Genomic DNA, 72,089 nt, shown 5'->3' on the forward strand with positions numbered 1-72,089 from the left:
GCTTGTCATAAGTGTCACTGGTTCGGCCTACTTATCATTTATAAGTGCCTATCATGTTTGTTATATGGCATGAGACTCACCATTCCATCTTATTTATATCTCATATAAATAACATGGGAACAAACATGAATACAATCTTTCTGGATAAGTCATGTCCTTATTATGAAGTATCCTCGATTGTGAACCTATTTATGATACTTCGTATTAGAAATATTGTCACTCATATTCTTAACAACTTAAGAATAATATTTCTAACAAAATATCAATGGACCTTTTCTATTACACATAAATATATTATGTAAACGGAAAAGTGGAAATGCCTTTTATTAATAAAAATATGTACAAGATACATACTAAATGATATGCTCTAGGGCATACTACTAACAATCTCCCACTAGCACTAGAGCCATTCATTTCAATATCTTAGACCTATCTTCTCAAGATGTCGATCTAACTAAGTCTATGACATAGGCTTAGTGAATGGATCAGCTGGATTTTTCAGCTGATGTTATTTTTCTGCATGGCTATATCGCCTTGCCCAACTACATCTCTGATAATGTGATAGTGCCTTTCTATGTGTTTGGATTTTGGTGAGACCTTAGTTCATTAGCTCAGATGATCGCTCCATTATTGTCACAAAGGTAGTGGAACCGCCGACTCAATGGAAGGACATACAGTAAGTACTGTCACGAACTTCTTTATCCAAACAGCCTTCCTTTGCAAAGATCTCGATGCAAAGAATATACTCACTTCAGAGTGGAATCTGCAATGTGCTCGCTTGGAACTCTTCCAACTGAATGCACCTCCATTACAAATGAACACATATCCAGAGGTAGACTTTCTATCATAGATATCTGATTGGAAATCAGAATCAGTATAACCATCCAATTGCAAGTCTCCACCTCCATAAATCAAGAATAAATCCTTAGTTCTTCTCAAGTACTTAAGAATATTCTTGTGACTATCCAGATGTTCCAAACTCGATTAGATTGATACCGCTAGTCAAACTAACAGAATATGCGATATCCGGCATAGTACACAACATTGCATACATTAAACTTCCAATAGCCGAAGCATATGGAATCCTGGCCATCTTATCTCTTTCTTCAGGTGTCTTTGGAGACATCTCTTTAGAAAGATGGATACCATGTCTCACTGGTAACAATCTTCTCTTGGAATCAAGCATGTTAAACCTCTTTAACACCTTTTCCAAGTATAGACTTTGGGATAAACCAATTATTCTTTTCGCTCTATCTCTATAGATGCGAATCCCAAGAATATAGGTTGCCTCCCCTAAGTCTTTCATGGAGAATGTATTTGACAACCATACCTTTATAGTCGTCAACATACCTGTGTCATTACCCATCAACAGTATGTCATCCACATATAAGACAAGGAAAGTGATAGCACTGTCACTAACCTTCTTATATACACATGGCTCATCCTCATTTTTGATAAAACCAAAGGATTTAATGGCTTCATCAAAACGAATGTTCCAACTCCTCGAAGCTTGTTTCAACCCATAAATGGATCGCTTTAGCTTGCATACCTTGGAACCATCTTGGTATTCAAATCCCTTAGGTTGTTCCATGAAAATGTTTTCTTCAATGTATCCATTGAGAAAAGCTGTTTTGACATCCATCTGCCAAATTTCATAATCATAGTACGCAGCTATTGCTAATAAAATCCTAATTGATTTAAGCATGGCAACAGGCGAGAAAGTCTCCTTATAGTCGATTCCTTGCCTTTGGCGAAACCCTTTCGCTACTAGCCTTGCCTTATAGGTCTCTACCTTTCCATCAGAACCAATTTTCTTCTTGAAAACCCATTTGTTCCCTATAGGTATAATACCTTCAGGTGGGTCAACAAGATCCCAAACTTGATTCTTATACATGGAATCAATCTCGGATTTCACGTCATCAATCCATTTTGAAGAGTCTATATCTGATATAGCTTTTTCATAGGTAAGTGGATCATCTCCATGATCTACTTCTTCATGAGTAGACAACTCTTGTTCTTCTTCATGAAGAAAACCATATCTCACTGGTGGGTGAGATACCCTGGTTGTTCTACGAGGAACAGCTGTAGATGTTTCATCAAAGGGTATTGGTTGACTAGATGGATCTATATCCATCTGATCTGTTGGTTGGTCAGAATTCTCCAATTCTAACTCTATTTGCCTTCCTTTGCCTCCTTCTTGAACAAACTATTGTTCAAGAAATGTGGCATCTCTACTTATCACAACCTTTTGTGAAGTAGGCAAATAAAAATAATATCCAAAACTATCTTTTGGATATCCAACAAATCAACCTTTTTCTAATCTGGTCTCCAATTTATCGTTGTTCACTTTTTGATATAAGTCGACAACCCCAAATCTTTAAATGCTTAAGACTTTTTTTTATTCCATACCATATCTCATTATGTGTGTAAGATAATGATTTTGATGTAATCCTATTCGAATATACAAAGTCGATTCTAATGCAAATCCCCAAAAGGAGATTGGCATATCAAGATAGCTCATCATACTACGTACTATATCCAATAGGGTACGATTTCTCCTTTCAGATACACCATTCACCGTATGGCGTTCTGGAGGAGTCACCGAGAAACAATGCCATGCTCTCTCAAGTATTCATCAAATTCAGTACTCAAATATTCACCTCCACGATCTGATCGAAGAGCTTTAATATTCTTTCCTGTTTGATTTTCTACTTCAGATTTAAATTCTTTGAACTTTTCAAAAGATTCATGTTTGTATTTCATCAAATATAAATACCCAAACCTTGATTTATCATCAGTAAAGGTAATAAAATAATGAAAACCCCCTCTAGCCATTTCTTTAAATGGACCACATACATCACTATGTATTAGCTCCAAAATATTTTCAGCTCTTAGCCCTTGTCCAACAAAGGGTGATCTAGTCATTTTGCCCTGAAGGCAAGATTCACAAGTTGGAGTAGGCTCAGAGCCCAATGAGGATAGAATCCCCATTTTCTCCAGTTTTGCAATCCTATCTTCTGCAACATGACATAACCTTAAGTGCCAAATATATTTTGAACTTGAGTTGGTTTTCACCATGGCATTGTATTCATTTAGATTACTATACTCTGGCAAGTGGAAACACTTTCTTACTGACAATGGAAACACTTTCCTGTTGGCTTTGGAAACACTTTCCTTTGCCTTTGTCAGCTTTGGTCTTCCTTTTCTGTTTAGCTATTTTCTTCGAAGGACCAGGAATCTGAGGTTTCTTTTTCTTATTGCCCTTCTTCTTGTTGGACTTTCCAGTAGAAGAAGATGCAACCAAAGCTACCTCTTTTCCTTTATTGCCTGGCATATTCTTTTGGGCAATAACTAGCATGTTAAGTAAACCAACTAAGGTGCATTCTGTTTAGTCATATGGAAATTTGTCACAAAATTCCCAAAAGACTCGTGAAGGGATCAAGGATCAAATCCGTCTGTAGTTGGAAATCCATGTTGAAGTCAAGATGTTCCAATCGCTCAATTAGTCGAATCATCTTGTGGACATGATCCCCAACATTCTCGTCCTCGGACATCCTCATACGGAATAGCCGTCTAGATATCTCATACCTCGCATTCTCGCTGTGCTCACCATACAACTCTTGTAGGTGAAGGAGGATCTCACTCGCACTCTGCATGTTCTCATGTTGCTTCAGAACTCATTACTCATGGAAGCAAGCATGTAACACTTAGCTCTCATATCATGCTCCTTCCACTTGTCCAAAGTTTCATGTTCCTCTTGTGTGGCCTCCGGAGGTAAGGGACCAGAACATTTGAATCTAGAACATATCCTATATGTTCAAGGTTCAGACAAGTTTCAAATTTCTTAGCCAATCGCATGATTAGGTCCTGTCAACCTATTGTGATCAAGTATGCTTGCAAGGATATTGGATGGTGGTGGTTGTTTTGTGCTCATTTTTATCGTAAAATTAATCGCAGAAAATAACCGATTAATTAGTAAATGTATCATGTAATTAACCAAAATGATTATGGTCTTTTAATCACATAGGTCCTCCAACTAACTTAGAGAATCCTAAACTACCAAAGTACAAAACGCAAATCCTAGTTGGATGGATTTCTAGTGGGTGATTGAATTCTTATAATTCTATTGATCATCCTCAGGTACATCCATTATTGGAATTACAATAAACTATAAGTGAGCAACTCTTTGCCCATCACATCTCATGTGGGTTCAATCCTTTACCTAGCCCCTAATGCTCAAAATCTCGTACATCCATTATTGACTTATCTTGCATTAGTTAAGTTGATCCCATTGAGCCAGTAATTATGCAAATAATTTTAATGTCCTCAGGTACATCCAATATTGGCCACTAAACCATTTACATATTTACAACATCTCATGCTTAACAATTATTCTTAAGAAAATCTCTTAAATAAATTACATCTTATGCAACTATTTAAAATTTCTTAAAATAATTGCCCCAATGGAGGGCCTATGTTATAATTACTTTAATTATAGCATTTCCAACTTAATCATTTGTTTGGAAGATTTTATGGTCATTCTAATTACTATTAAGATCTCACTTTGCACATTATCCATTTAGCATGCATATATCATATAATTGCATACATTCCCATACATCTCATGCATTCATGGATAAGCAGTAACTATGGTATGATCATGGACTTTCTAAGGGATTCAATGAGCCACCAAGAATTGAATCGGCATTCCTAGGTGCATTTCATTCATTCATTTTACAAGAGTTGCTGAAGGAGTACATAATCAACACTTGATCTTGAATTCCTCCCACTGGTCCCACCAATGCTCTTGACCTCCTTGAACTTCTTGCAATCCAATATTACATAGTAATCCTTGGCATACCAAGGCGAATTTACAAGAACTTAAATAAATGAAATTACAACCCAAAAATTATTACAAACTTAATAATACATGCCCAAAATAAATTAAAATAAATTAATTAATTTACAATCCCAAAGAAATATAAAAGAAATAAATCCAATCACATTGGTCTTTTATAGTCCATGATCATCCATCATGCATATCACTATTTAACAATTAAATAAAACATACATACTTAAATTAAATTGAATATCTCATATTCAACTTAAAAATCCAGATTTGAATATGATTCAAATAAATTTAAAAATTCAGATTTGAATCTCATTCAAACAAATTTAAAAATTCAGATTTGAATCACATTCGAACAACTTCAAAAATTCATATTTGAATCACATTCAAACATTTTTTAAAAAATCAGATTTGAATCACATTCAAACATTTTTTAAAAAATCAGATCTGAATTTTATTCAATCAATTTTAAAAAATCAGATTTAAATATGATTCAAACAACTTTAAAAATTCAGATTTGAATCACATTCAAACAACTTTTAAAATTCAGATTTGAATCACATTCAAACAATTTTTAAAATTCTGATTTGAATCATAATTTAATTGTGTGATAAAAACTACTAATTAAACACTTTAATTAGTCAAAGAATAGGCCTTAGATCATACAACAATTACAGAATTAAAAGCCAAACCTTAAACCACCCATGGAAGCCAAACCATGCGCACCATTAATGGTGTTTTTTAAAGTATGCCGCCAACTTGCTTTGCAACCAGCAATGAACTTTTGATCTCATGATCAAACACACAATTAAATCATATAATCAACAATCTAAATGGCAAATATAGTGGCTCTGATACCAATTGAAGGAACGGAAGCGTGAAAAACACAAGTTTATACCATTGAATTCAAAAATTTTCACCTAGGGTCACATGCATCATGCAAGATTTATTTTTATCTATTTGATTTCAATGATAAACAACATATTAAAACTCTTTTAATATGTTTTTGGATCTGTATTTGCCATTTAAGATTTTAAAATTAATCAGATTAATTTTAGAACCCTAGATTAAATCAAAAACGATTACACTAACCTCTTGATGCAATCGCAATGTCTGCGCCTTTGAGATTCGTCTTCAGGACACCAGATGTTGTCCCTCTAGCTTGTCCACACCAAGAACACCTATGGCAGCCCTTGAATAGCTTCTAAAGCTTTTTCTATTAATTAGAAAATTAAGTTCTACCTCTTAAGAGATTAGAGATGTAAACAGGACACTAGAAACAATTCCTAGTGTTCTTAATTCAAGAGATTGGTGGCTAATCTCTTTGAATTGATAAGAGATGAAGAAGAAGAGATAAAAACCCTCAAAGTGGCGTGACAAAGGAGTGTGGTTGCTGGTTGTATTTTATTTTCTCATAACAACACTTAAATAGCTAGGTTAACACATTAAACCCTTGCCACATGTCACCCTTTGATTAGCTCTAGGTTTAAGTAACCCAATCACATTGTGCCAAGTGTCAAACCTATATTTAATCTTGATTTTAATCATCTTACATGATTAAAAAACATTTGGCAAGCTTATGTGTTATGCCATGTGTCACCATCTCATGGTGTTACGTGTCACACTGCAAAATGACCAAAATGCCCCTGTGTCTTAATTTTGAGTTCTTAACCCAAAATAATTATTTTCTTCTTCTAATTAATTTATATCAAATATAAATTAATTAATTAATCTCTATTAATTAATTTCTCATTAATTAAATTCATATTTAAACACTTTAAATGTAAATTTAACTTATATTATACATCCAATTGTGACACCCCTTATCCGACTACAGTGTAGCCGAACAAGTTATGCCACTCAGTGTGCCAAGCACTCTATTTTATCTTAATTCATTTTTATTCTTCCTTTTGAATATAGCTTGTGAAATATAATTTATTTAAGCCATTTATCGAAATTATAATTTATTTGAGGTTCCGAAAATTTTAAAGAAAATCCGGCGGAGTACCGGCTAAAAATGGAGAAAACCGTTCTTCGGAACCTGTTGAAAACACTTCCAATATTCACATTCAATCATTTCCAAACTCCAATATCAAAATCTCATCAATATTTCTCAATTTCAGTTCTCAACATTTGTCAACCATTCATTTCTCAATCATTCATCCATCTCATATGATACCATGCACATATCATAGATAAACATTCACTTTTCCATTTACAACCACACTTTACCTTATTTACATGAATATCAAAATATATTATATAAGTTCAAATACATATGAGAAAATAAAATCAATTACAAAATACTAAAATGACATCTAGCGTCCTACCAATGCATCTTGACAAGTGAGGTGACACGCATAATTATGCGTAATCATGAACTGCCTTACCGATCATGGGCTCATCGCCCTGTTGTCATTTAGTCCTCTTGAATCTCTTGCACCGCTGACTTCATTAGGGACTACTCTTTCCCACAAATAGAAAAAATCCGGACAAATTAAAAATCATATTCAGCCTCTTAGCCATTGTATTGCCTCGATAATAGTAATTCTAAATTCTCTCTGAAAGGTACTACGTTTACCCATATTTCTTTTTATGCTGTTATTTTTTTTCATTTTGTCATTGAGTCTAGGCATATTCTTCACTGGACACGGTGTCCCACCACTCCTTAATTTTCATCCAATTGCTTTAAGCCTCTAAATTTTTCCTGCAGGATGCGATTGGAGTTGTTTAGAAACCTGCTGTTACATTCCAGCTTGATTCTCATTTTATAGCTTCAGACCTTGCATGATTTGTCCCGAAATCCACTTAATGGCGCTTAACCTTTCAGTGTGATTTACATTGTGGGTGGTGGTGGTGGTGGTAGTGTAGCACGGGCATGTGCCGCGGAATGAAATCGGGCCATTTTTTGAAACATGAGATATGAGGGTAAGCAAGCTCTGCTGCATGCCACCAGATTCTCTGATGCCCATGTCTTTGCTCAAGGAGTGATTTGGGAGTCCACTTCCTCCTCAACGGCTCTCTGAGATGAAGGGTCCATTCAAGTTCAAAGTAAGAAAAGACAGCGATTTCTGCGTTGCATAAACGCAAAACTTTCACAAATATTATATGGTATACACTCAATCTAACATAAGCGCCATGGTTTTTTTAACTTACCACTAAATGTGACACCCCCTTAACGCTACGGTTTGGTTTTGTGTCCAATCCTTAGGTTATACCACTCGATTAATGCGACTTTGATTTTAAAATAATTCATTTTTATAAGCCCTTTTGAATATAGCTTGTGGATATATCAAATTTAAGCCATTTTAAGTGTTAACACTATGCATGAGGTTAAGATAATTTTAAAGAAAATTTGATCTTGCAAATACAAAAATGGACTTAACCTTACGTTCTTGAACACAGTAAAAACACTTCCAATATTCATCAAATTGTAAAATTACTCCAATATCAGGAATTTGTCTAATATTTCTCAATTTTCAGTCTTGACGTTTAATGACCATTCATTTCTCAATATGTCATCCATCTCCATATGATACTATTGCATCATATATGAATAAACATTCACTTTTCCATTTACAACCACTGGAATCAATTTACATGAATCATCAAAAATATATTATGGGAGTTCAAAGTTGTATGAGAATGTTAAATCAATTTGCTGTAAATAAAATGACATCAAAAATCTCCCAATATACTTCAGCGGCGATGAGATAAAAATATCTTATCTGGATTTAAAGTTGTCTTGAGAGGCAGAGAAATTGGCCTCTGTCCTTCCTTGGTTGCTCAGCGCGTTACCCCTTTGGGGCATGGTTTCAGAAAGCTTAGTGTTGGTAAATAATAAAGTAGAAAGAAATAAGTTTCAAATATCAATTGGACTAACACAGCCCAAGTTATGGAGAAAGGGACTGAATTTTCAGTCCCTATACTGCTGTCCAAGGGCAGCCTGCAATCCTCACTTTGCAATCTCATTTTTCTGTCCATTTGTTGTTCAAATTACCTAAAATGGTCACTAATTTACCATTAAAATTATATCTAATAATTTACTAATCAAAGTCACATTTTCACCTTTACAAAACATAATTCAAATTCATGGTTTATGCCATGTATCTTAGTAACTACCAATGCATTGCTTATATGTTTATAACCTCAACATGGTTTATATTTCACTCTAAGCTCATCAAATACTCCTACATATTCCTTTTCTAGGGCAGCCAACATTCAAGAGCTCATACACATAGGTTTTTGTCATTTAAATTACAAGTCTTACTAAATTTCAAGTCCAAAATCATGAAATTTAAGAGTTTTATGTTTATAGTTGCACTAACCTCAACTTGAAGAATCTCCAAGCTTGCCAACTTTAATTTCTCTTCTCTCCCTTTTGCTCCCAAACACCTTAGCAAGCTTCTAGAATAAATTTTTGTGTTGAGAACTTGAGGAAATATGGTGGGAGTTTAGGGCTTCATGAGCTTGCCAAGCTCATCAATGGAGGGAGGGGAAAATCACGCTTGGTGAAGAAGAAGAAGAATGGCTGCTGCTCACGTTTTTCTTTCCTTTAGTCCATTTTTAGTCTCTTTTAAGTGTTTTAAAATGCTTGTTTGAATGCAATTGGTGGGGACTTGTAAGTGACATCATAAAGATGTCATAAATTGCTTTTATGGATTTTTCTTCCTTTTCTTTTCTAATCATTTTCAATTCAATTTTCAACAATATTTATTCACATTTTAGATCATAATAATTATTTACTTAACTGGACAAGTCGGCCAAAAATCACCTCTGAAGCGAAATGACCAAAATGCCCTCCGCTTTGCTTAACGTCAAAATTGTCTGCACTGGATTGAAAAATTTTTCTAGGTATTTTCTTGGCATTCTAATGCCATAGGAACCTCAATTACCCTTTCTGGAGTCCCAAAATTATTTTATAATTTTTCCCCTGATCTAGGGGCTCGCATGAAAACCGCAACTTCCTCTGCTACCCATCGCTTGGGCATCATTGCTTACTTGGTTGTATTTTATTTATAAAATTTTTACTAAATGTTTCTTATTAATATTTGAGTTAATTATGGTTCCTGACTTTAGTTTAAATATTTTTTCGGACTTTCTAGCTGCCTGACCGACACGGTCACCAAACAAAGAGAATGTACTGAGTTGCTACTGAGGGTGTTACAACTCTTTCCTCTTATTTAAATTTCATCCTAAATTTACGACTTAAGTAATTGGGAGTTACTACCTCCTTGTTTCTTCACTTCCTTGTATTGCCTCATCAGTGTCTGGGTTTGGCTCTTCCTGAGCTTCCATTGCATATACTTGTGGTGCCACCCTAACTTCGGGCTTTTCAACGGTCTCTGACATAATCTTCTGTGAACTGTCACCGCTTCTCGCTTACCTGGTCTTTTACCCTTGAACTACTGAAGGTCTATGAACTTGTACAGAGCTATTGAACCACTCCTCCGAGGGCAATCTCTATGAAATGATCCGTAGCCCCACACTTGAAACACTCTCCGCTAACGATGACACTCTCCTCTGTGTCTTCTACCACAATGCATACATTCAGTAATCGTTAATCCTTGTTATTGTGCCCTGAACTAGCTATAGATATTCCCATCTAGCCTCTATGGCCCTGTGTCTGATCTTGTGAACTAGGACCCTTAAACTTCTTACTATCGGTTGGTATACTTGACTGTCCTGATCCAAATTCCCTCTTACGCTGCCTATCTTTCCTATTTTGTTCATTTATTCTCACTTTCTCCACTTTTAATGCAGCTTTCCACTAACTTGGTGAAATCATGGATTCCAAGGCGAGGAGTCGGATCTTGATGTTGTCATTTAGTCCCTCTTCAATCTCTTGCACCTTCAAATTTCATTAGGGACTATCTCCCTTCCATAACGGCTCAATCGGACAAATTCCTTCTCATATTCAGCCATCACTGCCGCTCAGTTAATGAATTCTCTTCTTCTCTCTTCTAGGTATACACTACCCACATATTTCTTCTTAAACTCGGAGAGAAAGAAGTCCCATGTCATAACTTCTAGCTGCACTTCATCGACACGGTCCCACCACTCATAAGCATCATCTTGCAATGAGATATGGCGACCTCTAAATTTTGCTCGGGGTGCAAGTGGAGTTGTTTTAGAACTCGCCTGCTCTGCTCAACCAATTCTACCGCAATGTAATCATCTTCTCTTGCCATAGAAATCCACCGCCCCAAATTTTCTTAACCTTCCAGTGTGATTTGGTGGAGCTGGTGGTGGTGGTGGTGGCATTACCCCAATCCGTCTAAAGAAGTCGGCCATTTGTTGAAACATGGCTCGTGGAGGCCGAGCAAGCTTCATGCAGTCGCGGACTGCATTCTCTGATGCCCCCAGTCTTAGCTGCTGCAGGTGGAGCATGACTCTCCACTTCCTCCTCAACGGCTCTCTGAGATGAAGGGTCCATATCCTATTCAAAATAAGAAAGACAAACAGATGCGTTAGTGTCACCTCTTTACAAATACAATGCATGGTATGGACTCAATCTAGGCCGAACGCTAAACCGTGCTCGATAACTAAATGTGACACCCCATCCGACTACTAAGGCAGCCAAGTTATGCCACTCAAAGGTGCCGAGCACTCTATTTTATCTTAATTCATTTTTATTCTTCCTTTTGAATATAGCTTGTGAAATATAATTTATTTAAGCCATTTATCGAAATTATAATTTATTTGAGGTTCCGAAAATTTTAAAGAAAATCGAGTACCGCATAAAAATGGAGAAACTGTTCTTCTGAACTCTAAAAACACTTCCAATATTCACATTCAATCATTTCCAAACTCCAATATCAAAATCTCATCAATATTTCTCAATTTCGCTCAACATTTGTCAACCATTCATTTCTCAATCATTCATCCATCTCATATGATACCATGCACATATCATAGATAAACATTCACTTTTCCATTTACAACCACACTTTACCTTATTTACATGAATATCAAAATATATTATATCAGTTCAAATACATATGAGAAAATAAAATCAATTACAAAATACTAAAATGACATCTAGCGTCCTACCAATGCATCATGACAAGGAGGTGACACAGATAATCATGCGTAATCGTGAACTGCCTTACCGACTGTGGCTCACTGCCCTCTGTCCATCTTCAATCTTACTACGCGGTAAAGCGACGCGCTAAGCATAAAGCTTAGTGGTGCAAATAATAAAATAGAAAGAAATAATATGCAAATAAAAATCATAATTTCTTAGCCATTGTGTTCATAAGAACTGAATAATTACCAACTTAATGTTTAGTCGAGGGCTAATTACGTTTTATGATATTAACTTATTCATGCATTTTGTTTATTTATTTTCTTCATGACCTTGAGTTTCTTTGTATTCTATCGTAATCATTCCCAAACTTAATTTTCGTATTTTCTTTAACAATCAGTTCAATTACAGTTATACTTTTCCATGCCCAAGTAACCTATACTGGACGACTGAACTGGATAACGGGTCGTTGGCACTGGACACCGCGGTGCCTCGGGCCGTCATACCATGGGACGCAGAACGTCAACCACGTATGCAGTCAGTATGGCTAAAAAGCCATGATATCACATAATTGGCATAAAAGCCATGAATACGGGCATAAAGCCATGAATACAGGGATAAAGCCTTTCCTTTCGCAGTACTGCTAAAACAATACCCTATTGGCATGCCAATCTATCCAAACCAATCACATTAGGCCTACTAGGGCATTTTGCACTTTTAAGTTTCACAATTTTTGAATTTCAAGTTTTCATGTCACTATTCATTTCATTAGTCAACTAAAATGTTGACTTTTGCATAAACAATAGGTACATTGGTTTTAGTACTCCCAACATACCACATTTTGTATTCAAAACTTGTTGGTTTTGGTCACTTTCTCAAAGCTTAGGTCATTTTGGCAAAATTGCCAATTTTTGGTTTTGGTGTCACTATTCACCTCATTGGTCAACAAAAATGTTAACTTTTGGATAGAAAATATGTACATTGACTTTGGCACTCCCAATATACCACATTTGGCATTCAAAACTTGTTGGCATTAAGTGTTAATACCATTTCTAAGTTTAAACCAACACAAGCAGAATTTTCAGTTTTGGTGAGTCAACTTCACTGTTCCATTGGACACTGTTACTGTTGGAATTTGAAGAAATGTAAAACATAAAAGTTGTTCTTTATTTTGTCTAGTTGAATTTACTTTTTTGAATCACTCAATTTGGAGTTTTGTAGCTCCAGATATGGCTCAAAAACCCAAGCTGTCCGGATATGCATTCTGCAGAAATTTACCATATCTATAGTGTATGAACAGTAACTTGAGTCACTTGGTTGAATGGGTTCTGGCCATAATTTGGGATAGGTTCCTTCATGAAAGTTGTTTGTCTATGTCTTAACTTGTTGCTGTAAAAATTTCAGGCCAATTGACCAAATCTACAGTGAGTTATGGCCAAATGAACAGTTACTGTTCATTTTGTCCATTCTGCAGAGGCAGTTTCAGGGTTCCGGATTGGGGCCAAGTTTTGGTCCTCTTGCTTTGGTCTTTTGGGCATGGTTTCTTCAGAAAAAATGTGCCATTATAAGCCTAGTTTCATGTCCAATTGGCCAAACATCAATTGGACTAACACAGCCCAAGTTATGGCAGTGCAAAGGGACTGAATTTTCAGTCCCTATGCTGCTGTCCAAGGGCAGCCTGCAATCCTCACTTTGCAATCTCATTTTTCTGTCCATTTGTTGTTCAAATTACCTAAAATGGTCACTAATTGACCATTAAAATGATCTCTAATAATTTCCTAAGCCAAGTCACATTTTCACCTTTCCAAACCTTAATTCAAATTCATGGTTTATGCCATGTATCTTAGTAACTACCAATGCATTGCTTATATGTTTATAACCTCAACATGGTTTCTATTTCACTCTAAGCTCATCAAATACTCCTACATATTCCTTTTCTAGGGCAGCCAACATTCAAGAGCTCATACACATAGGTTTTTGTTCATTTAAATTACAAGTCTTACTAAATTTCAAGTCCAAAATCATGAAATTTAAGAGTTTTATGTTTATAGTTGCACTAACCTCAACTTGAAGAATCTCCAAGCTTGCCAACTTTAATTTCTCTTCTCAATTTTGCTCACAAACACCTAAGCAAGCTTCTAGAATAAATTTTTGTGTTGAGAACTTGAGGAAATATGGTGGGAGTTTAGGCTCATGAGCTTGCCAAGCTCATCAATGGAGGGAGGGGAAAGTCACGTTTTGGTGAAGAAGAAGAAGAATGGCTGCTGCTCACGTTTTTTTCCCTTTAGTCCATTTTTTAGTCTCTTTTAAGTGTTTTAAAAATGCTTGTTTGAATGCAATTGGTGGGACTTGTAAGTGACATCATAAAGATGTCATAAATTGCTTTTTATGGATTTTTCTTTCCTTTTCTTTTCTAATCATTTTCAATTCAATTTTCAACAATATTTATTCACATTTTAGATCATAATAATTATTTACTTAACTGGACAAGTCGGCCAAAAATCACCTCTGAAGGCGAAATGACCAAAATGCCCTCCGTTTTGCTTAATGGGTCAAAATTGTCTGTACCGATTGAAAAATTTTTCTAGGTATTTTCTTGGCATTCTAATGCCATAGGAACCTCAATTACCCTTCTCTGGAGTCCCAAAAATTATTTTATAATTTTTCCCCCGGATCTAGGGCTCCTCGTTGCGAAAACCGCAACTTCCCTCCGGTTACCCATCGCTTGGGCATCGGCTCGTTTTACTTGGTTGTATTTTATTTCTAAAATTTTTACTAAATGTTTCTTATTAATATTTGAGTTAATTATGGTTCCTGACTTTAGTTTAAATATTTTTTCGGACTTTCTAGCTGTCTGGACCGACACCGGTCACCGGAACAGTAGAATGTACGGAGTTGCTACGGGGAGGGTGTTACACCAATAATCTAGATTTGGTTTCAAGTCATGCTAGGGACTTTGCAATCTAATTGCAAACCAAACCTACTTAATTAATCAATTAAACTCTTTAATTAATTAATTAAATCATATTTAAATAGGTGATAACTTGTGTATGTGTGTGACTTACTAGGCTCATCACTAATTGGCAATAAGACATGATATCAACTCTTAATATCATCAGAACTCTTTCTTACCATAAATGATTTCTCTAAATCATTTTATGAACCTCATAGACCATGGTTAACACCTAGCATAGCATGCCATAGCCACTCAATTAGTAATAAGGTTTACCTTAAATGAACCTATAATCATATGTTACCATGCACTAGAATCTCTCTGTTACAAAATCCCAACTCAAGCTGGAGTCATGGTTTATGTCAAACTCCATTTGCTATGAATATTATGTTCTCTTTTAATTCCAGTTCTTGATTAAAAGATTTTCATCGTAAACTCTTCCTCAATAAATCTATCTCTGTCTCTGCCAGGAACTTGAAATATCAAGAACAATTAAATGAACATAGGATTTTATCTCTATTTACTTAGAGGGACAGATTCCATCTTGATCAACACCTACCTCCATATATAACTAGTAGAAGCCAACACATGCCCATATACCCATACACAGTACAAGTATGAAAGCGAGATCAAACTCAAACTACCTATATACAAGATAACTGTGCTATCTCAGTCTAAAGATTATATGCACCGATATGATTTATGACAAAACATTGACAAGAGTAAACTCCATGTGCTTGTCATAAGTGTTCTTGGTTCGCCTACTTATCATTTATAAGTGCCTATCATGTTTGTTATATGGCATGAGACTCACCATTCCATCTTATTTATATCTCATATAAATAACATGGGAACAAACATGAATACAATCTTTCTGGATAAGTCATGTCCTTATTATGAAGTATCCTCGATTGTGAACCTATTTATGATACTTCGTACTAGAAATATTGTCACTCATATTCTTAACAACTTAAGAATAATATTTCTAACAAAATATCAATGGACCTTTTCTATTACACATAAATATATTATGTAAACGGAAAAGTGGAAATGCCTTTTATTAATAAAAATATGTACAAGATACATACTAAATGATATGCTCTAGGGCATACTACTAACAATCTCCCACTAGCACTAGAGCCATTCATTTCAATATCTTAGACCTATCTTCTCAAGATGTCGATCTAACTAAGTCTGTGACATAGGCTTAGTGAATGGATCAGCTGGATTTTTCAGCTGATGTTATTTTTCTGCATGGCTATATCGCCTTGCCCAACTACATCTCTGATAATGTGGTAGTGCCTTTCTATGTGTTTGGATTTTGGTGAGACCTTAGTTCCTTAGCCTGTATGACTGCTCCATTATTGTCACATTGTAGTGGAACTGCTGACTCAATGGAAGGAACTATTGTAAGTTCTGTCACGAACTTCTTTATCCAAACAGCTTCCTTTGCGACATCGATGCGAGAATATACTCACTTACGTAGTGGAATCTGCAGTCGTGCTCTGTTTGGAACTCTTCCAACTGACTGCACCTCCATTACAAATGAACACATATCCAGAGGTAGACTTTCTATCATCGATATCTGATTGGAAATCAGAATCAGTATAACCATCCAATTGCAAGTCTCCACCTCCATAAATCAAGAATAAATCCTTAGTTCTTCTCAAGTACTTAAGAATATTCTTGTGACTATCGATGTTCCAAACTGGATTAGATTGATACCGCTAGTCAAACTAACGAGATATGCGATATCAGGCCTAGTACACAACATTGCATACATTAAACTTCCAATAGCCAAGCATATGGAATCTGGCCATCTTATCTCTTTCTTCAGTGTCTTTAGAGACATCTCTTTAGAAAGATGGATACCATGTCTCACTGGTAACAATCTTCTCTTGGAATCAAGCATGTTAAACCTCTTTAACACCTTTTCCAAGTATAGACTTTGGGATAAACCAATTATTCTTTTCGCTCTATCTCTATAGATGCGAATCCCAAGAATATAGGTTGCCTCCCCTAAGTCTTTCATGGAGAATGTATTTGACAACCATACCTTTATAGTCGTCAACATTACCCATCAACAATATGTCATCCACATATAAGACAAGGAAAGTGATAGCACTATCACTAACCTTCTTATATACACATGGCTCATCCTCATTTTTGATAAAACCAAAGGATTTAATGGCTTCATCAAAACGAATGTTCCAACTCCTCGAAGCTTGTTTCAACCCATAAATGGATCGCTTTAGCTTGCATACCTTGGAACCATCTTGGGATTCAAATCCCTTAGGTTGTTCCATGAAAATGTTTTCTTCAATGTATCCATTGAGAAAAGCTGTTTTGACATCCATCTGCCAAATTTCATAATCATAGTACGCAGCTATTGCTAATAAAATCCTAATTGATTTAAGCATGGCAACAGGCGAGAAAGTCTCCTCATAGTCGATTCCTTGCCTTTGGCGAAACCCTTTCGCTACTAGCCTTGCCTTATAGGTCTCTACCTTTCCATCAGAACCAATTTTCTTCTTGAAAACCCATTTGTTCCCTATAGGTATAATACCTTCAGGTGGGTCAACAAGATCCCAAACTTGATTCTTATACATGGAATCAATCTCGGATTTCATAGCATCAATCCATTTTGAAGAGTCTATATCTGATATAGCTTTTTCATAGGTAAGTGGATCATCTCCATGATCTACTTCTTCATGAGTAGACAACTCTTGTTCTTCTTCATGAAGAAAACCATATCTCACTGGTGGGTGAGATACCCTGGTTGTTCTACGAGGAACAGCTGTAGATGTTTCATCAACGGGTATTGGTTGACTAGATGGATCTATATCCATCGATCATTGGTTGGTCAGAATTCTCCAATTCTAACTCTATTTGCCTTCCTTTGCCTCCTTCTTGAACAAACTGTTGTTCAAGAAATGTGGCATCTCTACTTATCACAACCTTTTGTGAAGTAGGCAAATAAAAATAATATCCAAAACTATCTTTTGGATATCCAACAAATCGACCTTTTTCTGATCTGGTCTCCAATTTATCAGTGTTCAGCTTTTTGATATAAGCTGGACAACCCCAAATCTTAACATGCTTAAGACTTGGTTTTCTTCCATGCCATATCTCATAAGGTGTGGAAGAAACTGATTTTGATGGAATCCTATTCAGAATATACAAAGCTGATTCTAATGCAAATCCCCAAAAGGAGATTGGCATATCAGTATAGCTCATCATACTACGTACCATATCCAATAGGGTACGATTTCTCCTTTCAGATACACCATTCAGCTGTGGCGTTCCTGGAGGAGTCAGCTGAGAAACAATGCCATGCTCTCTCAAGTATTCATCAAATTCAGTACTCAAATATTCACCTCCACGATCTGATCGAAGAGCTTTAATATTCTTTCCTGTTTGATTTTCTACTTCAGATTTAAATTCTTTGAACTTTTCAAAAGATTCATGTTTGTATTTCATCAAATATAAATACCCAAACCTTGATTTATCATCAGTAAAGGTAATAAAATAATGAAAACCCCCTCTAGCCATTTCTTTAAATGGACCACATACATCACTATGTATTAGCTCCAAAATATTTTCAGCTCTTAGCCCTTGTCCAACAAAGGGTGATCTAGTCATTTTGCCCTGAAGGCAAGATTCACAAGTTGGAGTAGGCTCAGAGCCCAATGAGGATAGAATCCCCATTTTCTCCAGTTTTGCAATCCTATCTTCTGCAACATGACATAACCTTAAGTGCCAAATATATTTTGAACTTGAGTTGGTTTTCACCATGGCATTGTATTCATTTAGATTACTATACTCTGGCAAGTGGAAACACTTTCTTACTGACAATGGAAACACTTTCCTGTTGGCTTTGGAAACACTTTCCTTTGCCTTTGTCAGCTTTGGTCTTCCTTTTCTGTTTAGCTATTTTCTTCGAAGGACCAGGAATCTGAGGTTTCTTTTTCTTATTGCCCTTCTTCTTGTTGGACTTTCCAGTAGAAGAAGATGCAACCAAAGCTACCTCTTTTCCTTTATTGCCTGGCATATTCTTTTGGGCAATAACTAGCATGTTGAGTAAACCAGCTAAGGTGCATTCCTGTTTAGTCATATGGAAATTTGTCACAAAATTCCCAAAAGACTCAGGAAGGGACTGAAGGATCAAATCCGTCTGTAGTTGGAAATCCATGTTGAAGTCAAGATGTTCCAACTGCTCAATTAGTCGAATCATCTTGTGGACATGATCCCCAACATTCTGTCCCTCAGACATCCTCATACGGAATAGCTGTCTAGATATCTCATACCTAGCATTCTTGTTGTGCTCACCATACAACTCTTGTAGGTGAAGGAGGATCTCACTCGCACTCTGCATGTTCTCATGTTGCTTCTGTAACTCATTACTCATGGAAGCAAGCATGTAACACTTAGCTCTCATATCATGCTCCTTCCACTTGTCCAAAGTTTCATGTTCCTCTTGTGTGGCCTCTGGAGGTAAGGGACCAGGAACATTTGAATCTAGAACATATCCTATATGTTCAAGGTTCAGGACAAGTTTCAAATTTCTTAGCCAATCAGACAGATTAGGTCCTGTCAACCTATTGTGATCAAGTATGCTTGCAAGGATATTGGATGGTGGTGGTTGTTTTGTGCTCATTTTTATCAGAAAATTAATTGCAGAAAATAACCAGATTAATTAGTAAATGTATCATGTAATTAACCAAAATGATTATGGTCTTTTAATCAAATTGGTCCTCCCACTAACTTAGCGAATCCTACACTTCCAAAGTAGAAAACTGAAATCCTAGTTGGATGGATTTCTAGTGGGTGATTGAATTCTTATAATTCTATTGATCATCCTCAGGTACATCCATTATTGGAATTACAATAAACTATAAGTGAGCAACTCTTTGCCCATCACATCTCATGTGAGGTTCAATCCTTTACCTAGCCCCTAATGCTCAAAATCTCAGGTACATCCATTATTGACTTATCTTGCATTAGTTAAGTTGATCCCATTGAGCCAGTAATTATGCAAATAATTTTAATGTCCTCAGGTACATCCAATATTGGCCACTAAACCATTTACATATTTACAACATCTCATGCTTAACAATTATTCTTAAGAAAATCTCTTAAATAAATTGCATCTTATGCAACTATTTAAAATTTCTTAAAATAATTGCCTCAATGGAGGGCCTATGTTATAATTACTTTAATTATAGCATTTCCAACTTAATCATTTGTTTGGAAGATTTTATGGTCATTCTAATGACTATTAAGATCTCACTTTGCACATTATCCATTTAGCATGCATATATCATATAATTGCATACATTCCCATACATCTCATGCATTCATGGATAAGCAGTAACTATGGTATGATCATGGACTTTCTAAGGGATTCAATTCGAGCCACCAAGAATTGAATCAGGCATTCCTAGGTGCATTTCATTCATTCATTTTACAAGAGTTGCTGAAGGAGTACATAATCAACACTTGATCTTGAATTCCTCCCACTGGTCCCACCAATGCTCTTGACCTCCTTGAACTTCTTGCAATCCAATATTACATAGTAATCCTTGGCATACCAAGGCGAATTTACAAGAACTTAAATAAATGAAATTACAACCCAAAAATTATTACAAACTTAATAATACATGCCCAAAATAAATTAAAATAAATTAATTAATTTACAATCCCAAAGAAACATAAAAGAAATAAATTCAATCACATTGGTCTTTTATAGTCCATGATCATCCATCATGCATATCACTATTTAACAATTAAATAAAACATGCATACTTAAATTAAATTGAATATCTCATATTCAACTTAAAAATCCAGATTTGAATATGATTCAAATAAATTTAAAAATTCATATTTGAATCTCATTCAAACAAATTTTAAAATTCAGATTTGAATCACATTCGAACAACTTCAAAAATTCATATTTGAATCACATTCAAACATTTTTTAAAAAATCAGATTTGAATCACATTCAAACATTTTTTAAAAAATCAGATCTGAATTTTATTCAATCAATTTTAAAAAATCAGATTTAAATATGATTCAAACAACTTTAAAAATTCAGATTTGAATCACATTCAAACAACTTTTAAAATTCAGATTTGAATCACATTCAAACAATTTTTAAAATTCTGGTTTGAATAATAATTTAATTGTATGATAAAAACTACTAATTAAACACTTTAATTAGTCAAAGAATAGGCCTTAGATCATACAACAATTACAGAATTAAAAGCCAAACCTTAAACCACCCATGGAAGCCAAACCATGCGCACCATTAATGGTGTTTTTTAAAGTATGCCGCCAACTTGCTTTGCAACCAGCAATGAACTTTTGATCTCATGATCAAACACACAATTAAATCATATAATCAACAATCTAAATGGCAAATATAGTGGCTCTGATACCAATTGAAGGAACGGAAGCGTGAAAAACACAAGTTTATACCATTGAATTCAAAAATTTTCACCTAGGGTCACATGCATCATGCAACATTTATTTTTATCTATTTGATTTCAATGATAAACAACATATTAAAACTCTTTTAATATCTTTTTGGATCTGTATTTGCCATTTAAGATTTTAAAATTAATCAAATTAATTTTAGAACCCTAGATTAAATAAAAAACTATTACACTAACCTCTTGATGCACTGCAGCGTGTCTGCGCCTTTGAGATTCGTCTTCAGGACACCAGATGTTGTCCCTCTAGCCTGTCCACACCAAGAACACCTATGGCAGCCCTTGAATAGCTTCTAAAGCTTTTTCTATTAATTAGAAAATCAAGTTCTGCCTTTTAAGAGATTAGAGATGTAAACAGGACACTAGAAACAATTCCTAGTGTTCTTAATTCAAGAGATTGGTGGCTAATCTCTTTGAATTGATAAGAGATGAAGAAGAAGAGATAAAAACCCTCAAAGTGGCGTGACAAAGGAGTGTGGCTGCTAGTTGTATTTTATTTTCTCATAACAACACTTAAATAGCTAGGTTAACACATTAAACCCTTGCCACATGTCACCCTTTGATTAGCTCTAGGTTTAAGTAACCCAATCACATTGTGCCAAGTGTCAAACCTATATTTAATCTTGATTTTAATCATCTTACATGATTAAAAAACATTTGGCAAGCTTATGTGTTATGCCATGTGTCACCATCTCATGGTGCCACGTGTCACTATCTCATGGTGCCACTTGTCACACTGCAAAATGACCAAAATGCCCCTGTGTCTTAATTTTGAATTCTTAACCCAAAATAATTATTTTCTTCTTCTAATTAATTTATATCAAATATAAATTATTTAATTAATCTCTATTAATTAATTTCTCATTAATTAAATTCATATTTAAACACTTTAAATATAAATTTAACTTCTATTATACATCCAATAATCTAGATTTGGTTTCAAGTCATGCTAGGGACTTTGCAATCTAATTGCAAACCAAACCTATTTAATTAATCAATTAAACTCTTTAATTCATTAATTAAATCATATTTAAATAGGTGATAACTTGTGTATGTGTGTGACTTACTAGGCTCATCACTAATTGGCAATAAGACATGATATCAACTCTTAATATCATCAGAACTCTTTCTTACCATAAATGATTTCTCTAAATCATTTTATGAAACCTCATAGACCATGGTTAACACCTAGCATAGCATGCCATAGCCACCCAATTAGTAATAAGGTTTACCTTAAATGAACCTATAATCATATGTTACCATGCACTAGAATCTCTCTGTTACAAAATCCCAACTCAAGCTGGAGTCATGGTTTATGTCAAACTCCATTTGCTATGAATATTATGTTCTCTTTTAATTCCAGTTCTTGATTAAAAAGATTTTCTCATCAGAAACTCTTTTCTGAATAAATCTACCTGTCCTGGCCATGAACTTGAAACATCAAGAACAATTAAATGAACATAGGATTTTATCTCTATTTACTTAGAGGAACATATTCCATCTTGATCAACACCTACCTCCATATATAACTAGTAGGAGCCAACACATGCCCATATACCCATACACAGTACAAGTATGAAAGCAGTATCAAACTCAAACTACCTATATACAAGATAACTGTGCTATCTCAGGTCTAAAGATTATATGCACCGATATGATTTATGGCAAAACATTGACAAGAGTAAACTCCATGTTCTTGTCATAAGTGTCACTGGTTCGGCCTACTTATCATTTATAAGTGCCTATCATGTTTGTTATATGGCATGAGACTCACCATTCCATCTTATTTATATCTCATATAAATAACTTGGGAACAAACATGAATACAATCTTTCTGGATAAGTCATGCCCTTATTATGAAGTATCCTCGATTGTGAACCTATTTATGATACTTCGTACTAGAAATATTGTCACTCATATTCTTAACAACTTAAGAATAATATTTCTAACAAAATATCAATGGACCTTTTCTATTACACATAAATATATTATGTAAACGGAAAAGTGGAAATGCCTTTTATTAATAAAAATATGTACAAGATACATACTAAATGATATGCTCTAGGGCATACTACTAACAATCTCCCACTAGCACTAGAGCCATTCATTTCAATATCTTAGACCTATCTTCTCAAGATGTCGATCTAACTAAGTCTGTGACATAAGCTTAGTGAATGGATCAGCTGGATTTTTCAGCTGATGTTATTTTTCTGCATGGCTATATCGCCTTGCCCAACTACATCTCTGATAATGTGGTAGTGCCTTTCTATGTGTTTGGATTTTGGTGAGACCTTAGTTCCTTAGCCTGTATGACTGCTCTATTATTGTCACAGTGTAGTGGAACTGCTGACTCAATGGAAGGAACTACTGTAAGTTCTGTCACGAACTTCTTTATCCAAACAGCTTCCTTTGCAGCATCTGATGCGAGAATATACTCGACACGTAGTGGAATCTGCAGTCATGCTCTGTTTGGAACTCTTCCAACTGACTGCACCTCCATTACAAATGAACACATTTCCAGAGGTAGACTTTCTATCATCGATATCTGATTGGAAATCAGAATCAGTATAACCATCCAATTGCAAGTCTCCACCTCCATAAATCAAGAATAAATCCTTAGTTCTTCTCAAGTACTTAAGAATATTCTTGTGACTATCGATGTTCCAAACCTGGATTAGATTGATACCTGCTAGTCAAACTAACAGCATATGCGATATCCGGCCTAGTACACAACATTGCATGCATTAAACTTCCAATAGCCGAAGCATATGGAACCCTGGCCATCTTATCTCTTTCTTCAGGTGTCTTTGGAGACATCTCTTTAGAAAGATGGATACCATGTCTCACTGGTAACAATCTTCTCTTAGAATCAAGCATGTTAAACCTCTTTAACACCTTTTCCAAGTATAGACTTTGGGATAAACCAATTATTCTTTTTGCTCTATCTCTATAGATGCGAATCCCAAGAATATAGGTTGCCTCCCCTAAGTCTTTCATGGAGAATGTATTTGACAACCATACCTTTATAGTCGTCAACATACCTGTGTCATTACCCATCAACAGTATGTCATCCACATATAAGACAAGGAAAGTGATAGCACTTTCACTAACCTTCTTATATACACATGGCTCATCCTCATTTTTGATAAAACCAAAGGATTTAATGGCTTCATCAAAACGAATGTTCCAACTCCTCGAAGCTTGTTTCAACCCATAAATGGATCGCTTTAGCTTGCATACCTTGGAACCATCTTGGGATTCAAATCCCTTAGGTTGTTCCATGAAAATGTTTTCTTCAATGTATCCATTGAGAAAAGCATTTTGACATCCATCGCCAAATTTCATAATCATAGTACGCAGCTATTGCTAATAAAATCCTAATTGATTTAAGCATGGCAACAAAGCAGAAAGTCTCCTCATAGTCGATTCCTTGCCTTTGGTGAAACCCTTTCGCTACTAGCCTTGCCTTATAGGTCTCTACCTTTCCATCAGAACCAATTTTCTTCTTGAAAACCCATTTGTTCCCTATAGGTATAATACCTTCAGGTGGGTCAACAAGATCCCAAACTTGATTCTTATACATGGAATCAATCTCGGATTTCATGGCATCAATCCATTTTGAAGAGTCTATATCTGATATAGCTTTTTCATAGGTAAGTGGATCATCTCCATGATCTACTTCTTCATGAGTAGACAACTCTTGTTCTTCTTCATGAAGAAAACCATATCTCACTGGTGGGTGAGATACCCTGGTTGTTCTACGAGGACCAGCTGTAGATGTTTCATCAATGGGTATTGGTTGACTAGATGGATCTATATCCATCTGATCATTGGTTGGTCGAATTCTCCAATTCTAACTCTATTTGCCTTCCTTTGCCTCCTTCTTGAACAAACTGTTGTTCAAGAAATGTGGCATCTCTACTTATCACAACCTTTTGTGAAGTAGGCAAATAAAAATAATATCCAAAACTATCTTTTGGATATCCAACAAATCGACCTTTTTCTGATCTGGTCTCCAATTTATCAGTGTTCAGCTTTTTGATATAAGCTGGACAACCCCAAATCTTAACATGCTTAAGACTTGGTTTTCTTCCATGCCATATCTCATAAGGTGTGGAAGAAACTGATTTTGATGGAATCCTATTCAGAATATACAAAGCTGATTCTAATGCAAATCCCCAAAAGGAGATTGGCATATTAGTATAGCTCATCATACTACGTACCATATCCAATAGGGTACGATTTCTCCTTTCAGATACACCATTCAACTGTGGCGTTCCTGGAGGAGTCAGCTGAGAAACAATGCCATGCTCTCTCAAGTATTCATCAAATTCAGTACTCAAATATTCACCTCCACGATCTGATCGAAGAGCTTTAATATTCTTTCCTGTTTGATTTTCTACTTCAGATTTAAATTCTTTGAACTTTTCAAAAGATTCATGTTTGTATTTCATCAAATATAAATACCCAAACCTTGATTTATCATCAGTAAAGGTAATAAAATAATGAAAACCCCCTCTAGCCATTTCTTTAAATGGACCACATACATCACTATGTATTAGCTCCAAAATATTTTCAGCTCTTAGCCCTTGTCCAACAAAGGGTGATCTAGTCATTTTGCCCTGAAGGCAAGATTAACAAGTTGGAGTAGGCTCAGAGCCCAATGAGGATAGAATCCCCATTTTCTCCAGTTTTGCAATCCTATCTTCTGCAACATGACATTACCTTAAGTGCCAAATATATTTTGAACTTGAGTTGGTTTTCACCATGGCATTGTATTCATTTAGATTACTATACTCTGGCCAGTGGAAACACTTTCTTACTGACAATGGAAACACTTTCCTGTTGGCAGTGGAAACACTTTCCTTTGCCTTTGTCAGCTTTGGTCTTCCTTTTCTGTTTAGCTATTTTCTTGGAAGGACCAGGAATCTGAGGTTTCTTTTTCTTATTGCCCTTCTTCTTATTGGACTTTCCAGTAGAAGAAGATGCAACCAAAGCTACCTCTTTTCCTTTATTGCCTGGCATATTCTTTTGGGCAATAACCAGCATGTTGAGTAAACCAGCTAAGGTGCATTCCTGTTTAGTCATATGGAAATTTGTCACAAAATTCCCAAAAGACTCAGGAAGGGACTGAAGGATCAAATCCGTCTGTAGTTGGAAATCCATGTTGAAGTCAAGATGTTCCAACTGCTCAATTAGTCGAATCATCTTGTGGACATGATCCCCAACATTACATCCCTCGGACATCCTCATACGGAATAGTTGTCTAGATATCTCATACCTCGCATTCTCTTTGTGCTCACCATACAACTCTTGTAGGTGAAGGAGGATCTCACTTGCACTCTGCATGTTCTCATGTTGCTTCTGTAACTCATTACTCATGGAAGCAAGCATGTAACACTTAGCTCTCATATCATGCTCCTTCCACTTGTCCAAAGTTTCATGTTCCTCTTGTGTGGCCTCTGGAGGTAAGGGACCAGGAACATTTGAATCTAGAACATATCCTATATGTTCAAGGTTCAGGACAAGTTTCAAATTTCTTAGCCAATCAGACAGATTAGGTCCTGTCAACCTATTGTGATCAAGTATGCTTGCAAGGATATTGGATGGTGGTGGTTGTTTTGTGCTCATTTTTATCGTAAAATTAAGCTGAGAAAATAACATGATTAATTAGTAAATGTATCATGTAATTAACCAAAATGATTATGGTCTTTTAATCAAATTGGTCCTCCCACTAACTTAGCGAATCCTACACTTCCAAAGTAGAAAACGGAAATCCTAGTTGGATGGATTTCTAATGGGTGATTGAATTCTTATAATTCTATTGATCATCCTCAGGTACATCCATTATTGGAATTACAATAAACTATAAGTGAGCAACTCTTTGCCCATCACATCTCATGTGGGGTTCAATCCTTTACCTAGCCCCTAATGCTCAAAATCTCAGGTACATCCATTATTGACTTATCTTGCATTAGTTAAGTTGATCCCATTGAGCCAGTAATTATGCAAATAATTTTAATGTCCTCAGGTACATCCAATATTGGCCACTAAACCATTTACATATTTACAACATCTCATGCTTAACAATTATTCTTAAGAAAATCTCTTAAATAAATTGCATCTTATGCAACTATTTAAAATTTCTTAAAATAATTGCCTCAATGGAGGGCCTATGTTATAATTACTTTAATTATAGCATTTCCAACTTAATCATTTGTTTGGAAGATTTTATGGTCATTCTAATTACTATTAAGATCTCACTTTGCACATTATCCATTTAGCATGCATATATCATATAATTGCATACATTCCCATACATCTCATGCATTCATGGATAAGCAGTAACTATGGTATGATCATGGACTTTCTAAGGGATTCAATTCTGAGCCACCAAGAATTGAATCAGGGCATTCCTAGGTGCATTTCATTCATTCATTTTACAAGAGTTGCTGAAGGAGTACATAATCAACACTTGATCTTGAATTCTCCCACCGGTCCCACCAATGCTCTTGACCTCCTTGAACTTCTTGCAATCCAATATTACATAGTAATCCTTGGCATACCAAGGCGAATTTACAAGAACTTAAATAAATGAAATTACAACCCAAAAATTATTACAAACTTAATAATACATGCCCAAAATAAATTAAAATAAATTAATTAATTTACAATCCCAAAGAAACATAAAAGAAATAAATTCAATCACATTGGTCTTTTATAGTCCATGATCATCCATCATGCATATCACTATTTAACAATTAAATAAAACATACATACTTAAATTAAATTGAATATCTCATATTCAACTTAAAAATCCAGATTTGAATATGATTCAAATAAATTTAAAAATTCAGATTTGAATCTCATTCAAACAAATTTAAAAATTCAGATTTGAATCACATTCGAACAACTTCAAAAATTCATATTTGAATCACATTCAAACATTTTTTAAAAAATCAGATTTGAATCACATTCAAACATTTTTTAAAAAATCAGATCTGAATTTTATTCAATCAATTTTAAAAAATCAGATTTAAATATGATTCAAACAACTTTAAAAATTCAGATTTGAATCACATTCAAACAACTTTTAAAATTCAGATTTGAATCACATTCAAACAATTTTTAAAATTCTGGTTTGAATAATAATTTAATTGTGTGATAAAAACTACTAATTAAACACTTTAATTAGTCAAAAAATAGGCCTTAGATCATACAACAATTACAGAATTAAAAGCCAAACCTTAAACCACCCATGGAAGCCAAACCATGCGCACCATTAATGGTGTTTTTTAAAGTATGCCGCCAACTTGCTTTGCAACCAGCAATGAACTTTTGATCTCATGATCAAACACACAATTAAATCATATAATCAACAATCTAAATGGCAAATATAGTGGCTCTGATACCAATTGAAGGAACGGAAGCGTGAAAAACACAAGTTTATACCATTGAATTCAAAAATTTTCACCTAGGGTCACATGCATCATGCAACATTTATTTTTATCTATTTGATTTCAATGATAAACAACATATTAAAACTCTTTTAATATGTTTTTGGATCTGTATTTGCCATTTAAGATTTTAAAATTAATCAGATTAATTTTAGAACCCTAGATTAAATCAAAAACGATTACACTAACCTCTTGATGCACTGCAGCGTGTCTGCGCCTTTGAGATTCGTCTTCAGGACACTAGATGTTGTCCCTCTAGCTTGTCCACACCAAGAACACCTATGGCAGCCCTTGAATAGCTTCTAAAGCTTTTTCTATTAATTAGAAAATCAAGTTCTGCCTTTTAAGAGATTAGAGATGTAAACAGGACACTAGAAACAATTCCTAGTGTTCTTAATTCAAGAGATTGGTGGCTAATCTCTTTGAATTGATAAGAGATGAAGAAGAAGAGATAAAAACCCTCAAAGTGGCGTGACAAAGGAGTGTGGCTGCTGGTTGTATTTTATTTTCTCATAACAACACTTAAATAGCTAGGTTAACACATTAAACCCTTGCCACATGTCACCCTTTGATTAGCTCTAGGTTTAAGTAACCCAATCACATTGTGCCAAGTGTCAAACCTATATTTAATCTTGATTTTAATCATCTTACATGATTAAAAAACATTTGGCAAGCTTATGTGTTATGCCATGTGTCACCATCTCATGGTGCCACGTGTCACACTGCAAAATGACCAAAATGCCCCGGTGTCTTAATTTTGAGTTCTTAACCCAAAATAATTCATATCGTCGACTAATTACTGTATCTCAAATATAAATTAATTAATTAATCTCTATTAATTAATTTCTCATTAATTAAATTCATATTTAAACACTTTAAATATAAATTTAACTTATATTATACATCCAATAATCTAGATTTGGTTTCAAGTCATGCTAGGGACTTTGCAATCTAATTGCAAACCAAACCTATTTAATTAATCAATTAAACTCTTTAATTCATTAATTAAATCATATTTAAATAGGTGATAACTTGTGTATGTGTGTGACTTACTAGGCTCATCACTAATTGGCAATAAGACATGATATCAACTCTTAATATCATCAGAACTCTTTCTTACCATAAATGATTTCTCTAAATCATTTTATGAAACCTCATAGACCATGGTTAACACCTAGCATAGCATGCCATAGCCACCCAATTAGTAATAAGGTTTACCTTAAATGAACCTATAATCATATGTTACCATGCACTAGAATCTCTCTCATAAAATCCCACCTCAAGCTGGAGTCATGGTTTATGTCAAACTCCATTTGCTATGAATATTATGTTCTCTTTTAATTCCAGTTCTTGATTAAAAAGATTTTCTCATCAGAAACTCTTTTCTGAATAAATCTACCTGTCCTGGCCATGAACTTGAAACATCAAGAACAATTAAATGAACATAGGATTTTATCTCTATTTACTTAGAGGAACATATTCCATCTTGATCAACACCTACCTCCATATATAACTAGTAGGAGCCAACACATGCCCATATACCCATACACAAGACAAGTATGAAAGCAGTATCAAACTCAAACTACCTATATACAAGATAACTGTGCTATCTCAGGTCTAAAGATTATATGCACCGATATGATTTATGACAAAACATTGACAAGAGTAAACTCCATGTGCTTGTCATAAGTGTCACTGGTTCGGCCTACTTATCATTTATAAGTGCCTATCATGTTTGTTATATGGCATGAGACTCACCATTCCATCTTATTTATATCTCATATAAATAACTTGGGAACAAACATGAATACAATCTTTCTGGATAAGTCATGCCCTTATTATGAAGTATCCTCGATTGTGAACCTATTTATGATACTTCGTACTAGAAATATTGTCACTCATATTCTTAACAACTTAAGAATAATATTTCTAACAAAATATCAATGGACCTTTTCTATTATACATAAATATATTATGTAAACGGAAAAGTGGAAATGCCTTTTATTATTAAAAATAGGTACAAGATACATACTAAATGATATGCTCTAGGGCATACTACTAACAATCTCCCACTAGCACTAGAGCCATTCATTTCAATATCTTAGACCTATCTTCTCAAGATGTCGATCTAACTAAGTCTGTGACATAAGCTTAGTGAATGGATCAGCTGGATTTTTCAGCTGATGTTATTTTTCTGCATGGCTATATCGCCTTGCCCAACTACATCTCTGATAATGTGGTAGTGCCTTTCTATGTGTTTGGATTTTGGTGAGACCTTAGTTCCTTAGCCTGTATGACTGCTCTATTATTGTCACAGTGTAGTGGAACTGCTGACTCAATGGAAGGTACTCACGTAAGTTCATCACGAACTTCTTTATCCAAACAGACTTCCTTTGCAAAGATCCGATGCAAAGAATATACTCAGCTTCTGTAGTGGAATCTGCAGTCGTGCTCTGTTTGGAACTCTTCCAACTGACTGCACCTCCATTACAAATGAACACATTTCCAGAGGTAGACTTTCTATCATCGATATCTGATTGGAAATCAGAATCAGTATAACCATCCAATTGCAAGTCTCCACCTCCATAAATCAAGAATAAATCCTTAGTTCTTCTCAAGTACTTAAGAATATTCTTGATACTATCCAGATGTTCCAAACTGGATTAGATTGATACCGCTAGTCAAACTAATAAAGATATGCGATATCCGGCCTAGTACACAACATTGCATGCATTAAACTTCCAATAGCCGAAGCATATGGAACCCTGGCCATCTTATCTCTTTCTTCAGGTGTCTTTGGAGACATCTCTTTAGAAAGATGGATACCATGTCTCACTGGTAACAATCTTCTCTTGGAATCAAGCATGTTAAACCTCTTTAACACCTTTTCCAAGTATAGACTTTGGGATAAACCAATTATTCTTTTTGCTCTATCTCTATAGATGCGAATCCCAAGAATATAGGTTGCCTCCCCTAAGTCTTTCATGGAGAATGTATTTGACAACCATACCTTTATAGTCGTCAATATACCTGTGTCATTACCCATCAACAGTATGTCATCCACATATAAGACAAGGAAAGTGATAGCACTTTCACTAACCTTCTTATATACACATGGCTCATCCTCATTTTTGATAAAACCAAAGGATTTAATGGCTTCATCAAAACGAATGTTCCAACTCCTCGAAGCTTGTTTCAACCCATAAATGGATCGCTTTAGCTTGCATACCTTGGAACCATCTTGGGATTCAAATCCCTTAGGTTGTTCCATGAAAATGTTTTCTTCAATGTATCCATTGAGAAAAGCTGTTTTGACATCCATCTGCCAAATTTCTTAATCATAGTACCCAGCTATTGCTAATAAAATCCTAATTGATTTAAGCATGGCAACAGGCGAGAAAGTCTCCTCATAGTCGATTCCTTGCCTTTGGCGAAACCCTTTCGCTACTAGCCTTGCCTTATAGGTCTCTACCTTTCCATCAGAACCAATTTTCTTCTTGAAAACCCATTTGTTCCCTATAGGTATAATACCTTCAGGTGGGTCAACAAGATCCCAAACTTGATTCTTATACATGGAATCAATCTCGGATTTCATGGCATCAATCCATTTTGAAGAGTCTATATCTGATATAGCTTTTTCATAGGTAAGTGGATCATCTCCATGATCTACTTCTTCATGAGTAGACAACTCTTGTTCTTCTTCATGAAGAAAACCATATCTCACTGGTGGGTGAGATACCCTGGTTGTTCTACGAGGAACAGCTGTAGATGTTTCATCAACGGGTATTGGTTGACTAGATGGATCTATATCCATCCGATGCATTGGTTGGTCAGAATTCTCCAATTCTAACTCTATTTGCCTTCCTTTGCCTCCTTCTTGAACAAACTGTTGTTCAAGAAATGTGGCATCTCTACTTATCACAACCTTTTGTGAAGTAGGCAAATAAAAATAATATCCAAAACTATCTTTTGGATATCCAACAAATCGACCTTTTTTAACTGGTCTCCAATTTATCAGTGTTCAGCTTTTGATATAAGCTGGACAACCCCAAATCTTAACATGCTTAAGACTTGGTTTTCTTCCATGCCATATCTCATAAGGTGTGGAAGAAACTGATTTTGATGGAATCCTATTCGAATATACAAAGTCGATTCTAATGCAAATCCCAAAAGGAGATTGGCATATCAAGATAGCTCATCATACTACGTACCATATCCAATGGGGTACGATTTCTCCTTCAGATACACCATTCACCGTATGGCGTTCTGGAGTCAGTTGAGAAACAATGCCATGCTCTCTCAAGTATTCATCAAATTCAGTACTCAAATATTCACCTCCACGATCTGATCGAAGAGCTTTAATATTCTTTCCTGTTTGATTTTCTACTTCAGATTTAAATTCTTTGAACTTTTCAAAAGATTCATGTTTGTATTTCATCAAATACAAATACCCAAACCTTGATTTATCATCAGTAAAGGTAATAAAATAATGAAAACCCCCTCTAGCCATTTCTTTAAATGGACCACATACATCACTATGTATTAGCTCCAAAATATTTTCAGCTCTTAGCCCTTGTCCAACAAAGGGTGATCTAGTCATTTTGCCCTGAAGGCAAGATTCACAAGTTGGAGTAGGCTCAGAGCCCAATGAGGATAGAATCCCCATTTTCTCCAGTTTTGCAATCCTATCTTCTGCAACATGACATTACCTTAAGTGCCAAATATATTTTGAACTTGAGTTGGTTTTCACCATGGCATTGTATTCATTTAGATTACTATACTCTGGCCAGTGGAAACACTTTCTTACTGACAATGGAAACACTTTCCTGTTGGCAGTGGAAACACTTTCCTTTGCCTTTGTCAGCTTTGGTCTTCCTTTTCTGTTTAGCTATTTTCTTGGAAGGACCAGGAATCTGAGGTTTCTTTTCTTATTGCCCTTTTTCTTGTTGGACTTTCCAGTAGAAGAAGATGCAACCAAAGCTACCTCTTTTCCTTTATTGCCAGGCATATTCTTTTGGGCAATAACCAGCATGTTGAGTAAACCAATAAGGTGCATTCTGTTTAGTCATATGGAAATTTGTCACAAAATTCCCAAAAGACTCGTGAAGGGATCAAGGATCAAATCCGTCTGTAGTTGGAAATCCATGTTGAAGTCAAGATGTTCCAACCGCTCAATTAGTCGAATCATCTTGTGGACATGATCCCCAACATTACATCCCTCGGACATCCTCATACGGAATAGTTGTCTAGATATCTCATACCTCGCATTCTCACGTGCTCACCATACAACTCTTGTAGGTGAAGGAGGATCTCACTCGCACTGCATGTTCTCATGTTGCTTCAGAACTCATTACTCATGGAAGCAAGCATGTAACACTTAGCTCTCATATCATGCTCCTTCCACTTGTCCAAAGTTTCATGTTCCTCTTGTGTGGCCTCCGGAGGTAAGGGACCAGAACATTTGAATCTAGAACATATCCTATATGTTCAAGGTTCAGACAAGTTTCAAATTTCTTAGCCAATCGCATGATTAGGTCCTGTCAACCTATTGTGATCAAGTATGCTTGCAAGGATATTGGATGGTGGTGGTTGTTTTGTGCTCATTTTTATCAGAAAATTAACTGCAGAAAATAACCAGATTAATTAGTAAATGTATTATGTAATTAACCAAAATGATTATGGTCTTTTAATCAAATTGGTCCTCCCACTAACTTAGCGAATCCTACACTTCCAAAGTAGAAAACGGAAATCCTAGTTGGATGGATTTCTAGTGGGTGATTGAATTCTTATAATTCTATTGATCATCCTCAGGTACATCCATTATTGGAATTACAATAAACTATAAGTGAGCAACTCTTTGCCCATCACATCTCATGTGGGGTTCAATCCTTTACCTAGCCCCTAATGCTCAAAATCTCAGGTACATCCATTATTGACTTATCTTGCATTAGTTAAGTTGATCCCATTGAGCCAGTAATTATGCAAATAATTTTAATGTCCTCAGGTACATCCAATATTGGCCACTAAACCATTTACATATTTACAAAATCTCATGCTTAACAATTATTCTTAAGAAAATCTCTTAAATAAATTGCATCTTATGCAACTATTTAAAATTTCTTAAAATAATTGCCCCAATGGAGGGCCTATGTTATAATTACTTTAATTATAGCATTTCCAACTTAATCATTTTTTTGGAAGATTTTATGGTCATTCTAATTACTATTAAGATCTCACTTTGCACATTATCCATTTAGCATGCATATATCATATAATTGCATACATTCCCATACATCTCATGCATTCATGGATAAGCAGTAACTATGGTATGATCATGGACTTTCTAAGGGATTCAATTCTGAGCCACCAAGAATTGAATCAGGGCATTCCTAGGTGCATTTCATTCATTCATTTTACAAGAGTTGCTGAAGGAGTACATAATCAACACTTGATCTTGAATTCCTCCCACTGGTCCCACCAATGCTCTTGACCTCCTTGAACTTCTTGCAATCCAATATTACATAGTAATCCTTGGCATACCAAGGCGAATTTACAAGAACTTAAATAAATGAAATTACAACCCAAAAATTATTACAAACTTAATAATACATGCCCAAAATAAATTAAAATAAATTAATTAATTTACAATTCCAAAGAAACATAAAAGAAATAAATCCAATCACATTGGTCTTTTATAGTCCATGATCATCCATCATGCATATCACTATTTAACAATTAAATAAAACATACATACTTAAATTAAATTGAATATCTCATATTCAACTTAAAAATCCAGATTTGAATATGTTTCAAATAAATTTAAAAATTCAGATTTGAATCTCATTCAAACAAATTTAAAAATTCAGATTTGAATCACATTCGAACAACTTCAAAAATTCATATTTGAATCACATTCAAACATTTTTTAAAAAATCAGATTTGAATCACATTCAAACATTTTTTAAAAAATCAGATCTGAATTTTATTCAATCAATTTTAAAAAATCAGATTTAAATATGATTCAAACAACTTTAAAAATTCAGATTTGAATCACATTCAAACAACTTTTAAAATTCAGATTTGAATCACATTCAAACAATTTTTAAAATTCTGATTTGAATCATAATTTAATTGTGTTATAAAAACTACTAATTAAACACTTTAATTAGTCAAAGAATAGGCCTTAGATCATACAACAATTGCAGAATTAAAAGCCAAACCTTAAACCACCCATGGAAGCCAAACCATGCGCACCATTAATGGTGTTTTTTAAAGTATGCCGCCAACTTGCTTTGCAACCAGCAATGAACTTTTGATCTCATGATCAAACACACAATTAAATCATATAATCAACAATCTAAATGGCAAATATAGTGGCTCTGATACCAATTGAAGGAACGGAAGCGTGAAAAACACAAGTTTATACCATTGAATTCAAAAATTTTCACCTAGGGTCACATGCATCATGCAACATTTATTTTTATCTATTTGATTTCAATGATAAACAACATATTAAAACTCTTTTAATATGTTTTTGGATCTGTATTTGCCATTTAAGATTTTAAAATTAATCAGATTAATTTTAGAACCCTAGATTAAATCAAAAACGATTACACTAACCTCTTGATGCACTGCAGCGTGTCTGCGCCTTTGAGATTCGTCTTGAGACACCGATGTTGTCCTCTAGCTTGTCCACACCAAGAACACCTATGGCAGCCCTTGAATAGCTTCTAAAGCTTTTTCTATTAATTAGAAAATCAAGTTCTGCCTTTTAAGAGATTAGAGATGTAAACAGGACACTAGAAACAATTCCTAGTGTTCTTAATTCAAGAGATTGGTGGCTAATCTCTTTGAATTGATAAGAGATGAAGAAGAAGAGATAAAAACCCTCAAAGTGGCGTGACAAAGGAGTGTGGCTGCTGGTTGTATTTTATTTTCTCATAACAACACTTAAATAGCTAGGTTAACACATTAAACCCTTGCCACATGTCACCCTTTGATTAGCTCTAGGTTTAAGTAACCCAATCACATTGTGCCAAGTGTCAAACCTATATTTAATCTTGATTTTAATCATCTTACATGATTAAAAAACATTTGGCAAGCTTATGTGTTATGCCATGTGTCACCATCTCATGGTGCCACGTGTCACACTGCAAAATGACCAAAATGCCCCTGTGTCTTAATTTTGAGTTCTTAACCCAAAATAATTATTTTCTTCTTCTAATTAATTTATATCAAATATAAATTAATTAATTAATCTCTATTAATTAATTTCTCATTAATTAAATTCATATTTAAACACTTTAAATATAAATTTAACTTATATTATACATCCAATAATCTAGATTTGGTTTCAAGTCATGCTAGGGACTTTGCAATCTAATTGCAAACCAAACCTATTTAATTAATCAATTAAACTCTTTAATTCATTAATTAAATCATATTTAAATAGGTGATAACTTGTGCATGTGTGTGACTTACTATGCTCATCACTAATTGGCAATAAGACATGATATCAACTCTTAATATCATCAGAACTCTTTCTTACCATAAATGATTTCTCTAAATCATTTTATGAACCTCATAGACCATGGTTAACACCTAGCATAGCATGCCATAGCCACCCAATTAGTAATAAGGTTTACCTTAAATGAACCTATAATCATATGTTACCATGCACTAGAATCTCTCTGTTACAAAATCCCAACTCAAGCCGAGTCGTGGTTTATGTCAAACTCCATTTGCTATGAATATTATGTTCTCTTTTAATTCCAGTTCTTGATTAAAAGATTTTCTCATCGTAAACTCTTTCTCAATAAATCTATCTGTCCTTGACAGTAACTAGAAACTTCAAGAACAATTAAATGAACATAGGATTTTATCTCTATTTACTTAAAGGAACAGATTCCATCTTGATCAACACCTACCTCCATATAACTAGAAGGAGCCAACACAAGCCCAAATAACCATACACAGAACAATTATTAAAGCAGACTCAAACTCAAACTACCTATATACAAGATAACTGTGCTATCTCAGGTCTAAAGATTATATGCACCGATATGATTTATGACAAAACATTGACAAGAGTAAACTCCATGTGCTTGTCATAAGTGTCACTGGTTCGGCCTACTTATCATTTATAAGTGCCTATCATGTTTGTTATATGGCATGAGACTCACCATTCCATCTTATTTATATCTCATATAAATAACTTGGGAACAAACATGAATACAATCTTTCTGGATAAGTCATGTCCTTATTATGAAGTATCCTCGATTGTGAACCTATTTATGATACTTCGTACTAGAAATATTGTCACTCATATTATTAACAACTTAAGAATAATATTTCTAACAAAATATCAATGGACCTTTTCTATTACACATAAATATATTATGTAAACGGAAAAGTGGAAATGCCTTTTATTAATAAAAATATGTACAAGATACATACTAAATGATATGCTCTAGGGCATACTACTAACAACTGTGTATTGATTACAGACAGTTGAACAAAGTAACTATGAAGAATAAATATCCATTGCCCAAAATTGATGGTCTTTTTGATCAGTTGAAGGGAGCCGATGTATTTTCAAAAATTCATCTCAGATCAGGGTATCATTAGTTGAGGGTAAAGGATGCAGATGTGTCAAAAACTGCATTCAGAACCCTGTATGGGGAATTTTTAGTGATGTCATTTGGGTTAACAAGCAGCATATATAGACCTTATGAACCATATCTTTCATCCATATCTAGATCGGTTTGTAGTGGTCTTTATTGATAATATTCTGGTGTATTCCAAGACCAGGGAAGAACATGATGAACATTTGGGGATTGTTCTGCAAACCCTGCGAGAAAAGAAGCTGTATGCTAAGCTGTCCAAATGTGACTTCTGGATGAGTGAAATCTCTTTCCTTGGACACATAGTATCAGCTAAGGGGATTAAAGTGGATCCCAAAAAGATAGAAGCAGTGATGGAATGGAAGCCTCCCAGAAATACAGCTGAGGTCAGAAGTTTCTTGGGGCTAGCTAAGTATTACAGAAGATTTGTGAAGGGGTTTTCTCTTATAGCTGCTCCAATGACTAAGTTGTTGCACAAGAATGTGAAATTTGGCTGGAACGACAAGTGCCAAGCCAGTTTTGAGAGGCTAAAGGCCATGTTGACAGAAGCACCAGTGTTAACACAGCCAATCTCCAGAAAAAAACTTTGTGGTCTACAGTGATACCTCGCATAATGGGCTAGGGTGTGTATTGATGCAAGAGAGGAAAGTGGTCGCCTATGCTGCCAGGCAGTTAAGGCCACATGAACAGAACTACCTTACTCATGACCTGGAGTTAGCAGCAATTATCTTCGCACCGAAGATATGGAGGCATTACTTGTATGATGAAAAGTGCTACATTTACACAGACCATAAAAGTCTGAAATACTTGCCAACCCAGAAGGAGCTCAATCTCATACAGAGGCGATGGATTGAGTTCCTAAAGGATTATGATTGCGTGATAGATTATCATCCTGGGAAGGCAAATATAGTTGTTGATGCTTTAAGTAGGATGTCCATCACAGCTTTAAGATCACTCAATGCCTGTCTGTCCTTGCCTCAAGATGAAGCTATTTTGGCTAAGTTGCAAGTGAGGCCAAACCTGCTACAGCAGATACAAGATGGGCAGAGGGCAGATGAAAAATTAATGGCCATTGTGGGTAAAATTCCAGAGAGAAAGGAAACTGAATATGAGGTGAAAACAGATGGGTGTCTGTACTACAGAGGAAGAGTGTGTGTACTAGATGATAGGGAACTAAAGACTAGTATTCTGAAAGAAACACGCACTAGTGTTTATGCTATGCACCCGGGAAGCACAAAAATGTATAATGATTTGAAGCCTCATTATTGGTGGCCCGGTATGAAGAGGGATATAGCTGACTATGTGACTAAGTGTTTGACATGTCAGCAAGTTAAAGCAGAACATCAAGTTCCATCAGGATTGCTACAGCCTATAAGCATACCTGAATGGAAATGGGACCAGGTCACTATGTGTCACACCCTACCCCTCCGTAAGGCATAACATGATCCCGTAGTATACCTAATGAATTACCAACTTCGTCTACTGATAACCCATTAAGTACACTACAAGAGATTTTAAAACTTTTCTTACTTCTTTTTATAGTGGTGAGCACCATTTACAAGTGTTAAAATATTTTTTTTAAACTGAAGTGAAACATCTAACACATTTGAATTATTAGGAATTTTTGTAAAAATTTTGGCAGAGTGCCATTTGTATTTTGAATAAAGCAGTTCTTAAAAAACCTGTAAAAAAGCACTTCAAATATATTTCTCAATCTCAAACTCCAACATTTAATTAACACAATGTGTTTCTCAACTCAAATCCACAAAAATGTTTCAGTATTTTCAAAGGCTGAGATAAAAGAAATATATCACAATATTTACAAACCAAAATAATTTACGATTTATTTTACAACTTCAATGTACAATTTTAATTTACAATTGCTCAAAACCAAGAACATTATACACATACAGTGAACATACATTACAATACAAATGCAAAATATGGTATACTCAATATACCCGATGATCTCTCACTGAAGCACTAGCAGCCTAGTCACCGCCTGTCGATCTGTCTACTGCGACAAAGAATGAAAGCTATCGCTGAGTAAAATTTACTCAGTGGTGCACAATAACAATTTGAAATGCAATACATAAATCTTTTATTGATAATTCACAAATCAAATAGTTCATAATTCCATTTCACAATTTACAAAGTTCATATAACACAAATTTGATCAAATAACTGAATAACACAGTTTTGCCAATCAATAATACCATTTGATCAAATAACTGAATAATACAGTTTTGCCAATCAATAACACAATTTGATCAAATAACTGAATAATACCGTTTTGCAAATCAATAACACAATTCGATCAAATAACTGAAGAATACAATATTGCCAATCTATAACACAATTTAAGTCATGACACAATTTTTCTGCACATGCCGTGTTGTACACCACGACAAGACACACTCACCCCAATAATCGAAATCAATGAGGGAGGAAGCTAGCTATATAATGAGTACTCATCCACACTCACCTCAGACTGACAAGTCAAAGAGGGAGGAATAAAATCACACTCACCCCAGACTGATAAGTCAAAGAGGGAGGAATATAATCGCACTCACCCCAGACTGATAAGTCAAAGAGGGAGGAATATATCACACTCACCCCATAAATGGAGGAGGAACATAGTAACAGTGTCATGCCAAGTGTGAATCAAAACAATTTGAAATCACAATATTTCATACAAATCACAAATCACATTTTATCTCAAAATTTCCATTTGCAAAGTTGGCAACATAATAATTTCCAAATAAGATTCTCAAAGCCAAAACAATCAAAAATTATTCATAACTCATTTCTCCAAATAAATTTTCTGGTAAAAGCAATGAATATCAAAATTATTGTGCACAAACACAATTTAAAATAATAACATACAAATAATCATAATTTATTTCAATTGAAAAATTCAAAAGAAATAACTATTGTGCACAAACCTCTGATAACTGTCTCTTGGCTCTGATTCAGTGTTTCCTTCCCCTTCCCTGAGTCTTTGCTAACTGAGAAACACAATTTGAAGTGTTTCAGTACTCATTTAAACTGTCTCTAACAATAAGGCTTAATACTTAATTATTGAATTCTATCATTTCTTTAGTCAACCTAAGATGTTGACCCTCGATACAGTCTAGCTAAATTAGATCTTAATGTTAACCATATGTCACATTTGAGAGCCTTTTAGTGTTGGTACATGTTACCCTATTCATTTCCATGTTTGTTGCATTTTATTGCAATTTGTCAGATTCTGGTATACTAAATTGACCTAGCCGGATGACCTAGTTCCCTCGGTTTTTAGGTTTCAGTCAAAACTATAAACTTGTAGATCTATGTCTTATTGCACGCGGGGCAAAATTTCAAGTCATTCTGAGTTATGTAGACCAAGTTATGGTCATTTTACTATTGCTGATCAAAATGCATCAAAATTGGTCACTTTAGGTCATTTTATGTCACTTTTGGTTCGGCTAGTTTTTGGACCCAAACTTGTGCAAGCTATTTGACTTGCTTATGGTCATTTCTGAGCTTTGGTGTCTTCATAAGACTTGTAGATATATATCTCAACTATTCATGGTAAAAATTTTAGATCAATTGGACCTGTTTTGAGTGATTTATGGCCAAAAACTAACTGCTGCCCAAATGGTCAATTTTTAGGCCTTAAATGCACTAATCCGGATTTGGTTATTTTTCAAGTTACCTTACAAGCAGAATTTTGGCAAGCTTCCTTCATGAAAGTTGGCACTTTTTGTGCCTAGTTTCACCTTCAATTGGTCTCATACCAATTGGAGCCACACACTTAAGGTTCTAGGCCCAAAACATAAACTGCCCTATTCCAATTTGTTCATTACTCATTAAAAGATACATTTAACACTTACCAAACTACACATTCATGCCAATTCTGTTTGTACCATAACCTAAACACATTTTACTTCACATTTTTGGTCATTTTGGCAGCTTATAACCATACTCAATATGCTCCTTATAGTACAGAATTTATCAAGTCTAAATTGCAACAATTTAACTACATAACCAAGCTCTTTCACATTTCCAAACTCAAACCCTTATACACATGTACAAGCTACCACAATAAGTACCATAATTCAACATAATATTCCATAAACCAAACCATAAAGCAACATATTTTTGGTCCATAATTCAGGCTGCCGATTCATACCTCTCCTTGGATTAATTTCCAAGTTTCCAAAATCAAGTGTACATTCACATACATCTAATATACATCACCAAATTTATTCCTAGACATACAAATACTTCATCAACACTTTAATCTATCATTTACATATAAGAATAAACTGCCCTTAAAGAGTTTCCATGGCTTCCAAAAATAAACTTCTCCCTTAGAACATCAAACTCCAAAATTCTTTCCACAATTCAAGTACCCATAACATCCTCACAAACTTTAATGAAGCAATAATCAAAAACACATACTTACCTCTTTGGAAACTCTTCAAAACCTCTCCAAAACTTGATCTTCTTGTTACCTATCTACTACCCAAGGTGTATGGACAACTTTTAGTGAAGGGAAGTGCAAAGAAGGAAGCTTGGATCACACTTGCATGGAGCTCCAAAACCATACAGCAATTGAGTTTCTCTCAAGAAAGTTTTCGACTGAAATTTTGAGAAGTGAGGAAGATGACAATCTGCTGGTCCAAGATGAAGATTAAGTAGTCCACTTTGGTGGGTGAGTCGAGCACTAAGTATTGTTTAATGTTAGTTTATTCATAAGTTTCATTTTTCCACATTTAACTCCCCATTTTTGCTATTTACATTAGGTACCGCTAATTTAATTTTTCATGATATTTTCCAAGTATAGTATCATGTATTTTTAATGGAAATTTAGGTCAAAAGACAACTCGGGATGTCAAATGACCACAATGCCCCTGTTCAGGTTGCATTCCCAATTTTTCGGTAACACCGGGTTTTGTCATTTTCTCGATTTCTCACTTTTCTTTGTACTAATTAATTAATTTTTTGTTGATATTTCTCATGATATTTATACTTCAATAGATGTCTATTTAAGTCTTAAAAATATTTTCCAAGGTTCCCCGCAGTCCAGGGCTAGTCAACGGTCCACGCCGCAACTTCCCGGTGCGGTCACCCATCGCTAGGGTTCTCAGCTCGCTTAACTTGGTTACATTTCATTGCTATTATTTTTCCTTTGTTTTTCTTGTATTTTCTTTTCTTGTATTTCATTATTTTATGTCTCCTCATTAATATTTAAGTGTAGTTCTAGGCATTCTAGCTATCCGAACAGACACTGGTCATCGGAGCAGTAGAACGCACTACCGAACATAGGGGTATTACAATTCTTCCTCCCTTAAAATAAATTTCATCCGCGAAATTTTACCCAATAGCCATCTTACGATAGTCATACGTTTATTTTCTCCTTTCTATATGATCATATAACTTCTTTCCCTCGCATTTGTATAAGACTTTTAACAATCTAATACAATATTTAATTTATTTGTATAACACCAATCTTCTCTGACTATTGTGCTGTCTAATATCTCGGTTTATGTTCCTTCTTGAATGATCCTTGAGGTCATGTTAGAATGATTTATCTAGTCATTGGTCCTCTGACTATTCTAGTCAATAGTCTTCCTCGCATTCGTAACATTTCTTTGTTGTATCTGAACCAACTGTTCAAATTTTTACTTCCATAACTCTTTTTATCTATCAATATTCATACTAAACTATAACCTTTCGATACTCTAACTTTTGAGTTTTAGATCCCTAAGTAGGATTTTCAAACTTATTTCTAACAATTAAATTTTGTCCTGGCATAACTATACCAAAACAGATGCCGTTGGCAACTATTCTCATCTAGGTGTACTATCGAGTAGTACATAGCTCTACACAATAATCTCAAGCTAGTACTGTAATCTGCAGCTTACAGTATAAACATCAAGAACATTGCATAGTTACTATAATACATCCCAATAGATCAAATTTTTTGATATTTTATCCTTTTCGAATTTACTGATATTCGAATCTTATTCTGATTACAATATCCATTAACAATTACTAACAATAACATCATTGCCCTCATCTAGAGCAATTCTATTATTATAACTTACTTTTACGTCCTGTTGCCTTACATTAAGTACGCTCCCCAATTAGCTTTATAATTTATGGTGTGTTAGAAAATACTTTTCGCCGATAAACTCTTCCAAAACTAATTTCACTTATTATCACAATCCTTATCTTAAAGGACTAATCACTAATGCATCAAAATTTATTCCCCTGTAAAGGAATAACAACAGAACATATAGTTCTAACACTAATATAAAAGTATGCAGACCCCAGGTTAAACAATACATGAACGAAGAGTGCCATCCTTCTTCTTAACAAACAATACTGGCGCTCCCCATGGTGGCACACTAGGGTGGATGAAGCCCTTTTCAAGTAGTTCTTGCAACTGTACCTTCAACTCTTTCAACTCTGCTGGTGCCATTCTGTATGGTGTTATGGAGATTGGATCCACACCAGGCATAACATTAATTTCAAACTGCACTTCTCTTTCCAGAGGTAATCCTTGCAATTCATCAGGAAACACATCTGGAAAGTCATATACTGTAGGGATTTCCTTCAACGCTGGACTCCCCACTTGGGTGTCTACCACATGTGCCAAGTATGCTTCACACCCCTTTCTGATCATTTTTCTGGCTAGTGCAGCTGAAATGATGTTTGATGGCAATAGCTGCCTCTCCCCATGTATTATCACATCACTGTACTGAGGGAGACCAAAAGTGACTGTCTTCAATCTACAGTCAATCATGGCGAGATGCCTGGCTAACCAATCCATGCCCAAGATGATATCATAATCTCTGAAGGGCATTTCAATGAGATCAGACAAAAAAGTATGTCCTTGGATCACCAAAGGACTATCCTTATACATTCTATTAACCCTGACCTCTTGTCCTAACGGACTTGTTACTAACACCTCAAAGTCCATTTTTGTACATGGAATAGTAATGCAATCAATGATGCTAGCACTCACATAAAAATGGGTAGAACCCGGATCAAATAACACAAACACATCTTGATTAAAAGTTGAAAAGGTACCAGCCACAACATCAGATGTCTCGACCTCTTCTCTCTATCTCATTGCATAGACTCTTATCGGAGCACTGTTTTGCTCTAATTGTTTCACAATGCCTTGGCCGCCTGCTGGGTTACCTCTACCCCTGCTTCTACCTCTGTTGGGTGGTTGTGAACCTCTGGTGACAGGGCTCTGAACTAACCCTTCAGCAGTAGGAGAAGGTGGTCCAACTCTATGGGCACTGGTGCAGTCCTTGGCAAAGTGTCCTATGCCTCCACAGTTATAACAGGCTCCTATGGCCTTGTAGCATACCCCACCAGATTTCTACCACAAGTTTCACATTGGCAGGGAGGGTAGGAACTTCTAGTTATTCGACGACTGGACCTTAGTGGTCTCTGCCTTGATGATCCACCTCTGTTATATCCCTGACCTCGGGGCTCCTCAAATTCTTTTCTCTTCCTCAAATTACTGCTTGAGCTCTGACCCATAGGTTTCTCCCTCTTCTCTATTTCATGTTGCCCTTGTGGGGGTTGGGTCTGTACTTGGGCTTGGGCTGACAGATTATCAGCCATTTGTTGAAAGAAAGTGGCCACTTGCTGGGCCATTTGTGCAATAATTTGTACCAGTAAAACTGGTACAGTCGGGCCTTCAACACTTTGTGGAGCTGGGGCCTCAACTTGTACCTCAGCCTCTATCGATTGATCAACTGAACGATCACCCTCTTCCATAGTCAATTCGAGGATCTTAGACCTCCTGAACAAATAACACAAGGAGATTTCCTTCCATTAGTGCATATTTATAATGTAATGTACTGTATGTATCAAATAATGAAATTGAGCAGTTGTACTATGAAGAAAGAATATTCAAATTATAGGTGAAAATAGAATTTGAAAACTTTGCTCTGATACCACTAAAACATGTCACACCCTACCCCTCCGTAACGCATAACATGATCCCGTAGTATACCTAATGAATTACCAACTTCGTCTACTGATAACCCATTAAGTACACTACAAGGGATTTTAAAACTTTTCTTACTTCTTTTTATAGTGGTGAGCACTATTTACAGGTGTTAAAATTTTTTTTTAAACTGAAGTGAAACAGCTAACACATTTGAATTATTAGGAATTTCTGTAAAAATTTTGGCAGAGTGCCATTTGTATTTTGAATAAAGCAGTTCTTCAAAAACCTGTAAAAAAGCACTTCAAATATATTTCTCAATCTCAAACTCCAACATTTAATTAACACAATGTGTTTCTCAACTCAAATCCACAAAAATTTTTCAGTATTTTCAAAGGCTGAGATAAAATAAATATATCACAATATTTACAAACCAAAATAATTTACAATTTATTTTACAACTTCAATGTACAAATTTAATTTACAACTGCCCAAAACCAAGAACATTATATACATACAGTGAACATACATTACAATACAAATGCAAAATATGGTATACTTATATACCTGATGATCTCTCACTGAAGCACTAGGAGCCTAGTCTGCTGCCCTGTTAGTCTGTCTACCTACGACAGCAATGAAAAGCTATCGCTGAGTAAAATTTACTCAGTGGTGCACAATAACAATTTGAAATGCGATACATAAATATTTTATTGACAATTCACAAATCAAATAGTTCATAATTCCATTTCACAATTTACAAAGTTCATATAACACAAATTTGATCAAATAACCGAATAATACAGTTTTGCCAATCAATAATACCATTTGATCAAATAACTGAATAATACCATTTTGCAAATCAATAACACAATTCGATCAAATAACTGAAGAATACAGTGTTGCCAATCTATAACACAATTTAGGTAATGACACAATTTTTCTGCACATGCCGTGTTGTACACCACGACAAGACACACTCACCCCAATAATCGAAATCAATGAGGGAGGAAGCTAGCCATATAATGAGTACTTATCCACACTCACCTCAGACTGACAAGTCAAAGAGGGAGGAACATAATCACACTCACCCCAGACTGATAAGTCAAAGAGGGAGGAATATAATCGCACTCACCCCAGACTGATAAGTCAAAGAGGGAGCAATATATCACACTCACCCCATAAATGGAGGAGGAACATAGTAACAGTGTCATGCCAAGTGTGAATCACAACAATTTCAAATCATAATATTTCATACAAATCACAAATCACATTTTATCTCAAAATTTCCATTTGCAAAGTTGGCAACACAATAATTTCCAAATAAGATTCTCAAAGCCAAAACAATCAAAAATTATTCATAACTCATTTCTCCAAATAAATTTTCAGGTAAAAGCAATGAATATCAAAATTATTGTGCACAAACACAATTTAAAACAATAACATATAAATAATCATAATTTATTTCAATTGAAAAATTCAAAAGAAATAACTATTGTGCACAAACCTCTGATAACTGTTTCTTGGCTCTGACTCAGTGTTTCCTTCCCCTTCCCTGAGTCTTTGCTAACTGAGAAACACAATTTGAAGTGTTTCAGTACTCATTTAAACCGTCTCTAACAATAAGGCTTAATACTTAATTATTGAATTCTATCATTTCTTTAGTCAACCTAAGATGTTGACCTTCGATACAGTCTAGGTGAATTAGGTATTAATGTTACCAATATGTCACATTTGATAGCCTTTTAGTGTTGGTACATGTTACCCAATTCATTTCCATGTTTGTTGCATTTTATTGCAATTTGTCGGATTCTGGTATACTAATTTGACCTAGCCGGATGACCTAGTTTCCTCATTTTTCGGGTTTTGATCAAAACTAAAAACTTGTAGATCTATGTCTTATTGCACGCGGGGCAAAATTTCAAGTCATTCTGAGTTATGTAGACCAAGTTATGGTCATTTTACTATTGCTGGTCAAAATGCATCAAAATTGGTCACTTTAGGTCATTTTAGGTCACTTTTGGTTCAGCCAGTTTTTGAACCCAAACTTGTGCAAGCTATTTGACTTGCTTATGGTAATTTCTGGGCTTTGGTGTCTTCATAACACTTGTAGATATATGTCTCAAATATTCATGGTAAAAATTTCAGGTCAATTGGACCTATTTTGAGTGAGTTATGGCCAAAACACTAACTGCTGCCCAAATGGTCAATTTTCAGGCCTTAAATGCACTAATCCGGATTTGGTCATTTTTCAAGTTACCTTATAAGCAGAATTTTGGTAAGCTTCCTTCATGAAAGTTGGCACTTTTTGTGCCTAGTTTCACCTCCAATTGGTCTTATACCAATTGGAGCCACACACTTAAGGTTCTAGGCCCAAAACATAAACTGCCCTATTGCATTTTGTTCATTACTCATTAAAGGATACATTTAACAATTACCAAACTACACATTCATGCCAATTCTTGTTTGTGCCATAACCTAAACACATTTTACTTCACATTTTTGGTCATTTTGGCAGCTTATAACCACACTCAATATGCTCCTTATAGTACAGAATTTATAAAGTCTAAATTACAACAATTTAACTACATAACCAAGCTCATTCACATGTCCAAACTCAAACCCTTATACACATGTACAAGCTGCCACAATAAGTACCATAATTCAACATAATATTCCGTAAACCAAACCATAAGGCAACATATTTTTGGTCCACAATTCAGGCTTCCAATTCATACCTCTCCTTGGATTAATTTCCAAGCTTCCAAAATCAAGTGTACATTCATATACATCTAATATACATCACCAAATTTATTCCTACACATACAAACACTTCATCAACACTTTAATCTACCATTTACATGCAAGAATAAACTGCCCTTAAGGAGTTTCCATGGCTGCCAAAAATAAACATCTCCCTTAGAACATCAAACTCCAAAAGTCTTTCCACAATTCAAGTACCCATAACATCCTCACAAACTTTAATGAAGCAATAATCAAAAACACATACTTACCTCTTTGGAAACTCTTCAAAATCTCTCCAAAACTTGATCTTTTTGTTACCTATCTACTACCCAAGGTGTATGGACAACTTTTAGTGAAGGGAAGTGCAAGGAAGGAAGCTTGGATCACACTTGCATGGAGCTCCAAAACCATGCGGCAATGGAGTTTCTCTCAAGAAAGTTTTCGGCTGAAATTTTGAGAAGTGAGGAAGATGACAATCTGCTGGTCCAAGATGAAGATTAAGTGGTCCACTTTGGTGGGTGAGTGGAGCACTAAGTGTTGTTTAATGTTAGTTTATTCATAAGTTTCATTTTCCCATATTTAACTCCCCATTTTTGCTATTTACATTAGGTACCACTAATTTAATTTTTCATGATATTTTCCAAGTGTAATATCATGTATTTTTAATGGACATTTAGGTCAAAAGACAACACGGGGTGTCAAATGACCATAGTGCCCCTGTTTGGGTTGTATTCCCGATTTTTCGATAACACCGGGTTTTGTCATTTTCTCAATTTCTCACTTTTCTTTGTACTAATTAATTAATTTTTCTTTGATATTTCTCATGATATTTATGCTTCAATAGATGTATATTTAAGTCTTAAAAATATTTTCTAGGGTTCCCCGCGGTCCAGGGCTAGTCAATGGTCCACGCTGCAACTTCCCGGTGCGGTCACCCATCACTAGGGTTTTCAGCTCACTTAACTTGGTTACATTTCATTGCTATTATTTTTCCTTTGTTTTTCTTGTATTTTCTTTTCTTGTATTTCATTATTTTATGTCTCCTCATCAATATTTAAGTGTAGTTCTAGGCATTCTAGCTGTCCGGACAAACACTGGTCACCGGAGTAGTAGAACGCACTACCGAACATAGGGGTATTACACTATGGATTTTGTTAGTGGTTTACCTCTCACCCAGAAAAAGCATGATGCAGTATGGGTGATAGTGGATAGACTGACAAAGTCAGCACATTTTCTGCCAGTTAGGACTGACTACTCACTGGAGAAGCTAGCAGAATTGTATATCAGTGAGATAGTTAAACTGCATGGAATCCCACTTTCCATCATATCTGACCGAGACCCAAGGTTTATGTAACATCCTCCCCGTAGCAACTCCGTACATCCTACTGTTCCGGTGACCGGTGTCTGTCCGAATAGCTAGAACGTCCGGAAAAATAATTAAACTTAAGTGAGGGACCATAATTAACTCAAATATTAATAAGAAAATTTTAGTAAAAATTTTAAAAATAAAATACAACCAAGTCAAACGAGCCGGTGCCCAAGCAATGGGTAACCAGAGGGAAGTTGCGGTTCTCACAACGAGGAGCCCTAGACCCGAGGGAAAAATTATAAAATAATTTTTGGGACTCCAGAGAAGAGTAATTGAGGTTCCCATGGCATTAGAATGCCAAGAAAATACGTAGAAAAATTTTTCAATCGGTATAGACAATTTTGACCCGTTAAGCCAAACGGAGGGCATTTTGGTCATTTCGCCTTCCGAGGTGATTTTTGGCCGACTTGTCCAGTTGAGTAAATAATTAATATGACATAAAATATGAAGAAACATTACCAAAAATTAAAGTGAAAATGAGTAGAGAAGAAGAGAAAAGAAAAATGAGAATAAATGTCAATTTTGACATCATATGATGTCATCTAAGAGTTACCCACCAATCACATTTAGTCAACACTTAAATTAACTAATAAAATATGTATAAAAACACAACAAAAGCTCCTAAAATTCCAGCAGCCATCACTTTTACAAAGTTCACCCGTAACTCTCAATTCCCATAGCCAAACCTCCATTGATTTTCAACCAAAGCTTCCTTTCTTCTTTGTTTCCACCACTAAACCCTAACCCCTTTCATTAAACTTTGACTATATCACTTGGGGAAGCTCTTGGCAGCCAAGAAGAAGAAGGAAATTGAAGTTTTGAGTGGGGAAAAATTCTGCTCATTCAAGTTAGTGCTACAATTTCATTTTCCTTCTTTTAAATCTTAGTTAGAACATCATTTTGAGCTAAGAAATTTTATGAAATTGAAGTAAAATATATGTGTTATGGTACCTTAAATTTCCAGCAGCCCTATGAAAGTATGAGGTTGATTGTTTAATAAACTTAGAGTGGTTGGAAATCATGGTTAAGGTATTAATATGCATGGAGATTGAACTAAGCATGTTAATCAAGGTTTATGAGTAATTGGTTTGGACATTAGGGTTTGGAAAGGTGAAAATGTGAATTGGCTTAGGAAATTGTTAGGGCACATTTTAATGGTCAATTAGTGACCATTTTAAGTAGGTTGACCCTAATTAGAACTGAAAAATTAGATGATAAAGTGAAGGTGAAATCTGCCCTATGACAGCAGCATAGGGACTGAAAATTCAGTCCCTTTGCCTAAATGTGACACTCCTTACCCGACTACAGTGTAGCCGAGCAAGTTATGCCACTCAGTGTGCCGGAGCACTCTATTTTATCTGAATTCATTTTTATCATAGTTTTGAAAATAACTTGTGAAATATAATTCATTTATTGAAATTATAATTTATTTGAGGTTCCGAAAATTTTAAAGAAAATCCGGCAGAATACCGGCTACAATTAGAGAAAACAGTTCTTCGGAACCTGTGAAAAACACTTCCTATGATCATATTCAATCATCTCATCACTCTCAAACTTCAATATCAAAATCTCAACATTTTTCACCATTCATTTAATCATTCATTCATCTCATGTAATAATCATGTACAAGTCACAGTTATGTATTCACTTTTCCTTTCACAAACACAAATTTGCATTATTTACATGAAAATCAAAATACATTACATAAGTTTCATTACATATGAGAAAATCAAAATTTATTACAGAATGCCAAAATGACACCTAGTGTCCTACCAATGCAACTGAAGTTGAGGTGACACGGACACTATGCGAATCGTGAACTGCTTTGCGAATCGTGGTCTCATGGCGCTCTGTCCAATCTTCAGTACCTACGCATTGCAAAAGCGACGCGCTAAGCATAAAGCTTAGTGGTGCAAATAATAAAATAGAAAGAAATAATATGCAATATAAAAATTATAATTTCTTAGCCATTGTGTTCATAAGAACTGAATAATTACCAACTTAGTGTTTAGTCGAGGGCTAATTACGTTTTATGATACTAACTTCTTCATGAATTTTAAGTTTCATTGTATTCTATCGTAATCATTCCTGATATTTAGTTTTCGTATTTTCTTTAACAATCAGTTCAATTACAGTTATACTTTTCCATGCCCAAGTAACCTATACAAATTGACCGGACTGGATAAACGGGTAAACTAGCACTGGGTACCAAGTACCTCGGGCTGTCACACCATCGGTCACAATGTGTCTCCCGGTGTGCAAACAGAATGGCTAATAAGCCATATAAGCAATAAGGCATAAAGCCAAGTAAAACATCATAATCAGTATAGCCATAGGCTATCACATCACAGAATGGCAATGAAGCCATACATCATACGCAGTACTGCTATTAGAACCCTATTGGCATGCCAACCTATCCAAACCAATCACATTAGGCCTACTAGGGCATTTGATACTTTTGAATTCTTCAATTTTTGAATTTCAAGTTTTTATGTCACTATTCACTTCAATAGTCAATAAAAAGTTGACTTTTGCATAGAACATAGGTGCATTGGTTTTAACACTCCCAATGTACCCCATTTTGCATTTAAAACTTGTTAGTTTTGGTCACTTTCTCAAAGCTTAGGTCATTTTGGCAAAAGTGCCAATTTTTGGTTTTAGTGTCACTATTCACCTCATTGGTCAACAAAAATGTTGACTTTTGGATAGAAAATATGTACATTGACTTTGGCACTCCCAATATACCACATTTGGCATTCAAAACTTGTTGGCATTAAGTGTTAATACCATTTCTAAGTTTAAACCAACACAAGCAGAATTTTCAGTTTTGGTGAGTCAACTTTACTGTTCCATTGGATACTGTTACTGTTGGAATTTGAAGAAATGTAAAACATAAAAGTTGTTCCTTATTTTGTCTAGTTGAATTTACTTTTTTGAATCACTCCATTTGGAGTTTTGTAGCTCCATATATGGTCCAAAAACCCAAGCTGTCCGGAGGTGCATTCTGCAGAAATTTACCATATCTATAGTGCATGAACAGTGACTGGAACCACTTGTTTGGATGGGTTCTGGCCATAATTTGGGGTAGGTTCCTTCATGAAAGTTGTTTGTCTATGTCTTAACTTGTTGCTGTAAAAATTTCAGGTCAATTGACCAAATCTACAGTGAGTTATGGCCAAATGAACAGTTACTGTTCATTTGGTCAATTCTGCAGAGGCAGCTTCAGGGTTCCGGATTGGGGCCAAGTTTTGGTTCTCTTGCTTTGGTCTTTTGGGCATGGTTTCTTCAGCAAAAATGTGCCATTATAAGCCTAGTTTCATGTCCAATTGGCCAAACACCAATTGGACTAACACAGCCCAAGTTATGGCAGTGCAAAGGGACTGAATTTTCAGTCCCTATGCTGCTGTCATAGGGCAGATTTCACCTTCACTTTACCATCCAATTTTTCAGTTCTAATTAGGGTCAACCTACTTAAAATGGTCACTAATTGACCATTAAAATGTGCCCTAACAATTTCCTAAGCCAATTCACATTTTCACCTTTCCAAACCCTAATGTCCAAACCAATTACTCATAAACCTTGATTAACATGCTTAGTTCAATCTCCATGCATATTAATACCTTAACCATGATTTCCAACCACTCTAAGTTTATTAAACAATCAACCTCATACTTTCATAGGGCTACTGGAAATTTAAGGTACCATAACACATACATTTTACTTCAATTTCATAAAATTTCTTAGCTCAAAATGATGTTCTAACTAAGATTTAAAAGAAGGAAAATGAAATTGTAGCACTAACTTGAATGAGCAGAATTTTTCCCCACTCAAAACTTCAATTTCCTTCTTCTTCTTGGCTGCCAAGAGCTTCCCCAAGTGATATAGTCAAAGTTTAATGAAAGGGGTTAGGGTTTAGTGGTGGAAACAAAGGAGAAAGGAAGCTTTGGTTGAAAATCAATGGAGGTTTGGCTATGGGAATTGAGAGTTACGGGTGAACTTTGTAAAAGTGATGGCTGCTGGAATTTTAGGAGCTTTTGTTGTGTTTTTATACATATTTTATTAGTTAATTTAAGTGTTGACTAAATGTGATTGGTGGGTAACTCTTAGATGACATCATATGATGTCAAAATTGACATTTATTCTCATTTTTCTTTTCTCTTCTTCTCTACTCATTTTCACTTTAATTTTTGGTAATGTTTCTTCATATTTTGTCATATTAATTATTTACTCAACTGGACAAGTCGGCCAAAAATCACCTCGGAAGGCGAAATGACCAAAATGCCCTCCGTTTGGCTTAACGGGTCAAAATTGTCTGTACCGATTGAAAAATTTTTCTAGGTATTTTCTTGGCATTCTAATGCCATGGGAACCTCAATTACCCTTCTCTGGAGTCCCAAAAATTATTTTATAATTTTTCCCTCGGGTCTAGGGCTCCTCGTTGCGAGAACCGCAACTTCCCTCCGGTTACCCATCGCTTGGGCACCGGCTCGTTTGACTTGGTTGTATTTTATTTCTAAAATTTTTACTAAATTTTTCTTATTAATATTTGAGTTAATTATGGTCCCTCACTTAAGTTTAATTATTTTTCCGGACGTTCTAGCTGTCCGGACCGACACCGGTCACCGGAACAGTAGGATGTACGGAGTTGCTACGGGGAGGATGTTACAACTCTTCCCCTCTAATTTAAATTTCGTCCTCGAAATTTACCTGACTTAAGTAATCGGGGAGTTGCTACCTTCTTGTTTCTTCATTTCCTTGTATCGCCTCATCGATTATGCAGGTTTGGCTCTTCCTGAGCTTCCATAGCATATACTTGTGGTGCCACCCTGACTTCGGGCTTTTCAACGGTCTCAGAAACAATCTTCTGTGAAATGTCAGCCGTTTCTGCTCTACTCGATCTTTTACCCCTTTGAACTACAGGGGAAGGTCTATCAACTTGTACCGGAGCTATTGAACCACTCCTCTGAGGGCAATCTCTTATGAAATGATCCGTAGCCCCACACTTGAAACACTCTCCAGTTAACAGTCGACACTCCCCTCTGTGTCTTCTACCACAATGCATACATTCAGGCATTAGAGTTGATCCCCTTGTTATTGTGCCCGGGGAACTAGCTATAGATATTCCCATTTGGCCTCTGTGGCCCTGTGTCTGATCTTGTGAACTAGGACCCTTAAACTTCTTACTATCAGTCGGTATACTTAACTGTCCTGGTCCAAATTCCCTCTTACGCTGCCTATCTTTTCTATTTTGTTCATTTACTCTCACTTTCTCCACTTTTAATGCAGCTTCCACTAACTTAGTGAAGTCAGTGATTCCCAAGGCAGTGAGCTGGATCTTGATGTTGTCATTTAGTCCCTCTTCAAATCTCTTGCATCTTTCAGCTTCATTTGGGACTATCTCCCTTCCATAGCGGCTTAATCGGACGAATTCTTTCTCATACTCAGCCACTGACAATTGTCTCTGCCTCAGGTTAATAAATTCTCTTCTTCTCTCTTCCAGGTATACAGTACCCACATATTTCTTCTTAAATTCTGAAAGAAAGAAGTCCCAAGTTACAGTTTCTGGCTGCACTTCACTAGACACAGTGTCCCACCATTCGTAGGCATCGTCTTGTAACAAGGATACAGCAGCTTCTAAGTTCTGCTCTGGGGTGCAGTGAAGTTGTTTTAAGACTCTGCCTGTTCTGTTCAACCAATTCTCGGCTGCAACAGAGTCATCTTCTCTCTTGCCATAGAAATCCACCGCCCCAAACTTTCTTAACCTTTCCAGGTGTGATTTCTGCTGTGGAGCTGGTGGTGGTGGTGGCATTACTCCGGCCATTTGTCTAAAGAAGTCGGCCATTTGTTGGAACATGGCCTGTGGAGGCCGAAAGGTGCTCTGCTGAGTCGGGCGAGGCATTCTCTCATGCCCCCAGTCTCAGCTGCTGCAGGTGGAGCATGACTCTCCACTTCCTCCTCAACGGCTCTCTGAGATGAAGGATCCATATCCTATTCAAAATAAGAAAGTCAAACAGATCTGCATTAGTGTCACCTCGACTCTTACAAATGCAATGCATGGTATGGACTCAATCTAGGCCCAGAAACGCCTAAACCATGCTCTGATACCACTAAAAACTTAGAAATGGTATTAACACTTAATGCCAACAAGTTTTGAATGCCAAATGTGGTATATTGGGAGTGCCAAAGTCAATGTACATATTTTCTATCCAAAAGTCAACATTTTTGTTGACCAATGAGGTGAATAGTGACACTAAAACCAAAAATTGGCACTTTTGCCAAAATGACCTAAGCTTTGAGAAAGTGACCAAAACTAACAAGTTTTAAATGCAAAATGGGGTACATTGGGAGTGTTAAAACCAATGTACCTATGTTCTATGCAAAAGTCAACTTTTTGTTGACTATTGAAGTGAATAGTGACATAAAAACTTGAAATTCAAAAATTGAAGAATTCAAAAGTATCAAATGCCCTAGTAGGCCTAATGTGATTGGTTTGGATAGGTTGGCATGCCAATAGGGTTCGATAGCGATCTGCGTATGATGTATGGCTTCATTGCCATTCTCAGGATGTGATAGCCTATGGCTATACCGATTATGATGTTTTACTTGGCTTTATGCCTTATTGCTTATATGGCTTATTAGCCATTCTGTTTGCACACCGAGACACATTGTGACCGATGGTGTGACAAACGAGGTACACAGTACCCGGTGCTAGTTTACCCGCTTATCCAAATCCGGTCAATTTGTATAGGTTACTTGGGCATGGAAAAGTATAAGCGTAATTGAACCGATTGTTAAAGAAAATACGAAAACTAAATATCAGGAATGATTACGATAGAATACAAATAAACTTAAAATTCATGAAGAAGTTAGTATCATAAAACGTAATTAGCCCTCGACTAAACACTAAGTTGGTAATTATTCAGTTCTTATGAACACAATGGCTAAGAAATTATAATTTTTATATTGCATATTATTTCTTTCTATTTTATTATTTGCACCACAAAGCTTTATGCTTAGCGGCCGCTTTGCAACGCGTAGGTATCAAGATTGACAGAGCGCCATGAGACCACGATTCGAAAGCGGTTCACGATTCGCATAGTGTCCGTGTCACCTCAACTGCGATTGCATTGGTAGGACACTAGGTGTCATTTTGGCATTCTGTAATAAATTTTGATTTTCTCATATGTAATGAAACTTATGTAATGTATTTTGATTTTCATGTAAATAATGCAAATTTGTGTTTGTGAAAGGAAAAGTGAATACATAACTGTGACTTGTACATGATTATTACATGAGATGAATGAATGATTAAATGAATGGTGAAAAATGTTGAGATTTTGATATTGAAGTTTGAGAGTGATGAGATGATTGAATATGATCATAGGAAGTGTTTTTCACAGGTTCCGAAGAACTGTTTTCTCTAATTGTAGCCGGTATTCTGCCGGATTTTCTTTAAAATTTTCGGAACCTCAAATAAATTACAATTTCAATAAATGAATTATATTTCACAAGTTATTTTCAAAACTATGATAAAAATGAATTCAGATAAAATAGAGTGCTCCGGCACACTGAGTGGCATAACTTGCTCGGCTACACTGTAGTCGGGTAAGGGGTGTCACATTTAGTGGTATCAGAGCCGCTCGCGTGTCCTCTTGGGCGATGGTGGGGCAAACCTCAGCGAGGACGCTGAGTCCCGAAAGGGGGGGAAAAAGGTCCTGCGCAAGGATGATCCCTTAGGCAAATCCCACATCGGCAAAGCACGGAGATGGTCTTGGGCTCAAAAGTAATGATATATAAAATGGGGGAACTAATTACTAGAGGCGCCTTTTGGTGGAATGGCCTGGAGAGTTGGAAGAACTCCAGGGTTAAACGTGCTCGTTTGAGAGAAATCCTAGGATGGGTGACCTCCTGGGAAGTTCTCCATTCCACCTATGGGACAAAACCGTGAGGCTTATGGCCAAAGCGGACAATTCCTCTAGTGGCTGGTTCCCGATCGTTACAGTTTACATCGAGATTCTGGAAAAAGTTGCAAGGCACACAACTCTATTTTTGCACGGCTTTTCATCCCCAAACGGATGGACAGTCAGAACGAGTAATCCAGGTAAACCTAAGAACTAATTGAATTTTCATAGTTAATACACTGAAATGATAGTAACACTGTGAATTATGTAATAGATCCTGGAGGATATGCTAAGGAGTTGTGTCATTGAGTTTGAGGGGAGTTGGGATAGATAGCTCCCATTGGCAGAATTCACATATAACAATAGCTACCAAGCTAGCATTCAAATGGCTCCGTATGAAGCACTGTATGGAAGAAAATATAGAACCCCAGTGTGTTGGACTGAATTGGGCGAAGATAAGCTAGTAGGACCAGACCTGGTGAAACAAACTGAGGAGAAAGTGAAGATAATCAAAGCTAGCCTGAAGGTTGCCTCAGATAGACAGAAATCTTATGCCGACTTGAAGAGAAAAGAGATAGAGTATGCAGTTGGTGATAGAGTGTTTCTCAAAGTATCACCGTGGAAGAAAGTACTGAGGTTTGGAAGGAAGGGTAAGTTAAGCCCTAGGTTCATTGGCCCATATGAAGTCATTAAACGTGTGGGACCAGTGGCCTATCAGCTAGCTTTACTGCCAGAACTGGATAAAATTCATAATGTATTCCATGTTTCTATGCTGAGAAGATATCGCTCAGACCCTTCACTTGTCATTTCCATGAAAGAGGTTGAAATCCAATCGGACTTGACATACACAGAAGAACCTATACAGATCCTAGCTTGGGAAGTGAAGGAACTGAGAAATAAACAAATTCCACTGGTGAAAGTGCTTTGGTGGCACCACAACACTGAAGAGGCAACAGTTCCCTCAACTGTTTGCATTAGGTAAATTTCGAGGACGAAATTTTATTAGAGGGGAAGAGTTGTAACACCCTCCTTGTAGCAAATCCGTACATTCTACTGTTCCGGTGACCAGTGTCGGTTCGGACAGCCAGAACATCCGGAAAAATATCTAAACTAAAGTGAGGAATCATAATTAACTCAAATATTAATAAGAGAAATTTAGAAAAAATTTTAGAAATAAAATACAACCAAGTTAAATGACCCGGTGCCCTAGCGATGGGTAACCTAGTGAGAAGTTGCGATTCTCGCAACTAGGAGCCCAAGACCGGGGGGGAAAATTATAAAATAATTTTTGGGACTCCAGAGAAGGGTCATTGAGGTTCTTATGACATTAGAATTCCAAGGAAATACTTACAAAAATTTTTCAATCGGTACAGACAATTTTGGCTCGTTAAGCCAAACGGAGGGCATTTTGGTCATTTCGTCTTCAGAGATGATTTTTGGCCAACTTGTCCAGTTAAATAAATAATTTATATAACATAAAATATGAATAATATTGTTAAAAATTTAATTGAAATTAATTAGACAAGAAATGGAGAGAAAATGAAAGAAAATGGCATTATGACATCATAGTGATGTCATTAAAGTTTTCCCAACCAATCCAATCTTGACACATGGCATAACTTTATTTAAAAGAGATAAAATGGGCTGGAAAATGAAAAAAAAAAAAAAAAAAAAAAACAGAACTCTCTTCTTCTTTCTCTCCTTGCCGCCACACACCTTCACCATAGCCAACCTTAGCAAGCTTTCAAAGCTTGATTTTCCCTAGCTTCTACCCAATAAAACTCTAACGTAGCAACACAAAAAAGTGTTCTTACACCTTGAAGAGTCTTTTGGGAGCAAAAAGAAAGGAAAAGGAAGAGCTTTAGCAAGTGGGAAAATCTCACTCCATAGAGGTTAGTGACGTAACCATGAATTTCACTTTAAATTCATGTTAAGGACTTTGAATGAGTGTAAATTACAAAGAAAATTTGTTGAATACCATTTGTATGCCATCCCTTAAATTTCGGCAGCCTTGGTAGGGTATGATTGTGATGAGTTTTATAGAGTTAACATGCTTGTATGGCTACCCACAATATGTATCTCCTAAGTGGATTGATGAAATGCAATGAAAATGCATGGGTTGTAATGTTTGAGTTAGGGTTTGGGGCGGAAAAATGGGACTTTGACCATGTAATGATGAAAATAGGTTTTAATGGTCAATTATTGACCATTTGGCTCTATTTAAATCAAAAATGAAGTATGTTGAGTAGAGGGATTTGGGTTTGGTGTGGCTGCCCTTGGTGACCTGCAGAATTGGACATGAGTCTAGTAGGTTTGGGCAGCAATAACTTGAATTTTAGTGGTTCAATTGGTACAAGGCCAATTGGACATGAAACTACACACATAATGGCACAACTTTGGTGAAGAAACCATGCCTAGAAAACCAAACTAAGTTGACCAAAAGTTTTCCCTAATCCAGGTGACCTGCATTCTGCCTGGGCAAAATAACCAAATGAACAGTATTTAGTCATTTGGCCATAACTCAGTGTAGAAAGGTCCAATTGACCTGAAATTTTACCAGCAACAAGCTGAGATATAGACCAACAACTTTTATGAAGAAACCTAACTCAAATTATGAGCATAACATATTCAAAAAGTGAGTTACAATCACTATTCTACGTACTATAGATTTGGTCAGTCCAGAAATTCTGAACAAAATTTCAATCCGGCCAGTTATGGTTTTTGGGCCATAACTTGAGCTACAAAACTCCAAATGGAGTGATTCAAAAAAAGAAATGCAACTAGAAAAAATAAGGAACAACTTTCATGTTGATCATTTTTCCAAATTCCCACTGCAAAAATGACTAATGGAACAGTAAAAACAAAGCATGAAAACTGAAAATTCTGTCCAATTAACATTAAGCTTAGAGTTGGTATTGGCAACCAATACCAACAAATTTAAAATGCAAAATGTGGTATGTTGATGATATTTAAACTAATATACCTATTGTCAATGCAAAAGTCAACATTTTAGTTGACTAATGAAATGAATAGTAGCCATAAAATTTTAATTTCAAAGAATTACATAAATTAAAAGTGTTAAATGCCCTAGTAGGCCTAATGGGATTGGTTTGGATAGGTTGGCATGCCAATAGGGTTCTGTTAGCAGTACTGCATATGGCTTCATGCCATTCTGTGTTTCATGGCTTCCCATGCCATTCTGTGACATAATAGCCTTTGGCTATGTTATTTGAGTTGTACACTTGGGTTTATCCCTGGTAGTTATTACAGCTTATTAGCTGTTCTGTTGCACACCGGGAGACACAATGTGACCGATGGTGTGATGGTCTGAGGTACTTAGTACCCAGTGCCAGTTTACCCGTTTATCCAGTCCAGTCTACTAGTATGGGTTACTCGGGCAATGATAATAAACCTTACCAAATTTTAATTGAATAATACTGTAAATAATATCAGAAATCAAGTCTACTAAAAAATGTAAACATATATTCTGCATACTTATTTTTATTTTATTTTTTTTTATTTTATATTGTCACCACTAAGTAGAATTGCTTAGCGCGTCGCTTTTGCCACGCGCAGGTACTAGAGACCTAGCTGGGGAGCCCAGCAGACATCAGACAGGGTGAGCATTCAGAGCTGCATCCGGAGTCCAGAGTCACCTCACCTCTGCAGTGCATATGGTAGGACATTAGGATTTTGGGTAGCATTTTGTATTTTGTATTTTGTATTAGTTTTGGGATTGTAACTATAAACTCTTGAAATTATTTGATGATGTAAATATATGAAATTTCATATTATTGAAATTTTCTGTATATTATGTTGAGAAATATTTATGAATGTACTTCCAATAGTGAAGTGAAAAGAAAAATTTCTGAAAATAGTGTTGTGAATTGAGATTGAGATTTTAAGATTGACTTGAAATGTGTATAATGGAGTTTGGATTTGGAAATTATATTGGAAGTGTTTTTAAACAGGTTCAGAAAAACTGTTTTTCCAATTTATAGCCGGCACTCTGCCGAATTTTCTATAAAATTTGCAGAAAAATTCAGATTTATCAAAAATTGAAAATAAATGAATTGAAAGGGATAAATTGTAATAGAAACATGAATTGGTGTTCCGGCACACTGAGTGGCATAACTTGCTCGGGTACACTGTAGACAGGTAAAGGGTGTCACAGTAGGTCTGGACAGCTAGAACGTTTGGAACAATATTTAAACTAAAGTGAAGAACCATAATTAACTCAAATATTAATAAGAAAAATTTTAAAAGTAAAATACAACCAAGTTAAATGAGCCGGTGCCCTAGCAATGGGTAACCCAGAGGGGAGTTGCGATTTTCGCAACTAAGAGCCCTAAACCCGGGAGAAAATTCATAAAATAATTTTTGGGACTCCAGAGAAGAGTCATTGAGGTTTCCATAGTATTAGAATGCCAAGAAAATGCTTAGAAAAAATTTTCAATCGGTATAGACAATTTTAGTCTGTTAAGCCAAACGGAGGGCATTTTGGTCATTTCGCCTTCAGAGGTGATTTTTGGCCGACTTGTCCAGTTAAGTAAATAATTATTATGACATAAAATATGAATAAATATTGCTACAAATTAAATTGAAATTGAGTAGAAAAGAAAAGAAAAAGAAAATAAATTAAATAGGAAATTATGACATCACATGATGTCATTAGTATGCCTCCACCCAATCACATGGTGACACATGGCTATAACTCACTTAAAATGAGTTAAATGGGCAGAAATGAAAGAAAAAAATCAGATTTCTTTTTCCTTTCTTCTTCCATCCGAAGCCCTCCCTTCTCCCTTCCACCATTCAAGCTTCACCAAGCTTGAGTTCACCACCCAAATCACCCCAAAACCCTAGCTTCCCTTCACAAATATTTACCCTTACACCTAGAGCAAGTCTTGGGCAGCAAAAAGAAAGAGAAAAAGAGGAGTTCTTAAGCTTTGGGAATTAGCTAAATCAAGGTTAGTGTCCAATCTCCTATCTCTTTTACTTAATTCATGTTTATTGGCATGAGATAAGTGGAAAAGTGTAAGAAAAATAAAATAAAACTTATGTATATTCATCCCTACAATTTGGGCAGCCTAGGGATGGTTAGGGTTTGATGAATTTACTTGAAGTAAAGTGTTTATGAGCTGCCCATAGCATGAGATGAGTGATTGAGCATGTAAGAGTAAGTGAAATGTAAGTGTGATGCATGAATGAACCTTAAAAATGTGGACACTTGAACAACATTAGGGTTTGCTCATGTGATGGTTCATTAACCTTGTAATGGTTAATTAGTGACCATTTGAATGTGTATGATGAGGAAATGAAGTGAGTTGAGGCTTGGCATTTGTGTATGGGTGAGCTACCTTGGCTGACCTGCAAGACTGAGCATGAGTCCAACAGGTTTAGGCAGTTATAAATGGAGTTGTAGAGGTTCAATTGGTGCAATGTCAATTGGAAATGAAACTAGACACATAATGGCACAACTTTGGTATAGAAACCCTGCCCAGAAAACCAAAACAAGTTGACCTAAAAATTGCCCTAATCTGGGTGACCTGCATTCTGCCTGGGCAAAATGATCAAATAAACAGTATTTATTCATTTGGTCATAACTCAATGTAGAAAGGTCCAATTAACCTGAAATTTTACCAACAGAAAGTTGAGACATAGAGCTACAACTTTTATGAGGAACACAAATCCAAATTCTGACCATAACCTAGTCAAATTGCCAACCAAACTTAGATTACCAAATCTGTCAGAACCAATTTTACCCAGAATTTTGGATTCTGTCCAATCCGGCCAGTTATGGTGTTTAGGCCATAACTTGAGCTACAAAACTCCAAATGGAGTGATTCAAAAAAAGAAATGTAACTAGACACAATAAGGAACAACTTTCATGAAGACAACTTTGCCAAATTCCTACTGTACAAATATCCAATGGAATAGTAAACATAATGCTTGAAATCTGAAAATTGTGAATAACTAACACTAAGCTTAGAAATGGTATTGGCAACCAATACCAACAACTTTAGAATGAAAAATGTGGTATGTTGAGAGTATTAGAACCAATGTACCTATTGTCTATGCAAAAGTCAACATTTTAGTTGACTAATGAAATGAATAGTAACACCTAAACTTAAATTTCAAGAATTGTACAATTTAAAAGTGTAACATGCCCTAATACACCTAGCAAGATTGGTTTGGATAGGTTGGCATGCCAATAGGGTTCAGTTAGTAGTACTGCACATGGAATTATGCCATTATGTGATTTTATGGCTTTTAGCCATTCTGACATTGTGATGATACTTGGCTTTGTGCCTAATGTTATTACAGCTTATTAGCTGTTTTATTGCACACCGGGAGATACATATGTGACCGATGGTGTGACGGCCCAAGGTACTTGATACCCAGTGCCAGTTTACCCGTTTATCCAATCCAGTCATCCAGGATAGGTTACTTGGACAACCAAAAATGAAAGTGGATATATTTAATGAAATTATGAATATAATAAGTACAAAATAAATAAGATTACCAATAATAATCGAAAAATTGTCTGCATAAGACATCAGAACATGCACTGCATATTTATTTTCTGTTATTTCTTTTTATTCTATTATTGGCACCACTAAGCATTATTGCTTAGCGCCTTGCTTTTTTACCACGCGTAGGTTCTGGAGAGACCGATAGAGAGCTCAGTAGACCACAGACTGGGTGAGACCTTCGCAGCTCTGTATAGTGTCCGTGTCACCTCACCGTTATCAGTGCATTGGTAGGACACTAGGTTTTATTTTTGTATTTTGTAATTAATTTTTATTTTCTCATGTGTAATTGAGACTTATATAATGTATTTTGGTATTAATGTAAATATTGGAAATTGTGTTTATGAATGAAAAATTGAATATTTATTTATTACTTGTATATGAATACCATGTGAAATGAATGAATGAGAAATGGAAATATTGTTGAAAATATTGAGACTATATTGATGAAATGGAGTTTGGGAATAATTGAAAACATATTGGAAGTGTTTTTCACAAGTTCCGAAGAACTGTTTTCTCTATTTTTAGCTTGTACTCTGTCGGATTTTCTATAAAATTTGCGGAACCTCAAATAAATTTATGATTTCAATAAATGACTTAAATGAATTATACTTCACAAATTGTACTTCATAACTATGAAAAAAATAAATAAGGAAGAATAAAAATAGTTGAATTAAAATAGGGTGTTCCGGTACACTGTGTGACATATCTTACTCGGCTATACAGTAGACGGGTAAGGGGTGTTACATAACAATAGCTAAAGTAACTACAACAACTCCAGATGAATAAAACCTACAAATCTCTTTTAAATAAATGTTTTCTTATGCATACACATGTATTCATGCACCATGATTATTTATTAGATATAACTGCATTTTTTGATTTTATATATATATATATATATATATATATATATATATATATATATATATACACATTTATTACTTGTTCTGTGTTGGTAATTAATGGATGACCCACGTGTTCCCAATGGGAAAGGAAAGTAAAGGAAATGACATGCATGCATAATAAGCTTATGTATTATGGGATACCAGATAAGGCAATTCTATGTCACTAACCCCACTTATTTAATATGATATAAGGAGCTCCCATAATAGGCTGGGCATTGGAATTATGATTTATGATTATGGTCTGGTTGGAGGAACCACTATTGACATAAATTACCTTGATGTGGCTTATTTGTGCTGTGAAATCTTATTGTTGTTGCATTGCATATGCTTATATGTAAATGTTTTATTTATGTTTTCCTTCCCTTAAGTAGGCTTTTACTCATTAAATCTCAAAGTCACCCCTTTCTCTATTTTCCCCTTCAAGGACAAAAGTTAAAGATACAATCATCATATTCAGGCTATGAGTTCTAAAGGTTACTGCCTCATCATGTTTTTCAAAAGATATAAGTAAAGCTTATGGAACTCCACTAGTACATGTAATTGTATAAAGGTTTACTATACTATAACTACATGTTTTATGTTATAAATAAATTGTTTGATATATTTAAATGTGTTTATGATGGAAATGGGCCCCACCAATGAGTGTGAAAGAAATGTTTAAACTTACTATGGGTTTTGGTGACTCTTTACCTACTCGTTCCCTTAGCGCTAGTATTAGTCCTGAAGTGGGCCATTACATTAGCCTTTTACTTGTTTTTATTGTGACATCCTCACTTTATATAATCCGTACGTTCTACTGTTCCAATGACCAATGTCTGTTCGGGTGGCCAGAATGTTTGGAACTATATTTAAACTAGAGTGAGGAGTCATAAATAACTTAAATAATGATAAGAAAAATTAAGGAAAATTTTAAGAAAAGAAATGTAATAAGGTTAAATGAGTCGAAGCTGTGGCGATGGGTAACCCTAACGGGAAGCAACTGTGAAGATAGTTGGGAACCCTAACCGTGGGAACCCTATGAAATAATTTTTGGGATTCAAGTGAAGGATTATTAAGGTTTAGATGCCAATAGAATACTAAGAAAATTCAAGAAAATTCTAGTTAATCGATACAGACAATTCTAACTTGGTAAATAAAACGAATGGTATTTTGGTCATTTCACCTTCAGAGATGATTTTTGATCAACTTGTCCATTTAAGTAAGTGAGATTCATATCCTAAAATATGAATAAATATTGCTAAAAATTTAATTAAAAATGATAATAGAAAGAAGAAAAAGAAATAAAAACAAATGAAATTTAAATCCTAATTATGACATCATGCATAAGTCGCCATGATGCAATTAAAATTTACTAACCAATTAACATAAGACAAACACATATAAAAAGGTGAAAAGAAATCAAATAAACCAAAATTGTGGTCATCTTCTTCCTCCCAAAAAGCCATGGCCGAACCACTCTTTAGAATGCCTCTCTCCATTTTCAAGCTCCCAAGCTTGATTTCCTCCCTTTTCCACCCCAAAACCCATAGTTACCTTACTAAAAATTACCCCTACACCTTGAAGAAGCTAGTGGCAGCCAAGAATTAAAGGAATTTTTGAAGTTTTACAAGACCAAACATGGCTCCAAAGAGGTTAGTGCTTATTCTCACATCTCTCTCTCTTTATTCTATGTTAGGGACTTAAATTGAGTTAGAAATTGTAAGAAAATGAAATAAAATACACATTTAAGAACATCTTGAATTTCGGCAGCCATGGGAGGAGGTTGGAATTTGTTGATTTGTTTGAATTAAATTGCTTAGAAGTGGTTTTTGAGGAGTATATTTGAGTTAGATGTTGATTAGTATATGTAGGATGTAATTATGGATTGTGAGAGTTAGGGTTTGTGAACAAATTGGGGATTTTGTGCTTTGATACTTTATTGGAGTTCTAATGGTCAATTAGTGACCATTTGATATGGTTTAACCTCAAATTATAATTGATTGTGGCATTGAATTGTGATTTGGGTGAACTGCCCTATGTGCTGGAAATTCTAGACCTTGAGTCTAGTGAGTTTGGGCAGCCATAAGTTGAGTTATGTAGCTTTAATTGGTGTAAGGCCAATTGGAGGTAAAACTAGGGACATAATGCTACATTTTTATTGAAGAGACCCTACCCAGAAAACCATCACAAAGTGACCTAAAAATTGTTTGAATCTGGGTAACCAAAATCTGGACTGGATAAATGACCATATAAATAGTGATTGTTCAAATGGCCATAACTTTGTGTAAAGAGTTCCAAATGACCTGATTCTTGAACCCATGGAAAGCTTAGACATAGTAGAACAACTTTCATGAAGAATAGAAACCCAAATTCTGACTATAACCTAATCAAATTGCTAACCAAAATTAGCCTATCAAAACTACCATAACCAAAATTTGCCCAGAAATTCTGAACAATGACCCATTCGGCCAGTTATGGTAAAAATGTCACACCCTACCCCTCTGTAAGGCATAACATGATCCCGTAGTATACCTAATGAATTACCAAACTTCGTCTACTGATAACCCATTAAATATACTACAAGGGATTTTAAAACTTTTCTTACTTCTTTTTGCAGTGATGAGCACTATTTACAGGTGTTAAAAAAAATTTTAAACTGAAGTGAAACAACTAACACATTTGAAGAATTAACAATTTCTGCAAAAATTTTGGCAGAGTGCCATCTGTATTTTGAATAAAACAGTTCTTCAAAAACCTATAAAAGCACTTCCAATATTTTGTTCAATCCCCTGACTCCAATATTAATCAACACAATAAGTTTCTCAACAATTGTCAAATCAAATGCACAATAATTTTTTAGTGTTTTCAAAAGCTGAGATAAAAGAAATATATCATAATATTTACAAACCAAAATAATTTACAAATTTAGTTTACAACTTTAATGTACAATTTTAATTTACAACTGCTCAAAACCAAGAATACTATATACATATAGTGAACATACATTACAATATAAAATGCAAAATATGGTATACTCAATATACCCGATGAACTCTCACTGAAGCACTAGCAGCCTAGTCTGCTGCCCTGTCAGTCTGTCTACCTGCGACAGTAATGAAAAGCTATCGCTGGGCCAATGTCTCAGTGGTGCACAACATTAACAAAATACAACTTTAAATCATAAGTCACATAAATAGTGGATACTTAAAACATAGTTAAATTTAAAAGACAGTGAATGTCATAAAGAATTTAAACTCCATTTCACAATATCACAATGAATATCAATAAATCACACACACACAGCTTAATCATGTTGCCAAAGTTCAATTCATCCCAAAAGCCGATGGCTAGTGAGGAATTCAATTCATCCCAAAAGCCGATGGCTAGTAAGGAATAACATAACTAGCTAGCAATAATATGAGTACTCATTCTATTCGTCTTCAATAGGCACACACCTTAATACTTCAGCCAGAGAGGGAATTCAATTCATCCCAAAAGACAAGCTAGTGAGGAATTCAATCAATATACATGATAGCTGTGGTTTCAAACCATTTACAATACTTTTCAATCAATAAATATCCATCAAATATCATTCAAACAATTTTTCACAATTTAAAACAATAATATACAAATAGTCATAATTTATTTCAATTGAAAAATTCAAAAGAAATAACTATTGTGCACAAACCTCTAATAAATGTCTCTTGGCCCTGACTCAGTGTTTCCTTCCCCTTCCCTGAGTCTTTGCTAACTGAAACACACAATTTGAAGTGTTTCAGTACTTATTTAAACTGTTTCTAACAATAAGGTTCAATAATTAATTTATTGAATTCTATTATTTCCTTAGTCAACCTAAGATGTTGACCCTCGATGCACTCTAGGTGAATTAGGTTTTAATGTTACCAAATTCATTTCCAAGTATGTTGCATTTTATTGCAATTTTTCAGATTTCGGTATACTAATTTGACCTAGCCGGATGACCTAGTTCCCTTGGTTTTCGGGTTTCGGTCCAAACTACAAACTAGTAGGTCTATGTCTTATTGCACGCGAGGCAAAATTTCAGGTCATTCTGAGTTGTGTAGACCAAGTTATGGTTAATTTACTAATGCTGGACAGAGTGCACCAAAATGGTAGCTTTAGGTCATTTTTAGGTCACTTTTGGTTCAGCCAATTTTTGGACCTGAAGTTGTGCAAGCTATTTGGCTTGGTTATGGCCATTTCTGGGCTTTGGTGTCTTCATAAGAATTGTAGATATATGTCTTATTTATTCATGGTAAAAATTTCAGGTCAATCGGACCTGTTTGAGTGAGTTATGACCAAAATACTAACTACTGCCCAAATGGTCAATTTTCAGGCTTTCAAAGCACTAATTTGGATTTGGTCATTTTTCAAGTCACCTTCTAATTAGAATTTTGGTAAGCTTCCTTCATGAAAGTTGGCACATTTTGTGCCTAGTTTCACCACCAATTGGTCTCATACCAATTGGAGCCACACACTTAAGGTTCTAAGCCAAAACATACACTGCCCTATTGTACATTATTCATCCTTTACCAATTACACATCCTATGCTTACCAAGTCACTCTTCCATGCCAATTCTGGTTTATATCATAACATTAACACATTTAGTAACTCATTTTTGGTCATTTTGGCAGCTTATAACCATTCTCAATATGTGTAACACCCCTAAGTTCGGTAGTGAGTTCTACTGTTCCGGTGACCAGTGTTGTCCGGACAGCTAGGATGCCTAGAACTACACTTCAATATGAGTGAGGAGACATAAAATAATGAAATACAAGAAAAGAAAATACAAGAAAAACAAAGGAAAAATAATAGTAAAGAAATGCAATCAAGTTAAGCGAGCCGAGAACTCTAGCGATGGGTGACCGCTACCGGGAAGTCACGGCGTGGACCATTGACTAGCCCTGGACCGCGGGGAACCCTGAAAAATATTTTTAGAACTTAAATAGACCTCTATTGAAATATAAATACCATTAGAAATATCAAAGAAAAATTAATTAATTAGTACAAAGAAAAGTGAAAAATCAAAAAACGGACAAAACCCGGTGTTACCAAAAAATCGAGAATGCAACCTGAACAGGGGCATTGTGGTCATTTGACACCCCAAGTGTCTTTTGACCTAAATTTAAATTAAAAATACATGATATTATACTTGTAAAATGTCATGAAAAATTAAATTAGTGGTACCTAATTCAATTAGCAAAAATTAGGGACTTAATGTGGGAATATGGAAAGTTTAACATTATTTATTATTAACCTATGTTAGTGGAGCACTAAGTAAATTATTATATACTATATAATACCCTAAGTGGACAGAAATGTCCACTAACATTCTGCAATTCATCTTCTCCACTTGAAATATTCATTTGGAAGAATGAAAGCTCTCAAACCTCTCCCATGGCCACACCATGCATGGAGCTCAAGTTCTCCATGATCAAGCCTTGATTTCTTGCAAGTGTCTTCATGAAAAATGATCCTCACACCAATGGGCAGTAGATAGGCAGCAAGAAATGAAAGTTTTTGTGGAGTTTTGAAGAATTTCCAAAGTGGTAAGTTTGAGTTTTTTATTATTGTTTAATTAAAGTTTGTAAGGATGTTATGGGTATTTGATTTATGAAGAAATTTTTGAGGTTTGATGTTGAATGGGAATGTGTACTTTTGGCAGCCATGGAAACACCTTGAAGATAGTTTAATCTTGCTTGTAAATGGTGGATTAAAAGGTTGATTAAATATTTATGTGTATAGGAAATCATTTGGGTGATTATACTTAGTATATGTAAATGTGAAATGAAATTTAAAGCTTGGAAATTAATGGAATGTAAATGTACCATTGTGGCAGTTTGTTAGCTCTTGAAGAATGCTAGAATTCATGCTTGGTTTATGGAATAATGATGTTAATTTGTGATAGGGGTTATGGCAGTTTGAGTGCATGTATGATGGTGTGAAGTTGGACATGTAAATGAGCATGAATTGGTGATTGAATTGTTGTAAATTGAGTTGGACAAATTCTGCACTTGTTGGTGCACATTGAATGTAATTGTAAGCTGCCAAAATGACCTATAATATGTTATAAATTATGTTTAGGTTGTGGTACAACCAGAATTGGTTTGAATGTTAAGTTTGGTGAGTGTTAAAAGTGATGCTTGATGTGTATGCAAGAATTTCAACAAGGCAGTTTGAGTTTTAGGCCTATAACTTTAAGTATGTGGCTCCAATTGGTATGAGACCAATTGGAGGTGAAACTAGGCACAAAATGTGCCAACTTTCATGAAGAA

This window comes from Hevea brasiliensis, chromosome 1 (genome assembly GCF_030052815.1).
Source record: "Hevea brasiliensis isolate MT/VB/25A 57/8 chromosome 1, ASM3005281v1, whole genome shotgun sequence".
NCBI classification, from domain to species: domain Eukaryota; kingdom Viridiplantae; phylum Streptophyta; class Magnoliopsida; order Malpighiales; family Euphorbiaceae; genus Hevea; species Hevea brasiliensis.